Source organism: Ascidia mentula, chromosome 1 (genome assembly GCF_947561715.1).
Source record: "Ascidia mentula chromosome 1, kaAscMent1.1, whole genome shotgun sequence".
Classification (NCBI taxonomy): Eukaryota; Metazoa; Chordata; class Ascidiacea; order Phlebobranchia; family Ascidiidae; genus Ascidia; species Ascidia mentula.
The window spans coordinates 21,122,960-21,195,048 of NC_138566.1; the positions used below are offsets into that span (position 1 = coordinate 21,122,960).

A 72,089-nucleotide genomic window follows, 5' to 3' on the forward strand; every position below is an offset into this window, starting at 1 on the left:
TTACATCCAAGTAAAGCAAAATCGTGATTGTTCATCGTGATAAAGTGAATCCTGCACTATTTACGCCAAAAGATGATGAAAGATCTTGTTTCACATACGAATCTGACCGTGTGCCGCAAAGGGGAATTGGAAACGAAATTTTGGTTTTTAAAACAAAAATTCGTTTCGAATAACCTTTGCAAAAGGAAATTTCGTTTTCGTGTTAGGTTTGAAAACGAAACAGAAGTTGGTTTGGGTTCCCCCAAGAAATTAGTTAAATATTACAAGCCCACAATGAAATTGCGTCACAATTGTGTGACATTTTCGAATTACTCGAGTTGTTTTATGCGACTGTAATGTGTAATGATGTTATTTACGTAGAAAACAGTTTATTTCAGTGATAACATTCTCACCACACACTAAATAAGCGAAACTTCGCGGGTTTTACATCCAAGTAAAGCAAAATCGTGATTGTTCATCGTGATAAAGTGAATCCTGCACTATTTACGCCAAAAGATGATGAAAGATCTTGTTTCACATACGAATCTGACCGTGTGCCGCAAAGGGGAATTGGAAACGAAATTTTGGTTTTAAAAACAAAATTTCGTTTCGAATAACCTTTGCCAAAGGAAATTTCGTTTTCGTGTTAGGTTTGAAAACGAAACAGAAGTTGGTTTGGGTTCCCCCAAGAAATTAGTTAAATATTACAAGCCCTCAATGAAATTGCGTCACAATTGTGTGACATTTTCGAATTACTCGAGTTGTTTTATGGGACTGTAATGTGTAATGATGTTATTTACGTAGAAAACAGTTTATTTCAATGATAACATTCTCACCACACACTAAATAAGCGAAACTTCGCGGGTTTTAAATCTAAGTAAAGCAAAATCGTGATTGTTCATCGTGATAAAGTGAATCCTGCACTATTTACGCCAAAAGATAATGAAAGATCTTGTTTCACATACGAATCTGACCGTGTGCCGCAAAGGGGAATTGGAAACGAAATTTTGGTTTTTAAAACAAAATTTCGTTTCGAAAAACCTTTGCAAAAGGAAATTTCGTTTTCGTGTTAGGTTTGAAAACGAAACAGAAGTTGGTTTGGGTTCCCCCAAGAAATTAGTTAAATATTACAAGCCATCAATGAAATTGCGACACAATTGTGTGACATTTTCGAAATACTCGAGTTGTTTTATGCGACTGCAATGTGTAATGATGTTATTTACGTAGAAAACAGTTTATTTCAGTGATAACATTATCACCACGCACTACATAAGCGAAATTTCGCGGGTTTTACATCTAAGTAAAGAAAATTGTGATTGTTCGTCGTGATAAAGTGAATCCTGCACTATTTACGCCAAAAGATGATGAAAGATCTTGTTTCACATACGAATCTGACCGTGTGCCGCAAAGGGGAATTGGAAACGAAATTTTTGGTTTCGAAAACAAAATTTCGTTTCGAATAACGTTTGCAAAACGAAATTTCGTTTTCGTGTTAGGTTTGAAAACGAAATAGAAGTTGGTTTGGGTTCCCCCATGAAATTAGTTAAATATTACAAGCCCTCAATTAAATTGCGTCACAATTGTGTGACATTTTCGAAATATTCGAGTTGTTTTATGCGACTGTAATGTGTAATGATGTTATTTACGTAGAAAACAGTTTATTTCAGTGATAACATTATCACCACGCACTACATAAGCGAAATTTCGCGGGTTTTACATCTAAGTAAAGCAAAATCGTGATTGATCATCGTGATAAAGTGAATCCTGCACTATTTACGCCAAAAGATGATGAAAGATCTTGTTTCACATACGAATCTGACCGTGTGCCGCAAAGGGGAATTGGAAACGAAATTTTGGTTTTAAAAACAAAATTTCGTTTCGAAAAACCTTTGCAAAAGGAAATTTCGTTTTCGTGTTAGGTTTGAAATCGAAACAGAAGTTGGTTTGGGTTCCCCGAAGAAATTAGTTAAATATTACAAGCCCTCAATGAAATTGCGTCACAATTGTGTGACATTTTCGAAATACTCGAGTTGTTTTACGCGACTGTAAAGTGTAATGATGTTATTTACGTAGAAAACAGTTTATTTCAATGATAACATTCTCACCACAAACTAAATATGCGAAACTTCGCGGGTTTTACATCTAAGTAAAGCAAAATCGTGATTGTTCATCGTGATAAAGTGAATCCTGCATTATTTACGCCAAAAGATGATGAAAGATCTTGTTTCACATACGAATCTGACCGTGTGCCGCAAAGGGGAATTGGAAACGAAATTTTGGTTTTTAAAACAAAATTTCGTTTCGAAAAACCTTTGCAAAAGGAAATTTCGTTTTCGTGTTAGGTTTGAAAACGAAACAGAAGTTGGTTTGGGTTCCCCCGAAGAAATTAGTTAAATATTACAAGCCATCAATGAAATTGCGACACAATTGTGTGACATTTTCGAAATACTCGAGTTGTTTTATGCGACTGTAATGTGTAATGATGTTATTTACGTAGAAAACAGTTTATTTCAGTGATAACATTATCACCACGCACTACATAAGCGAAATTTCGCGGGTTTTACATCTAAGTAAAGCAAAATCGTGATTGATCATCGTGATAAAGTGAATCCTGCACTATTTACGCCAAAAGATGATGAAAGATCTTGTTTCACATACGAATCTGACCGTGTGCCGCAAAGGGGAATTGGAAACGAAATTTTGGTTTTAAAAACAAAATTTCGTTTCGAAAAACCTTTGCAAAAGGAAATTTCGTTTTCGTGTTAGGTTTGAAATCGAAACAGAAGTTGGTTTGGGTTCCCCGAAGAAATTAGTTAAATATTACAAGCCCTCAATGAAATTGCGTCACAATTGTGTGACATTTTCGAAATACTCGAGTTGTTTTACGCGACTGTAAAGTGTAATGATGTTATTTACGTAGAAAACAGTTTATTTCAATGATAACATTCTCACCACAAACTAAATATGCGAAACTTCTCGGGTTTTACATCTAAGTAAAGCAAAATCGTGATTGTTCATCGTGATAAAGTGAATCCTGCACTATTTACGCCAAAAGATGATGAAAGATCTTGTTTCACATACGAATCTGACCGTGTGCCGCAAAGGGGAATTGGAAACGAAATTTTGGTTTTTAAAGCAAAATTTCGTTTCGAAAAACCTTTGCAAAAGGAAATTTCGTTTTCGTGTTAGGTTTGAAAACGAAACAGAAGTTGGTTTGGGTTCCCCCAAGAAATTAGTTAAATATTACAAGCCATCAATGAAATTGCGACACAATTGTGTGACATTTTCGAAATACTCGAGTTGTTTTACGCGACTGTAAAGTGTAATGATGTTATTTACGTAGAAAACAGTTTATTTCAATGATAACATTCTCACCACACACTAAATATGCGAAACTTCGCGGGTTTTACATCTAAGTAAAGCAAAATCGTGATTGTTCATCGTGATAAAGTGAATCCTGCACTATTTACGCCAAAAGATGATGAAAGATCTTGTTTCACATACGAATCTGACCGTGTGCCGCAAAGGGGAATTGGAAACGAAATTTTGGTTTTTAAAGCAAAATTTCGTTTCGAAAAACCTTTGCAAAAGGAAATTTCGTTTTCGTGTTAGGTTTGAAAACGAAACAGAAGTTGGTTTGGGTTCCCCCAAGAAATTAGTTAAATATTACAAGCCATCAATGAAATTGCGACACAATTGTGTGACATTTTCGAAATACTCGAGTTGTTTTACGCGACTGTAAAGTGTAATGATGTTATTTACGTAGAAAACAGTTTATTTCAATGATAACATTCTCACCACACACTAAATATGCGAAACTTCGCGGGTTTTACATCTAAGTAAAGCAAAATCGTGATTGTTCATCGTGATAAAGTGAATCCTGCACTATTTACGCCAAAAGATGATGAAAGATCTTGTTTCACATACGAATCTGACCGTGTGCCGCAAAGGGGAATTGGAAACGAAATTTTGGTTTTTAAAACAAAATTTCGTTTCGAAAAACCTTTGCAAAAGGAAATTTCGTTTTCGTGTTAGGTTTGAAAACGAAACAGAAGTTGGTTTGGGTTCCCCCGAAGAAATTAGTTAAATATTACAAGCCATCAATGAAATTGCGACACAATTGTGTGACATTTTCGAAATACTCGAGTTGTTTTATGCGACTGTAATGTGTAATGATGTTATTTACGTAGAAAACAGTTTATTTCAGTGATAACATTATCACCACACACTACATAAGCGAAATTTCGCGGGTTTTACATCTAAGTAAAGCAAAATCGTGATTGATCATCGTGATAAAGTGAATCCTGCACTATTTACGCCAAAAGATGATGAAAGATCTTGTTTCACATACGAATCTGACCGTGTGCCGCAAAGGGGAATTGGAAACGAAATTTTGGTTTTAAAAACAAAATTTCGTTTCGAAAAACCTTTGCAAAAGGAAATTTCGTTTTCGTGTTAGGTTTGAAATCGAAACAGAAGTTGGTTTGGGTTCCCCGAAGAAATTAGTTAAATATTACAAGCCCTCAATGAAATTGCGTCACAATTGTGTGACATTTTCGAAATACTCGAGTTGTTTTACGCGACTGTAAAGTGTAATGATGTTATTTACGTAGAAAACAGTTTATTTCAATGATAACATTCTCACCACAAACTAAATATGCGAAACTTCTCGGGTTTTACATCTAAGTAAAGCAAAATCGTGATTGTTCATCGTGATAAAGTGAATCCTGCATTATTTACGCCAAAAGATGATGAAAGATCTTGTTTCACATACGAATCTGACCGTGTGCCGCAAAGGGGAATTGGAAACGAAATTTTGGTTTTTAAAACAAAATTTCGTTTCGAAAAACCTTTGCAAAAGGAAATTTCGTTTTCGTGTTAGGTTTGAAAACGAAACAGAAGTTGGTTTGGGTTCCCCCGAAGAAATTAGTTAAATATTACAAGCCATCAATGAAATTGCGACACAATTGTGTGACATTTTCGAAATACTCGAGTTGTTTTATGCGACTGTAATGTGTAATGATGTTATTTACGTAGAAAACAGTTTATTTCAGTGATAACATTATCACCACGCACTACATAAGCGAAATTTCGCGGGTTTTACATCTAAGTAAAGCAAAGTCGTGATTGATCATCGTGATAAAGTGAATCCTGCACTATTTACGCCAAAAGATGATGAAAGATCTTGTTTCACATACGAATCTGACCGTGTGCCGCAAAGGGGAATTGGAAACGAAATTTTGGTTTTAAAAACAAAATTTCGTTTCGAAAAACCTTTGCAAAAGGAAATTTCGTTTTCGTGTTAGGTTTGAAATCGAAACAGAAGTTGGTTTGGGTTCCCCGAAGAAATTAGTTAAATATTACAAGCCCTCAATGAAATTGCGTCACAATTGTGTGACATTTTCGAAATACTCGAGTTGTTTTACGCGACTGTAAAGTGTAATGATGTTATTTACGTAGAAAACAGTTTATTTCAATGATAACATTCTCACCACAAACTAAATATGCGAAACTTCGCGGGTTTTACATCTAAGTAAAGCAAAATCGTGATTGTTCATCGTGATAAAGTGAATCCTGCACTATTTACGCCAAAAGATGATGAAAGATCTTGTTTCACATACGAATCTGACCGTGTGCCGCAAAGGGGAATTGGAAACGAAATTTTGGTTTTTAAAGCAAAATTTCGTTTCGAAAAACCTTTGCAAAAGGAAATTTCGTTTTCGTGTTAGGTTTGAAAACGAAACAGAAGTTGGTTTGGGTTCCCCCAAGAAATTAGTTAAATATTACAAGCCATCAATGAAATTGCGACACAATTGTGTGACATTTTCGAAATACTCGAGTTGTTTTACGCGACTGTAAAGTGTAATGATGTTATTTACGTAGAAAACAGTTTATTTCAATGATAACATTCTCACCACACACTAAATATGCGAAACTTCGCGGGTTTTACATCTAAGTAAAGCAAAATCGTGATTGTTCATCGTGATAAAGTGAATCCTGCACTATTTACGCCAAAAGATGATGAAAGATCTTGTTTCACATACGAATCTGACCGTGTGCCGCAAAGGGGAATTGGAAACGAAATTTTGGTTTTTAAAACAAAATTTCGTTTCGAAAAACCTTTGCAAAAGGAAATTTCGTTTTCGTGTTAGGTTTGAAAACGAAACAGAAGTTGGTTTGGGTTCCCCCGAAGAAATTAGTTAAATATTACAAGCCATCAATGAAATTGCGACACAATTGTGTGACATTTTCGAAATACTCGAGTTGTTTTATGCGACTGTAATGTGTAATGATGTTATTTACGTAGAAAACAGTTTATTTCAGTGATAACATTATCACCACGCACTACATAAGCGAAATTTCGCGGGTTTTACATCTAAGTAAAGCAAAATCGTGATTGATCATCGTGATAAAGTGAATCCTGCACTATTTACGCCAAAAGATGATGAAAGATCTTGTTTCACATACGAATCTGACCGTGTGCCGCAAAGGGGAATTGGAAACGAAATTTTGGTTTTAAAAACAAAATTTCGTTTCGAAAAACCTTTGCAAAAGGAAATTTCGTTTTCGTGTTAGGTTTGAAATCGAAACAGAAGTTGGTTTGGGTTCCCCGAAGAAATTAGTTAAATATTACAAGCCCTCAATGAAATTGCGTCACAATTGTGTGACATTTTCGAAATACTCGAGTTGTTTTACGCGACTGTAAAGTGTAATGATGTTATTTACGTAGAAAACAGTTTATTTCAATGATAACATTCTCACCACAAACTAAATATGCGAAACTTCGCGGGTTTTACATCTAAGTAAAGCAAAATCGTGATTGTTCATCGTGATAAAGTGAATCCTGCATTATTTACGCCAAAAGATGATGAAAGATCTTGTTTCACATACGAATCTGACCGTGTGCCGCAAAGGGGAATTGGAAACGAAATTTTGGTTTTTAAAACAAAATTTCGTTTCGAAAAACCTTTGCAAAAGGAAATTTCGTTTTCGTGTTAGGTTTGAAAACGAAACAGAAGTTGGTTTGGGTTCCCCCGAAGAAATTAGTTAAATATTACAAGCCATCAATGAAATTGCGACACAATTGTGTGACATTTTCGAAATACTCGAGTTGTTTTATGCGACTGTAATGTGTAATGATGTTATTTACGTAGAAAACAGTTTATTTCAGTGATAACATTATCACCACGCAATAAATATGCGAAACTTCGCGGGTTTTACATCTGGGCTTTTTTCTCTTAAGTTTTAGATGCCCAGCTGCGACTCGACCTACATTGCAAGTTATTTTTGCGTTGCCCCACTGTGTTGGAAATTAACTAGTGCGTCGTGACAGTGTTGGTGATGGTTTTACAAGGCTGTTAGCCACTGTTTCAATTTACAAAAACGTCATGCAATATTGAACATGTTTTGTGAACAAAAGAAAAAAAACAATAAAAGCCTGTTTCGAACAGTTCCAAAATGTTCCGCACGTAGATCTCATTTGAATTCCCGTTTGAAAAATGCATGCAAACCAAATTTAGTTTTGATTTAACAACGAAATGCAAGTTGGTTTGGGTTCCGCCAATAAATTACTAAAATATCACACCACTTATGTTTATCAATAAAATTGTTACATAATTACGTCATAGATTTACAATAATAACAATCCACGAACTGCATGTTGCTATTCGAAAGTTTAAAGTTGTTATTTGTGTGAAAAGCAGTTTATTTTAATGTCAAGTTTACGCTAATTATGCGTAAATTGAATATTTACTTTGAAGTAAAGTAAAATTGTAATTGTTTTTATAATATTTAACAGAACAACGAACACTAAGGCGTGTTTCGAAACAATTCCAAAATGGATCGCACGAACATCAGTTATTTACAAGTAATCATGTTTCCCAACAACCAGGGCGTTGGAAACGCAAATTTTGGTTTCGAATTATAATTTCTTTTCGAATAACGTTTGCAATTTTCTCAGCCGACGATAAATCTGCGTAAATTTAATGTTTACTTTGAAGTAAAGCAAAGTGGTGATTGTTTTCATTACAAGTAATCGGGCGTCCCTTCAACCGTGCAGGCAGTGTTGCCAGGTAAAATTTTCTAAAACCGCCCAACGCCTTGCCAAAACTAGCCCAAAAACCGTCCAAACAAGAAATTTCTGAAACAAGCCCAAAACCAGCCCAATTTTACTCTGACTTAGCTTGAAATCGACAACTGTTAGTGAATTGTCGCACTCAGTAGCTTTAACCTACCGCGGTTACGTTTTTTCACATTTGGTTCTGACCATGGCGCTACCTATTACGTTTTCTTTAATTGCAAGGAGCATTAATACATAGCAAAAACATTGCAATATTTGATGAATTTGGGTCATAATATAACTAAAACTAACAACTTTAAAAAACGCAATCAATTAAAACATGTATTTTTACAACTACAAAATCTCGTACATCTGTATTCCGTAGTTTCGTCATACGCGTGTGTAAAGCGATCAAACGTGGAAGCTGCAAGCATTATGGCAAAAAAATTTACCCACTACGAAAGACCTCTTGACTGCATTGTTTTCTCAAGCAATCCTTAGTTCATTGGTTACTATATTTTTTAAATTTGTTTGCAAAAATAAAATTTTCTCAGCACCATTGCTGCTTTGCAAAAACGACTCCAGTTGCATGGTTCAAGTTTCTGTCGCACCCACCCACTGCGTGTTTCTCTGAACGCATTATTACTCTCTGCGCCGTACGATTGTTTCGTTTGTCGGGAAATGAACGCATTGGTTTACTCTTGGTATGAGACATTAGTGCCAGAATGCGTGATTATAGGGGTTGAAAATGTCATTGGCGAACCCGCCCAATAAACCGCAACCCGCAACTCGTAAAAATAACCCGCAACTCGATGTTGAAAACCAGGCCAATTGGGCGGGAATACCGCCACCCTGGCAACCCTGCGTGCAGGTTTCGATCGTTTATGCAGTTTATTAGGCGTCTGGTTGTCCCTGGGCTTTTTTCTCTTAAGTTTTAGATGCCCAGCTGCGACTCGACCTACATTGCAAGTTATTTTTGCGTTGCCCCACTGTGTTGGAAATTAACTAGTGCGTCGTGACAGTGTTGGTGATGGTTTTACAAGGCTGTTAGCCACTGTTTCAATTTACAAAAACGTCATGCAATATTGAACATGTTTTGTGAACAAAAGAAAAAAAACAATAAAAGCCTGTTTCGAACAGTTCCAAAATGTTCCGCACGTAGATCTCATTTGAATTCCCGTTTGAAAAATGCATGCAAACCAAATTTAGTTTTGATTTAACAACGAAATGCAAGTTGGTTTGGGTTCCGCCAATAAATTACTAAAATATCACACCACTTATGTTTATCAATAAAATTGTTACATAATTACGTCATAGATTTACAATAATAACAATCCACGAACTGCATGTTGCTATTCGAAAGTTTAAAGTTGTTATTTGTGTGAAAAGCAGTTTATTTTAATGTCAAGTTTACGCTAATTATGCGTAAATTGAATATTTACTTTGAAGTAAAGTAAAATTGTAATTGTTTTTATAATATTTAACAGAACAACGAACACTAAGGCGTGTTTCGAAACAATTCCAAAATGGATCGCACGAACATCAGTTATTTACAAGTAATCATGTTTCCCAACAACCAGGGCGTTGGAAACGCAAATTTTGGTTTCGAATTATAATTTCTTTTCGAATAACGTTTGCAATTTTCTCAGCCGACGATAAATCTGCGTAAATTTAATGTTTACTTTGAAGTAAAGCAAAGTTGTGATTGTTTTCATTACAAGTAAACAGGCGTCCCTTCAACCGTGCAGGTTTCGATCGTTTATGCAGTTTATTAGGCGTCTGGTTGTCCCTGGGCTTAGATGCCCAGCTGCGACTCGACCTACATTGCAAGTTGTTTTTGCGTTGCCCCACTGTGTTGGAATTTAACTAGTGCGTCGTAACAGTGTTGGTGTTAGTTATTTAAAGCTGTTAGCTGTTTAAAAAAATGAAAATTTTTTGTATAAAACGCATAAGAACGAAAGCTGAAGCGCATTTCGAAACCGCACCAAAGATCAGTGTTAGTCAAGCAAATAAGCCGTACCAGAAAAAGAATAATTCAGCGCCGCGGCAGTAGTGCAATTGTTATTATTTCTGGGTAGATTGAGCCCTGATGATATTTGAATGAAAAATCTTTTAACAGTTTATTTTATTTTATTTTTTTTTAAATTGACGCTTTATTCTGTAACCAATAGTTATTCACTCAAATGAAAGAAGGTTTTATGTCAAATTATTTTCGGCTACATTGATTTCAAAGTCTTTGTTCGGCACAGTTTTTCTTTGTCAAAGTTACGTGGTTCAGCGGAGGGCGAAATGGACAATTTCAGAAGGAGAAAGTTGTTTGCCAAGTAAGCTTAATTAACTTTTTTTTTTGAAAAAATGCTTGTTCTTTAATTTTAACTTTTGTGTGTTTTAAGTTGATGTTAAGTTTTGGTAGTGATGTATCGAAGCTTCGGTTAACCGAATTTATTTAAAAAATTTTATCAACAATAGCGTGTGGACCGCATGAAAAATTTTTAATACTATGAAGATCACAGTCTTTTGTGCGAAAAATCTTTTTTCTATAATTGTGTTTCACACATGACGTAACAATTAGCTATTACGAATGCGAGTTATTTGTGTAAGTCGTAGCATTTACGATGCAGTTGATTGGTGACCGCGGTCAAACACATTTCGTTGCGATACACTTATAGGTGTTTAAAAAACTCAACAATAATGTAATGTACATGTTCTGTGCTTATTCTTCACCATTTTTTTGAACATTCTATGACCCGGAACATCATTAAATTGACACTTGTATGCAGCGCCCAAATGCTCGCTATCTACGCATTATGTAACTATTCATTTTGATCACTGTCAAACCCATTGCGTTGCGATTATACTTCATAGGTGTTTAAAAAAATGCAATGATAACGTGATTTATATGTTGTAAGCTTGTTCTACACCAATTTAAAAAATTCTCTGGCCCGGAACATTATTATTTTGTCACTTTTATGCACTGCCCCAAATGTTCGCTGTAACAACGCAGAACGCACATCTTGAGATTCACACAGCGTAACCGCAGCTGTAACTATAAGTAGTAATTAGATTAGTGGTTCTTAAACTATTTTGGTCGCGCCCCCTTACTAGTCAAATCTTGCCCCCCTCTTAGTCCGACAACTCAAAAAATGCGCAATTCAAAAACAAGCTTTTTTTAACGTTTGTCAATGGGAGGGATGTGACTGCATTTTTGAAACGAAACAATCTGCAAATACTCTGCACTGCTCTTTTTTTCTAAACTTCGATATCTTTAAATATTTGCCGCAGATAAAGGTAGCAAAACTATTTTCGACAATATAATGATCAATTTTGGTACACAGTTACCATTGTAACAAAACTGATGTAAAGAGGGACAAACATCATAATCTTTCAAACATTTAAACAAAGGTTTCTTTGCATGGAAATACTAAATACAAATGGAACGCTGATTGGTCATTTTTGAAAATGTTTGCGCTCCCCCTTGCCAAGCATCTACACCCCCCCTCCCCACTTTAAGAACCCCTGGTTTAGATAATGAATTTAATGTGCATTTTACACAAGTTGTTTAAAGCCCTTTTCATTCATATTTTCACAAAATTTTATGTTTTGGGCACTTTTTTTCATAGCATTTTTCACTCTTGCTGTGTAATTTATTTTATTTTATTTTACTTGCTGTGTAATTTATTGCATTTTTCACTCTTGTGGTGTAATTTATTTTATTATCATTTTTAGAGACTATAAGAAGGATGAAAAAGCTTCAAAGAAACATAAAAGGTATATACAACGTTTATTGGCTTCTTATCAGTTGTCTTGGCTTCTGATCAGTGGTAAAACTTTAAAAAAAATGTTTTTAACTCCCTCATCTAAGAATGGTTTTTGGCTTCTTTAACAATCTTGGTGTTGCAGAAATAAAAGAAAATTGGGTTGTTTACTTTATAATTTTAATTTTTTAACAGAACCCTACAGTTTTCTGATAGCAGCAGTGATGAGGATAGCTTATATTGGTAAATATATGATTACTAGTGCTTTTAACTTCTGAAAACCGTTGGGTGATGTAAACATGTATTTTCTTTTTATTCAAGTTTATCATCGTCATCTGATGACTCTACTGAAGAAAGCAGTAGCAGTAGTTCCTCCAGCAGCAGTAGCAGTGACTATAAACAATACCAACAATTTCTGAAATGGTAAGTGTTTTGTTACTTTTTACATGCTGTTTACATCAGTCGGGGGGAGGGGGGACTTAACCATTTTTAATTGGGGACACAAGCTCTATAACAAAACTTCCATTTTTTGTGGTAAATTTATTGTCCTATGCAGCACAATATGTCATATTTTCAGTGTCCAAAAAAAAAAATCTTCAACGTTTTTCAAAAACTAGTCATTGTGACATTACTGTTACATAACAAAATAGAGTTGCGTCAGTAAAAAATTTTTATTAAGTTGATCTGTTTTGTGTCAGGTTGATTAGGTCAACATTTAAAAAGAGGTTTTGGTTTAAGGATTTAGACAAAAAAAATACAGTTGCATTCATTCATTTATGAGAACTGAAAAAAAATTTTTGCTAACTTTATGCAATGGTGTAAACTTTAAAATGCCAGTTATGTGACAATTGCACAAACAACTGTGTTTGCATGTTTCCATTAAAAACTATTTAACACGTCTTTAAATCTCCTAAATAGGTTGAAAAGCTTCACATCCTAAATAAAAAAAAAGCTAGAGTGTTTATCATTTGATTAGTTTCAAACATGAGGAAACCTCAAAATTACTTTACCTGACCTTTCATTTTTTTACACTTTAAGCAGACTTATGATAAAATTGTGTTACATACCCGACCATGCCATTTTTGTTTTGCAATATATTTTATCTATTAATGTTTGTTAAAATTTTTAAATAATAGACAATTGGCAACCTGCTTCCTATAGAGAAACAGCGAATAATTAGTGTCTGAATGAATCAATAGGTTTACAAGATTTTATACTGTTGTTTTTGTTTTTTTCAGGAAAGCAAAAAAAGACCAAAGGTTAGAATTTGCTAATGTCTTGTGTTATGTAACAAAGATTTTACCACTTCACTAATTTGCAGAAAAAAAATTGAGCGATATCACCATAAAAGGAGAAAAGACCGCAAACACTCAAAAAAAATGTTCAACCCAGAAAGCAACATAAAAAGTATGCTTTATAAGTTACATAAATTTTATTCTAGGTTAGTCAATTAAAAACTAAAGTAAAATACGTGTAAAATTTTTGGATATGCCTTCAGTAACGTTTAATATACTTTGTAGAATCATCAAGTGGTTTGAGGGAATGCCATGCATGTGATAAGCTGTATAAAAATGTCACATACCACTACAAAACATACCATCCAGACATGGACAAGTCAGAATTCCTGTATGCCAGTAGGGCGAAGAAAAACAGAATTGGAAAGTATCAAAATTTTGAGGGACACTTCTGTCCCATTTGCGGAAGGGCAGTAAAGAATTTATCTAAGCATTATGAAAATTTACATAAAACAATCGACACCAAATCCAAGCAATTTCAAACTCTTGTTGCAAAGACCCAGATTGGTTCTTTGCAATCTGTAATAACTAAATATGAGGAGCACTTATCAAAGTTTGGAGTAGGGAAACGCAAAAGAGTTGACAAGGCAGTGGCCCACTCAAATGCCAACCAAATAAGAACTTTAATACCAACTATTGAAGTATTTAAAAACCCCCAAAAGATTTTTGAAAATTTAGAGCAACATTTGAAAGGTGAAGGTCAAGTTTCATCGAAAGTTGCATATTTGTCTACATTACTGAATTTCCTTAGATTTTACAAAAACAATCAGTTTGATTTGATTTCCGAGAAATGTTTAAATTTAGTGCATTCGGAAACAATGGACCTGCATGCACGCATAAACAAAGAGAAAAAGAAAAGAGAATTTTACACTAAAGAAAAATCCAGAAAGAAGTTGTCCAACATAAAATCAAATGCATATAATGCCATACTACAGTACGAAAAAAGCGAAGAATTCAAGAGAGTTGCAAGAATTAGAGCCATGTCTGAATCCCAAGTTGGAAACGAAAACCTGCAACTATTGTATGGGGATATTTTCTGCAGGGTGATATGCAGACTAGGCTGTAGACCATCTGTAATGATTGGTCTCCTCATTAGAGAGCTCCAGGACTATGAAAAAACTGACGAGGGCAATTACTCAATTCTGGTGGTGGACCAGAAGGACAAGCAACCGGCGTGCATTGTTTTAAATGCACTTGAATTACAAGACATTGAAACCACCAGTAAATTGGCTTGGATGTATCACAAGATAAAACCTACAGGGCAGTCACCAGTTTTTCCAACAACGTCAGCAAGAAACTTAGCAGCAACAGGCTCATTTAAAATGACAAATGCAGAATTTTCAAAAATTTTTAAAAAGGTTATTCCTTTTGTGTTTGAAAACACATCTTTAACGGCGACTGAAGTACGAAAACTCATACACACATGGATGGCAGATGAGCCAAAAGAGGTTCAAATTGCTGTGGCAAAAGCCTCTGGTCATTCACTTGCTGTTGCTGACCAAGTATATAATGTACAACACCCACACAGAAGGGTTGAAAAGGCTCGACTGTTGTTGGAGGCTCGTGCCTCTACATCTGGTAAGTGTTGTGTGTGATTTGTATTATATTAAATATATTTCTTCAGTGAATGGTTAACTTTTTATTTGTTTTTGACAGATGTTCAACCAGCACCATCACAACAACAAGATGATTTGCAAGGTTTGCACTATTGATTGCCTCTGTATAGTTAAATGTTTAAAGACAAAATAAAATATGGTTAACCTTTCAATTGTTTTTGACAGATGTTCAACCAGCACCATCACAACAACAAGATGATTTGCAAGGTTTGCACTATTGATTGCCTCTGTATAGTTAAATGTTTAAAGACAAATTAAAATATGGTTAACCTTTCAATTGTTTTTGACAGATGTTCAACCAGCACCATCACAACAAGATGATTTGCAAGGTTTGCACTATTGATTGCCTCTGTATAGTTAAATGTTTAAAGACAAAATAAAATATGGTTAACCTTTCAATTGTTTTTGACAGATGTTCAACCAGCACCATCACAACAAGATGATTTGCAAGGTTTGCACTATTGATTGCCTCTGCATAGTTAAGTGTTTAAAGACAAAATAAAATGTGGTTAACCTTTCAATTGTTTTTGACAGATGTTCAACCAGCACCATCACAACAACAAGATGATTTGCAAGGTTTGCACTATTGATTGCCTCTGTATAGTTAAATGTTTAAAGACAAAATAAAATGTGGTTAACCTTTCAATTGTTTTTGACAGATGTTCAACCAGCACCATCACAACAACAAGATGATTTGCAAGGTTTGCACTATTGATTGCCTCTGTATAGTTAAATGTTTAAAGACAAAATAAAATGTGGTTAACCTTTTGATTGTTTTTGACAGATGTTCAACCAGCACCATCACAACAACAAGATGATTTGCAAGGTAATGAATACGAACAAATTACTAAAATATTGTTAAAGTGTTTATCTTTGTCTGGCTTTTTGTTTTGTAGAGGTCAAGTTTATTCGAGTAGTGTTCTTGGATGATGGTGAATGCGTTGACATCTACCGGATTACAGATTTGAAAACGGAAGGCCGAAAGAAAATAAAACACTTTGAAGAAATAAAGGTGAAAGATTTGTGCTTCGCTCGCTGGCCTGGAAACAAACTGTTTTACAAGGCAGGGAGAATTGCCAAAGATGAAGGTAAAATGAATTATCAGTTCTAATTTTGTTAAGCATAATAGAATCATGAGTTGTTTTTGAATGCTGGGAAACAGTACATAATTTAAGCTTTTTTTCTGTGAACAGGTCGGTCAAGCTGCACACATTCTGATTCAGAGGCCTCAAATATGTCCCCATCAAAACCAAAAAGCTAACAATGAAATGCAATTTCAGCCTTTGATTAATGTTGTTAGTTTACATTAACGTTTTTGAGTGTGAATGGTCTGATTATTTCTGTCAAGTGTTATGCTGTAAATGACTTAGTTTACTTAAAATTGCCTTCAAATGCTTTAATATTTCTGCTGGTACCAAGTGTACGCTGTGAATGACTTTGTTCACTTATACAAAAATTGCCTTCAAATGCTTTAATATTTCTACTGGTACCAAGTGTTTGCTGTAAATGACTTAGTTTACTTAAAATTGCCTTCAAATACTTTAATATTTCTGCTGGTACCAAGTGTTTGCTGTAAATGACTTAGTTTACTTAAAATTGCCTTCAAATGCTTTAATATTTCTGCTGGTACCAAGTGTTTGCTGTAAATGACTTTGTTCACTTAAAATTGCCTTCAAATGCTTTAATATTTCTGCTGGTACCAAGTGTTTGCTGTAAATGACTTTGTTCACTTAAAATTGCCTTCAAATGCTTTAATATTTCTGCTGGTACCAAGTGTTTGCTGTAAATGACTTTGTACACTTAAAATTGCCTTCAAATGCTTTAATGTTTCTGCTAGTACCAAGTGTATGCTGTAAATGACTTTGTTCACTTATAGAAAAATTGCCTTCAAATGCTTTAATATTTCTGCTGGTACCAAGTGTTTGCTGTAAATGACTTAGTTTACTTAAAATTGCCTTCAAATGCTTTAATATTTCTGCTGGTACCAAGTGTTTGCTGTAAATGACTTTGTACACTTAAAATTGCCTTCAAATGCTTTAATATTTCTGCTGGTACCAAGTGTTTGCTGTAAATGACTTTGTTCACTTAAAATTGCCTTCAAATGCTTTAATATTTCTGCTGGTACCAAGTGTTTGCTGTAAATGACTTTGTTCACTTAAAATTGCCTTCAAATGCTTTAATATTTCTGCTGATACCAAGTGTTTGCTGTAAATGACTTTGTTCACTTAAAATTGCCTTCAAATGCTTTAATATTTCTGCTGGTACCAAGTGTTTGCTGTAAATGACTTTGTTCACTTAAAATTGCCTTCAAATGCTTTAATCTTTCTGCTGGTACCAAGTGTTTGCTGTAAATGACTTTGTTCACTTAAAATTGCCTTCAAATGCTTTAATGTTTCTGCTGATACCAAGTGTACGCTGTAAATGACTTTGTTCACTTAAAATTGCCTTCAAATGCTTTAATATTTCTGCTGGTACCAAGTGTTTGCTGTAAATGACTTTGTTCACTTAAAATTGCCTTCAAATGCTTTAATCTTTCTGCTGGTACCAAGTGTTTGCTGTAAATGACTTTGTTCACTTAAAATTGCCTTCAAATGCTTTAATGTTTCTGCTGGTACCAAGTGTACGCTGTAAATGACTTTGTTCACTTATAGAAAAATTGCCTTCAAATGCTTTAATATTTCTGCTGGTACCAAGTGTTTGCTGTAAATGACTTTGTTCACTTTTATAGAAAGTCCTTCAAATGCTTTCATAATTTTGCTAGTACTGAGTGTTATGCTGTACATTAATTTTCTTTATTCACTTTCCATCAAATAAAGTCTTTACGCTTAATAGTTCTGATGTATTTACATAATTTTGGGGATTTTTGACAGTTGTGATGTGTGTTGCTCAGCAAACTTATGTCGTTTCCGATTGGTTCACTGGCCAACGAGGTTACCGCCATGGAGAATACTTAGGTTCGAAAAGTCTTGCTACTTGTTTTGAATTGAATAAGGGTCAACCTTTTTTGAGACGTCACCTAGAACGGCGCACGTTTTGGAGCAAATCATTCAATAAATCACAAACTATTTTGTTTATGAGTCTGAGAATCGCTGGGCTTTTTCTTATTGGTATCTTGTACCTGTAGGTCAAAAATGACTAGTGTAGCTTTTGCACTTTTAAATTAAATAAGGGTCAACCTTTTTTTGAGACGCGTCATTCGCCTAGAACGGCGCACGTTTTGGAGCAAATCATTCAATAACTCACAAACTATTTTGTTTATGAGGCTGAGAATCACAGGGCTGTTTGCTATTGGTATCTTGCATGTGTAGTTTAAAAATCACTATTATAACTTCCGTACTTTAAAATGTAATATGGGTCAAACTTTTTTGAATCGCGTCAAGCCGTTTATTTGCTTGTTTCAACTTCAATTTTAATAAAATTTTGCAACGTGATACCACTGTCCATTTGATATCGGACTGTGGAAACCGTTTGCTTTTAATTACATTGACTTTAAATTGGAAAACGAATAGACGTTTTAAACAGCTTGATCCTTATTATCAACTCAAATACTACGAATTTCAGTCCTATGCATACAACAATGTGTTAGATATTGAATGATTATCGTTGAAACAGGCCGCTAATCAGAATTTCAAGTAGCTTGACCCTTATTAACTCCAAAACTACATAAGCCACAACATTAATCTTTGCAGGTCTTATAGTGGATACCAACATGAAACAGCACAGCGAACTTCAGTCCTATGCATACAACAATGTGTTAGATATTGAATGATTATCGTTGAAACAGGCGCTAATCAGAATTTCAAGTAGCTTGACCCTTATTAACTCCAAAACTACTCAAGCCACAACATTAATCTTTGCAGTAGTATTAGAGGATGCCAACATTAAACAGTACAGCGAATTTCAGCACTGTACATCGAAAAATGTGTAGAATATTCGATGATTTGCCTTAAAACGGGCGCAAATTTTATGACGGTGGTTTGACGCGTTTTAAACATCTTGACCCTTATCAACTCTAAAAGTACGATAGCTACAGCATTCATGTTTGCAGTACTTATAGTGGATATCAACATGAAACAGCCCAGCGAATTTTAGCACTATGCATACAAAAATGTGTTAGATATTGAATGATTATCGTTGAAACAGGCGCTAACCAGAATTTCAAGTAGCTTGACCCTTATTAACTCCAAAACTACTTAAGCCACAACATTAATCTTTGCAGTAGTCTTAGAGGATGCCAACATTAAACATTACAGCGAATTTCAGCACTGTACATCGAAAAATGTGTAGGATATTCGATGATTTGCTTTAAAACGGGCGCAAATTCTATGACGGTGGTTTGACGCGTTTTCAACACCTTGACCCTTATCAACTCTAAAAGTACGATAGATACAGCATTCATCTTTGCAGAATTCATAGTGGATACGAACATGAAACAGCCCAGCGAATTTCAGCACTATGCATACAAAAATGTGTAAGATATTCGATGATTATCTTTAAAACAGTTGATTCGAATTTGATATAGCTTGTATCCACTGAAGTAGTAAACCTGCAACATTCATGAAAGTGCTCTTACGGGTCTATCCATCAGTTGAACAACACTATTCCGATATGAAATTTTTTTTTTAATTTTTTTCGCAATAGAAAATTTTGTTTACAGAAGTGAAATTTTATTTACAAACTCAAAATTTTGTTCTCAAAAGGGAAATTTTGTTTGCAAACTTGACATTTGGTTTACAAAAGGGAAACTATGATTTCGTTTGATGTTTACAAAAGAAATTGTAGTTCGTCGTGTTTCCGCCAAAGTTTTCACCTAGGATTGTTTGGCATTTTGATAGTGCATTATAAAAGTTTTCATAAAATCAACACCGAACATCTACCAAGCGTTTTCTCATTCCCCGCTACTTCCTAAAACAAATTAATGAATGCTTTTTGGTGTGGCAAGAAAAACATAAAACATGTAGCGTATTACGTTTTTCAATGATCGTCTTGACGTGGCTGCAGTATATATCTGCTAAATTTCAATTCGCTTGTATGTAAAAGTAAATACTAACATGCGATCACCTGTAAAAGACAAGGTTATTACGCGCTATACGTCAAAATAAAGAGAAGTTTTTCGGCATTGTCTGCTACATGACTGTGGTATTTGTCTGCTAAATTGCAAATCAATTAATTTAGTCCACCATTGCGACAATTAACAAGAATTTATATTTCCTAAATCGAAGTGTCCGACGAACATTTGCTACACCTACAGCTAAATCACGCAATTTGGGTTTGATTGTAATGCCAGTTGATGTAATCCAGTATTTCTATGATAAGATCGTTTAAGAACTAAGAATCAATCGCCAAATCAAGGCAAATTGTACCGCATATCTACATAGTCCTCTTGCGACACCATGCGAAAAATTGGAAATTTGAAAACAAAATTTCAAAACGAAAATTTCGTTTTCAAATTTTTTTTTTGTGTCGGACCGTGCTATAGGACATCTAAGTCTTGAACCGAGGCGCATAAATATGTCTCGACGACGGTGCCGGATCCACGGCACTTGCAGTGGGCATGGTAGCTACCATGTGTAACGTTTATGCTGTGACGTAGTGTTCACATTTACGTAATTTTCCATTAGGTAATGCAGAGTGACTTGCAGTTTTGTACCGCCCAGATAAATACCACAGTTCTCGGAACTGCCCAAGGAGAATTGATCGTAATCACATAATGACAGTATCGTAGCTCACGCGGCGGCATTCTTACACTGTTTTGATTGTCTATAAATCTTTGGTTTCTGTGGCCCGAATTCATTCCACATCGTGGAATCGCTACTCTGCGCTGGGCTTCTGCCTAGTGTAGTTTCACCATTCCATTCTATATTTTTGGTTCGCCTTTAGCGTAGAATCGCCGTCTGTTGCAGCCCACCATTGCATGCCTGCTGGGAACCAAAAAATGACAAATGTGTTTATACCCGTCCTGTCATTTGTGGTGCTTGCCGAACACTTGCAAGGAGTACACTGCCTGTTGATGAAGCCTTAAAAGAAAGCAATAAATAGTAAAGGTGGTGCGCGAACATATATATATTTTAGTATATATATATATTTATTGTATATTATCTTGCCAGTGAAATAAAGTGTTTACAACTGCAGGAGGTTCAATTACTTTTTTGGCCTTGAATAACAGTACATGCAGGCAAGCAAGCACAAAATTATGTGTGCAGAAGTGTTGCCATGGCAATATGTGTTAAGATGCAAAGGAAAAAGCAGCAATTCTGGGAATATTGGAAGTGCTAATAGCCATGAAAGGGTCAACGGCCTGCTGACCTGAAGCGGACAGAAAGAAAAACTTGTGCTGTTAATGCTCAACTGGGTCTAGCAATTCGTGCCACTGGAATCAGTGTAATAACTACGCAAGTGTTTCTCAGCTACCTTGACCTGCCCTCACCCAGTGCCAGCGCAATTGTTGAATTGACCAGAAATGCCTCTGTACACTTTGAGCTGGTGAATGAAAGCAATAGGCAAGCATTGCGCAATGATTGCATCCGAAGAAATGAACAATGTGGTCTTCCAGTTGAGCACCCAATCAATCTACAGTCTGACTGTCGCTACAATTTGCGCCAAGGCACACCTGGGTCAAGCAGCAAGCCAAATTGTGGGAATAGCAGCAGAAAATAGCAGTCCCGCCAAGGATGTTCTGGCTGTTTCAACCATGACAAGAAAGTCCAGGAACCCACGTTACATGAAGTCAAGGCAATTACTTTTTGATGAACATTTGCCAATTGGCAACTTGGAATGGGACATCGGGCGTGAGTTGGGAGCCATTCTTTCCTGTCACAACTTGCAAGTTGGAGAAATTACCACTGATACCAACAGCAAGCTATTCGATGGGCTTTCTACATCACTCCACCAAAACCAAGACCCTGTTCAAAGGCACTGCATTGTACACAGGGCAAGATCTCTCTATCGTGCAGTTCGAAAAATCAATTTCAAACAGCTCTTCCCAGAGAAGGACCATCAACCCAAAGTGAAGAATCACCACACCAAGAAGCTGGCTGAGGAAAAACAAACTCACCCAATGGCAGAATACGCTGGTTGTGTCAAGCAATATGACACAGACTATTCGGACATCAGCAGAAAGATGAAGGCGATTGTGAATGCTGCCATTAATTGCTTCCATGGAAATCACACAGGCTGCAAGGTCCACTCCTATGTTTGCAGAAGAAAAAAACCGCAAACATGGGTTTTCTGCAAGGCACATGGGATTGAAGATGACCCAAGAAGATCAGCTAAGATGGAAAAAAGAAGTCAGCAAGTTTTTCACCACAGCAAATGTCTCCAGGATGAGGCCTGGACTTGACACGAGCAAATGTGAAAGTGTCAACTCAACCTTCAGCTATGTCAAGGGTAGGACATACTACTCCACCTGCAGTGTAGTACTTATCAGTAAACTAAACAGCTTTTCATTTACATTTTCTTCTATGTTTCACAGGGTTCTAGAGAAATTCAAGATAATTGGATATTGAACGTTGTTGGTTCTTAAACAACATATATACATTTTTTGACATTCTGTGGGAATCTAGCATTCTATGGAAAATCAGCTAGCATGCAACGACTTTATCTTCCACTGAACCTGTTTATGCAGCAATGCCATGCGAATGGTACTCATGGAACACAGACAAAACGCAAGGAACTTTGTAATGGACATAAAGTAGCGGTGCTAACAGCATTTGACAGAACATACAACAATGTCAGAAGCGGTGTCCGACAGTCTTTGCCAAAAACATCAATTAAACCAGAATGCGGACTGTAAAGCAATTTCCGCAAGCTAACCCCAAGAAGAGAAGAAAACATTACTACTACTAAACAACCATTTGTGGTGTAATGCAAGGTCACTCTCTCTCTCTCTCTCTATATATATATATATATGACAGACCAGATTTCTTTGATATTGCAAACGTAGCATCACATTTTGTCACAACATTTACACCTCTCAACTCCCATCGGGTTGCATTCATGAAACTGAGAATCTCGTATGGGTCATAATATCATGATGCAAGGGCGGACTGTCACAAAACTAAACTATTAGAAAAGGTGAAAGCTAGAAACCCTTTCCACTTCGCTCAGCGAGCTATCTGACTTATCCACATTCCGTGGACGTGAATCGCAAGACATGTCATTTGTATAACTTTCCTAATATTTTACCGCGCCAAATCATTTCAACATGTTACCTGTTCCACCTCAGATTCCACTCTTTCACGATATTAGCAAAACACCATTATTTTCCACGTAATCTTTCACCCTTGACAATCATTCTTTGGGATTTAATTTTGGTTTTACTTTTGTTTACAATTTTTTTTATTTCCAGTACACTATGTGACAAAATGTTTGAGGTTTCGAATTTTGTTGTAAATTTGTTTACTTTTTGTTGTAAACAAGCTTGACTAAAGCACGCCACAAACATGAGGTGTGAGGAACAATTGTTGACAACGTGGATAATGCTTTTCACAAATACGTACATACATTGTTAGTTTACCTTGAGAATTCGGCTTACGAGAGGCGAGAGGGTCTCCACATTGTTAGGAATTTCCCTTCTTGCACACCTCTTTAATGGTGAGCTGTTCTCATTGGCGTCGGGTATTTTCTTTATTGTTGGGGTGGGAAGCCACCAACCATCCTCTACACAATTCATGAAGAATTGGATGTCTTGTAATTGTCTTGGGGCCCCACCGGGGCTGTTTGTACACCCCCTAGGACTGACAATTTAGCAGTTAGCCTTTGCAAAACCCCCCAATGTGCTGTCTTAATGCAGCTGTAATCAATTTTTTTTCTGTTCAGCAATAGTAGTCCCCCTTCATGAGTCATCAGACCCGGCAATTGTTTTTGGCAAACAAGAGAAACTGTAACCAGGTGCACAATAACAAATGACTTCTGAAACTCGATTTTTGGGATTTAATTGAGAGATGCGGCCTTAAGGGCAGTTCTTGTATAAAAGCGAGATGCATGTCTCGGTTTGCAAAATACGCAATAGTCGCTACAACTTTTAATTTTCTTTTCCTAAGAAATTACCATAAATAATTTTTTATTGCAACAGCAGTCCTGTTTAATGTTATGCTCGTGGTTACGTAAAATTTGCATGTACATTGCACCAACTTCTGCAAACTAGTAATGTACGAGGATTTTTGTAAATTTATTTGAGATTGCTGGGTGTTTGAACACCTTCCAACAACGTTACGGTTCCGTATTTTTTAAAATAAGGCGCCTTTCCTTATTAAAATAAAACTGCTTTGTCGCGCCTCCTTCCAATGACTTCACATTCGCCTCAGCAAAAAGGGATGGCGATTTCTTGTCTTAGCTAGTTTTGCAATTTAAATATTAAGTAGAAGCTGAAAATATCATGAATATGTTTGTCGTAGGTGTACCTTATAGGCCTACAGACTAGTTAAAGAACAATGCGCCTTTTTTGTTAACTGTTGGCAGACATTATATTGTAGCAACAAATATATAGAAAAAATAAAATTAGGTGTGTTTTCCTAAAATACGTTTCAGTGTATGTTGTAAGTTATAATTAAGTAAAAAATGAATGATAAAATTAAGTTAGCAAAATCAAAGATTTTAAACCGCACCAAAACACATGGAAGTTGTAAGTCATGGAAGGGGGCAAAACAGGTGCTGGATATGGGGAAATACAATTTGCAGGAAAAAAGTTTGGCGTGCACCGTCTAGCTTACATGATTTTTGTTGAGGGAACTCTGAAACCTTTGCCAAAGTTCCTTGACGTGAGCCACCGCTGCCACAAAAGCTTGTGCGTCAAACCAGGACATCTAAGTCTTGAACCGAGGCGCATAAATATGTCTCGACGACGGTGCCGGATCCACGGCACTTGCAGTGGGCATGGTAGCTACCATGTGTAACGTTTATGCTGTGACGTAGTGTTCACATTTACGTAATTTTCCATTAGGTAATGCAGAGTGACTTGCAGTTTTGTACCGCCCAGATAAATACCACAGTTCTCGGAACTGCCCAAGGAGAATTGATCGTAATCACATAATGACAGTATCGTAGCTCACGCGGCGGCATTCTTACACTGTTTTGATTGTCTATAAATCTTTGGTTTCTGTGGCCCGAATTCATTCCACATCGTGGAATCGCTACTCTGCGCTGGGCTTCTGCCTAGTGTAGTTTCACCATTCCATTCTATATTTTTGGTTCGCCTTTAGCGTAGAATCGCCGTCTGTTGCAGCCCACCATTGCATGCCTGCTGGGAACCAAAAAATGACAAATGTGTTTATACCCGTCCTGTCATTTGTGGTGCTTGCCGAACACTTGCAAGGAGTACACTGCCTGTTGATGAAGCCTTAAAAGAAAGCAATAAATAGTAAAGGTGGTGCGCGAACATATATATATTTTAGTATATATATATATTTATTGTATATTATCTTGCCAGTGAAATAAAGTGTTTACAACTGCAGAAGGTTCAATTACTTTTTTGGCCTTGAATAACAGTACATGCAGGCAAGCAAGCACAAAATTATGTGTGCAGAAGTGTTGCCATGGCAATATGTGTTAAGATGCAAAGGAAAAAGCAGCAATTCTGGGAATATTGGAAGTGCTAATAGCCATGAAAGGGTCAACGGCCTGCTGACCTGAAGCGGACAGAAAGAAAAACTTGTGCTGTTAATGCTCAACTGGGTCTAGCAATTCGTGCCACTGGAATCAGTGTAATAACTACGCAAGTGTTTCTCAGCTACCTTGACCTGCCCTCACCCAGTGCCAGCGCAATTGTTGAATTGACCAGAAATGCCTCTGTACACTTTGAGCTGGTGAATGAAAGCAATAGGCAAGCATTGCGCAATGATTGCATCCGAAGAAATGAACAATGTGGTCTTCCAGTTGAGCACCCAATCAATCTACAGTCTGACTGTCGCTACAATTTGCGCCAAGGCACAGGCAAGGCACACCTGGGTCAAGCAGCAAGCCAAATTGTGGGAATAGCAGCAGAAAATAGCAGTCCCGCCAAGGATGTTCTGGCTGTTTCAACCATGACAAGAAAGTCCAGGAACCCACGTTACATGAAGTCAAGGCAATTACTTTTTGATGAACATTTGCCAATTGGCAACTTGGAATGGGACATCGGGCGTGAGTTGGGAGCCATTCTTTCCTGTCACAACTTGCAAGTTGGAGAAATTACCACTGATACCAACAGCAAGCTATTCGATGGGCTTTCTACATCACTCCACCAAAACCAAGACCCTGTTCAAAGGCACTGCATTGTACACAGGGCAAGATCTCTCTATCGTGCAGTTCGAAAAATCAATTTCAAACAGCTCTTCCCAGAGAAGGACCATCAACCCAAAGTGAAGAATCACCACACCAAGAAGCTGGCTGAGGAAAAACAAACTCACCCAATGGCAGAATACGCTGGTTGTGTCAAGCAATATGACACAGACTATTCGGACATCAGCAGAAAGATGAAGGCGATTGTGAATGCTGCCATTAATTGCTTCCATGGAAATCACACAGGCTGCAAGGTCCACTCCTATGTTTGCAGAAGAAAAAAACCGCAAACATGGGTTTTCTGCAAGGCACATGGGATTGAAGATGACCCAAGAAGATCAGCTAAGATGGAAAAAAGAAGTCAGCAAGTTTTTCACCACAGCAAATGTCTCCAGGATGAGGCCTGGACTTGACACGAGCAAATGTGAAAGTGTCAACTCAACCTTCAGCTATGTCAAGGGTAGGACATACTACTCCACCTGCAGTGTAGTACTTATCAGTAAACTAAACAGCTTTTCATTTACATTTTCTTCTATGTTTCACAGGGTTCTAGAGAAATTCAAGATAATTGGATATTGAACGTTGTTGGTTCTTAAACAACATATATACATTTTTTGACATTCTGTGGGAATCTAGCATTCTATGGAAAATCAGCTAGCATGCAACGACTTTATCTTCCACTGAACCTGTTTATGCAGCAATGCCATGCGAATGGTACTCATGGAACACAGACAAAACGCAAGGAACTTTGTAATGGACATAAAGTAGCGGTGCTAACAGCATTTGACAGAACATACAACAATGTCAGAAGCGGTGTCCGACAGTCTTTGCCAAAAACATCAATTAAACCAGAATGCGGACTGTAAAGCAATTTCCGCAAGCTAACCCCAAGAAGAGAAGAAAACATTACTACTACTAAACAACCATTTGTGGTGTAATGCAAGGTCACTCTCTCTCTCTCTCTCTATATATATATATATGACAGACCAGATTTCTTTGATATTGCAAACGTAGCATCACATTTTGTCACAACATTTACACCTCTCAACTCCCATCGGGTTGCATTCATGAAACTGAGAATCTCGTATGGGTCATAATATCATGATGCAAGGGCGGACTGTCACAAAACTAAACTATTAGAAAAGGTGAAAGCTAGAAACCCTTTCCACTTCGCTCAGCGAGCTATCTGACTTATCTACATTCCGTGGACGTGAATCGCAAGACATGTCATTTGTATAACTTTCCTAATATTTTACCGCGCCAAATCATTTCAACATGTTACCTGTTCCACCTCAGATTCCACTCTTTCACGATATTAGCAAAACACCATTATTTTCCACGTAATCTTTCACCCTTGACAATCATTCTTTGGGATTTAATTTTGGTTTTACTTTTGTTTACAATTTTTTTTATTTCCAGTACACTATGTGACAAAATGTTTGAGGTTTCGAATTTTGTTGTAAATTTGTTTACTTTTTGTTGTAAACAAGCTTGACTAAAGCACGCCACAAACATGAGGTGTGAGGAACAATTGTTGACAACGTGGATAATGCTTTTCACAAATACGTACATACATTGTTAGTTTACCTTGAGAATTCGGCTTACGAGAGGCGAGAGGGTCTCCACATTGTTAGGAATTTCCCTTCTTGCACACCTCTTTAATGGTGAGCTGTTCTCATTGGCGTCGGGTATTTTCTTTATTGTTGGGGTGGGAAGCCACCAACCATCCTCTACACAATTCATGAAGAATTGGATGTCTTGTAATTGTCTTGGGGCCCCACCGGGGCTGTTTGTACACCCCCTAGGACTGACAATTTAGCAGTTAGCCTTTGCAAAACCCCCCAATGTGCTGTCTTAATGCAGCTGTAATCAATTTTTTTTCTGTTCAGCAATAGTAGTCCCCCTTCATGAGTCATCAGACCCGGCAATTGTTTTTGGCAAACAAGAGAAACTGTAACCAGGTGCACAATAACAAATGACTTCTGAAACTCGATTTTTGGGATTTAATTGAGAGATGCGGCCTTAAGGGCAGTTCTTGTATAAAAGCGAGATGCATGTCTCGGTTTGCAAAATACGCAATAGTCGCTACAACTTTTAATTTTCTTTTCCTAAGAAATTACCATAAATAATTTTTTATTGCAACAGCAGTCCTGTTTAATGTTATGCTCGTGGTTACGTAAAATTTGCATGTACATTGCACCAACTTCTGCAAACTAGTAATGTACGAGGATTTTTGTAAATTTATTTGAGATTGCTGGGTGTTTGAACACCTTCCAACAACGTTACGGTTCCGTATTTTTTAAAATAAGGCGCCTTTCCTTATTAAAATAAAACTGCTTTGTCGCGCCTCCTTCCAATGACTTCACATTCGCCTCAGCAAAAAGGGATGGCGATTTCTTGTCTTAGCTAGTTTTGCAATTTAAATATTAAGTAGAAGCTGAAAATATCATGAATATGTTTGTCGTAGGTGTACCTTATAGGCCTACAGACTAGTTAAAGAACAATGCGCCTTTTTTGTTAACTGTTGGCAGACATTATATTGTAGCAACAAATATATAGAAAAAATAAAATTAGGTGTGTTTTCCTAAAATACGTTTCAGTGTATGTTGTAAGTTATAATTAAGTAAAAAATGAATGATAAAATTAAGTTAGCAAAATCAAAGATTTTAAACCGCACCAAAACACATGGAAGTTGTAAGTCATGGAAGGGGGCAAAACAGGTGCTGGATATGGGGAAATACAATTTGCAGGAAAAAAGTTTGGCGTGCACCGTCTAGCTTACATGATTTTTGTTGAGGGAACTCTGAAACCTTTGCCAAAGTTCCTTGACGTGAGCCACCGCTGCCACAAAAGCTTGTGCGTCAAACCAGGACATCTAAGTCTTGAACCGAGGCGCATAAATATGTCTCGACGACGGTGCCGGATCCACGGCACTTGCAGTGGGCATGGTAGCTACCATGTGTAACGTTTATGCTGTGACGTAGTGTTCACATTTACGTAATTTTCCATTAGGTAATGCAGAGTGACTTGCAGTTTTGTACCGCCCAGATAAATACCACAGTTCTCGGAACTGCCCAAGGAGAATTGATCGTAATCACATAATGACAGTATCGTAGCTCACGCGGCGGCATTCTTACACTGTTTTGATTGTCTATAAATCTTTGGTTTCTGTGGCCCGAATTCATTCCACATCGTGGAATCGCTACTCTGCGCTGGGCTTCTGCCTAGTGTAGTTTCACCATTCCATTCTATATTTTTAGCGTAGAATCGCCGTCTGTTGCAGCCCACCATTGCATGCCTGCTGGGAACCAAAAAATGACAAATGTGTTTATACCCGTCCTGTCATTTGTGGTGCTTGCCGAACACTTGCAAGGAGTACACTGCCTGTTGATGAAGCCTTAAAAGAAAGCAATAAATAGTAAAGGTGGTGCGCGAACATATATATATTTTAGTATATATATATATTTATTGTATATTATCTTGCCAGTGAAATAAAGTGTTTACAACTGCAGGAGGTTCAATTACTTTTTTGGCCTTGAATAACAGTACATGCAGGCAAGCAAGCACAAAATTATGTGTGCAGAAGTGTTGCCATGGCAATATGTGTTAAGATGCAAAGGAAAAAGCAGCAATTCTGGGAATATTGGAAGTGCTAATAGCCATGAAAGGGTCAACGGCCTGCTGACCTGAAGCGGACAGAAAGAAAAACTTGTGCTGTTAATGCTCAACTGGGTCTAGCAATTCGTGCCACTGGAATCAGTGTAATAACTACGCAAGTGTTTCTCAGCTACCTTGACCTGCCCTCACCCAGTGCCAGCGCAATTGTTGAATTGACCAGAAATGCCTCTGTACACTTTGAGCTGGTGAATGAAAGCAATAGGCAAGCATTGCGCAATGATTGCATCCGAAGAAATGAACAATGTGGTCTTCCAGTTGAGCACCCAATCAATCTACAGTCTGACTGTCGCTACAATTTGCGCCAAGGCACAGGCAAGGCACACCTGGGTCAAGCAGCAAGCCAAATTGTGGGAATAGCAGCAGAAAATAGCAGTCCCGCCAAGGATGTTCTGGCTGTTTCAACCATGACAAGAAAGTCCAGGAACCCACGTTACATGAAGTCAAGGCAATTACTTTTTGATGAACATTTGCCAATTGGCAACTTGGAATGGGACATCGGGCGTGAGTTGGGAGCCATTCTTTCCTGTCACAACTTGCAAGTTGGAGAAATTACCACTGATACCAACAGCAAGCTATTCGATGGGCTTTCTACATCACTCCACCAAAACCAAGACCCTGTTCAAAGGCACTGCATTGTACACAGGGCAAGATCTCTCTATCGTGCAGTTCGAAAAATCAATTTCAAACAGCTCTTCCCAGAGAAGGACCATCAACCCAAAGTGAAGAATCACCACACCAAGAAGCTGGCTGAGGAAAAACAAACTCACCCAATGGCAGAATACGCTGGTTGTGTCAAGCAATATGACACAGACTATTCGGACATCAGCAGAAAGATGAAGGCGATTGTGAATGCTGCCATTAATTGCTTCCATGGAAATCACACAGGCTGCAAGGTCCACTCCTATGTTTGCAGAAGAAAAAAACCGCAAACATGGGTTTTCTGCAAGGCACATGGGATTGAAGATGACCCAAGAAGATCAGCTAAGATGGAAAAAAGAAGTCAGCAAGTTTTTCACCACAGCAAATGTCTCCAGGATGAGGCCTGGACTTGACACGAGCAAATGTGAAAGTGTCAACTCAACCTTCAGCTATGTCAAGGGTAGGACATACTACTCCACCTGCAGTGTAGTACTTATCAGTAAACTAAACAGCTTTTCATTTACATTTTCTTCTATGTTTCACAGGGTTCTAGAGAAATTCAAGATAATTGGATATTGAACGTTGTTGGTTCTTAAACAACATATATACATTTTTTGACATTCTGTGGGAATCTAGCATTCTATGGAAAATCAGCTAGCATGCAACGACTTTATCTTCCACTGAACCTGTTTATGCAGCAATGCCATGCGAATGGTACTCATGGAACACAGACAAAACGCAAGGAACTTTGTAATGGACATAAAGTAGCGGTGCTAACAGCATTTGACAGAACATACAACAATGTCAGAAGCGGTGTCCGACAGTCTTTGCCAAAAACATCAATTAAACCAGAATGCGGACTGTAAAGCAATTTCCGCAAGCTAACCCCAAGAAGAGAAGAAAACATTACTACTACTAAACAACCATTTGTGGTGTAATGCAAGGTCACTCTCTCTCTCTCTCTATATATATATATATATGACAGACCAGATTTCTTTGATATTGCAAACGTAGCATCACATTTTGTCACAACATTTACACCTCTCAACTCCCATCGGGTTGCATTCATGAAACTGAGAATCTCGTATGGGTCATAATATCATGATGCAAGGGCGGACTGTCACAAAACTAAACTATTAGAAAAGGTGAAAGCTAGAAACCCTTTCCACTTCGCTCAGCGAGCTATCTGACTTATCCACATTCCGTGGACGTGAATCGCAAGACATGTCATTTGTATAACTTTCCTAATATTTTACCGCGCCAAATCATTTCAACATGTTACCTGTTCCACCTCAGATTCCACTCTTTCACGATATTAGCAAAACACCATTATTTTCCACGTAATCTTTCACCCTTGACAATCATTCTTTGGGATTTAATTTTGGTTTTACTTTTGTTTACAATTTTTTTTATTTCCAGTACACTATGTGACAAAATGTTTGAGGTTTCGAATTTTGTTGTAAATTTGTTTACTTTTTGTTGTAAACAAGCTTGACTAAAGCACGCCACAAACATGAGGTGTGAGGAACAATTGTTGACAACGTGGATAATGCTTTTCACAAATACGTACATACATTGTTAGTTTACCTTGAGAATTCGGCTTACGAGAGGCGAGAGGGTCTCCACATTGTTAGGAATTTCCCTTCTTGCACACCTCTTTAATGGTGAGCTGTTCTCATTGGCGTCGGGTATTTTCTTTATTGTTGGGGTGGGAAGCCACCAACCATCCTCTACACAATTCATGAAGAATTGGATGTCTTGTAATTGTCTTGGGGCCCCACCGGGGCTGTTTGTACACCCCCTAGGACTGACAATTTAGCAGTTAGCCTTTGCAAAACCCCCCAATGTGCTGTCTTAATGCAGCTGTAATCAATTTTTTTTCTGTTCAGCAATAGTAGTCCCCCTTCATGAGTCATCAGACCCGGCAATTGTTTTTGGCAAACAAGAGAAACTGTAACCAGGTGCACAATAACAAATGACTTCTGAAACTCGATTTTTGGGATTTAATTGAGAGATGCGGCCTTAAGGGCAGTTCTTGTATAAAAGCGAGATGCATGTCTCGGTTTGCAAAATACGCAATAGTCGCTACAACTTTTAATTTTCTTTTCCTAAGAAATTACCATAAATAATTTTTTATTGCAACAGCAGTCCTGTTTAATGTTATGCTCGTGGTTACGTAAAATTTGCATGTACATTGCACCAACTTCTGCAAACTAGTAATGTACGAGGATTTTTGTAAATTTATTTGAGATTGCTGGGTGTTTGAACACCTTCCAACAACGTTACGGTTCCGTATTTTTTAAAATAAGGCGCCTTTCCTTATTAAAATAAAACTGCTTTGTCGCGCCTCCTTCCAATGACTTCACATTCGCCTCAGCAAAAAGGGATGGCGATTTCTTGTCTTAGCTAGTTTTGCAATTTAAATATTAAGTAGAAGCTGAAAATATCATGAATATGTTTGTCGTAGGTGTACCTTATAGGCCTACAGACTAGTTAAAGAACAATGCGCCTTTTTTGTTAACTGTTGGCAGACATTATATTGTAGCAACAAATATATAGAAAAAATAAAATTAGGTGTGTTTTCCTAAAATACGTTTCAGTGTATGTTGTAAGTTATAATTAAGTAAAAAATGAATGATAAAATTAAGTTAGCAAAATCAAAGATTTTAAACCGCACCAAAACACATGGAAGTTGTAAGTCATGGAAGGGGGCAAAACAGGTGCTGGATATGGGGAAATACAATTTGCAGGAAAAAAGTTTGGCGTGCACCGTCTAGCTTACATGATTTTTGTTGAGGGAACTCTGAAACCTTTGCCAAAGTTCCTTGACGTGAGCCACCGCTGCCACAAAAGCTTGTGCGTCAAACCAGGACATCTAAGTCTTGAACCGAGGCGCATAAATATGTCTCGACGACGGTGCCGGATCCACGGCACTTGCAGTGGGCATGGTAGCTACCATGTGTAACGTTTATGCTGTGACGTAGTGTTCACATTTACGTAATTTTCCATTAGGTAATGCAGAGTGACTTGCAGTTTTGTACCGCCCAGATAAATACCACAGTTCTCGGAACTGCCCAAGGAGAATTGATCGTAATCACATAATGACAGTATCGTAGCTCACGCGGCGGCATTCTTACACTGTTTTGATTGTCTATAAATCTTTGGTTTCTGTGGCCCGAATTCATTCCACATCGTGGAATCGCTACTCTGCGCTGGGCTTCTGCCTAGTGTAGTTTCACCATTCCATTCTATATTTTTGGTTCGCCTTTAGCGTAGAATCGCCGTCTGTTGCAGCCCACCATTGCATGCCTGCTGGGAACCAAAAAATGACAAATGTGTTTATACCCGTCCTGTCATTTGTGGTGCTTGCCGAACACTTGCAAGGAGTACACTGCCTGTTGATGAAGCCTTAAAAGAAAGCAATAAATAGTAAAGGTGGTGCGCGAACATATATATATTTTAGTATATATATATATTTATTGTATATTATCTTGCCAGTGAAATAAAGTGTTTACAACTGCAGGAGGTTCAATTACTTTTTTGGCCTTGAATAACAGTACATGCAGGCAAGCAAGCACAAAATTATGTGTGCAGAAGTGTTGCCATGGCAATATGTGTTAAGATGCAAAGGAAAAAGCAGCAATTCTGGGAATATTGGAAGTGCTAATAGCCATGAAAGGGTCAACGGCCTGCTGACCTGAAGCGGACAGAAAGAAAAACTTGTGCTGTTAATGCTCAACTGGGTCTAGCAATTCGTGCCACTGGAATCAGTGTAATAACTACGCAAGTGTTTCTCAGCTACCTTGACCTGCCCTCACCCAGTGCCAGCGCAATTGTTGAATTGACCAGAAATGCCTCTGTACACTTTGAGCTGGTGAATGAAAGCAATAGGCAAGCATTGCGCAATGATTGCATCCGAAGAAATGAACAATGTGGTCTTCCAGTTGAGCACCCAATCAATCTACAGTCTGACTGTCGCTACAATTTGCGCCAAGGCACAGGCAAGGCACACCTGGGTCAAGCAGCAAGCCAAATTGTGGGAATAGCAGCAGAAAATAGCAGTCCCGCCAAGGATGTTCTGGCTGTTTCAACCATGACAAGAAAGTCCAGGAACCCACGTTACATGAAGTCAAGGCAATTACTTTTTGATGAACATTTGCCAATTGGCAACTTGGAATGGGACATCGGGCGTGAGTTGGGAGCCATTCTTTCCTGTCACAACTTGCAAGTTGGAGAAATTACCACTGATACCAACAGCAAGCTATTCGATGGGCTTTCTACATCACTCCACCAAAACCAAGACCCTGTTCAAAGGCACTGCATTGTACACAGGGCAAGATCTCTCTATCGTGCAGTTCGAAAAATCAATTTCAAACAGCTCTTCCCAGAGAAGGACCATCAACCCAAAGTGAAGAATCACCACACCAAGAAGCTGGCTGAGGAAAAACAAACTCACCCAATGGCAGAATACGCTGGTTGTGTCAAGCAATATGACACAGACTATTCGGACATCAGCAGAAAGATGAAGGCGATTGTGAATGCTGCCATTAATTGCTTCCATGGAAATCACACAGGCTGCAAGGTCCACTCCTATGTTTGCAGAAGAAAAAAACCGCAAACATGGGTTTTCTGCAAGGCACATGGGATTGAAGATGACCCAAGAAGATCAGCTAAGATGGAAAAAAGAAGTCAGCAAGTTTTTCACCACAGCAAATGTCTCCAGGATGAGGCCTGGACTTGACACGAGCAAATGTGAAAGTGTCAACTCAACCTTCAGCTATGTCAAGGGTAGGACATACTACTCCACCTGCAGTGTAGTACTTATCAGTAAACTAAACAGCTTTTCATTTACATTTTCTTCTATGTTTCACAGGGTTCTAGAGAAATTCAAGATAATTGGATATTGAACGTTGTTGGTTCTTAAACAACATATATACATTTTTTGACATTCTGTGGGAATCTAGCATTCTATGGAAAATCAGCTAGCATGCAACGACTTTATCTTCCACTGAACCTGTTTATGCAGCAATGCCATGCGAATGGTACTCATGGAACACAGACAAAACGCAAGGAACTTTGTAATGGACATAAAGTAGCGGTGCTAACAGCATTTGACAGAACATACAACAATGTCAGAAGCGGTGTCCGACAGTCTTTGCCAAAAACATCAATTAAACCAGAATGCGGACTGTAAAGCAATTTCCGCAAGCTAACCCCAAGAAGAGAAGAAAACATTACTACTACTAAACAACCATTTGTGGTGTAATGCAAGGTCACTCTCTCTCTCTCTCTCTCTATATATATATATATGACAGACCAGATTTCTTTGATATTGCAAACGTAGCATCACATTTTGTCACAACATTTACACCTCTCAACTCCCATCGGGTTGCATTCATGAAACTGAGAATCTCGTATGGGTCATAATATCATGATGCAAGGGCGGACTGTCACAAAACTAAACTATTAGAAAAGGTGAAAGCTAGAAACCCTTTCCACTTCGCTCAGCGAGCTATCTGACTTATCCACATTCCGTGGACGTGAATCGCAAGACATGTCATTTGTATAACTTTCCTAATATTTTACCGCGCCAAATCATTTCAACATGTTACCTGTTCCACCTCAGATTCCACTCTTTCACGATATTAGCAAAACACCATTATTTTCCACGTAATCTTTCACCCTTGACAATCATTCTTTGGGATTTAATTTTGGTTTTACTTTTGTTTACAATTTTTTTTATTTCCAGTACACTATGTGACAAAATGTTTGAGGTTTCGAATTTTGTTGTAAATTTGTTTACTTTTTGTTGTAAACAAGCTTGACTAAAGCACGCCACAAACATGAGGTGTGAGGAACAATTGTTGACAACGTGGATAATGCTTTTCACAAATACGTACATACATTGTTAGTTTACCTTGAGAATTCGGCTTACGAGAGGCGAGAGGGTCTCCACATTGTTAGGAATTTCCCTTCTTGCACACCTCTTTAATGGTGAGCTGTTCTCATTGGCGTCGGGTATTTTCTTTATTGTTGGGGTGGGAAGCCACCAACCATCCTCTACACAATTCATGAAGAATTGGATGTCTTGTAATTGTCTTGGGGCCCCACCGGGGCTGTTTGTACACCCCCTAGGACTGACAATTTAGCAGTTAGCCTTTGCAAAACCCCCCAATGTGCTGTCTTAATGCAGCTGTAATCAATTTTTTTTCTGTTCAGCAATAGTAGTCCCCCTTCATGAGTCATCAGACCCGGCAATTGTTTTTGGCAAACAAGAGAAACTGTAACCAGGTGCACAATAACAAATGACTTCTGAAACTCGATTTTTGGGATTTAATTGAGAGATGCGGCCTTAAGGGCAGTTCTTGTATAAAAGCGAGATGCATGTCTCGGTTTGCAAAATACGCAATAGTCGCTACAACTTTTAATTTTCTTTTCCTAAGAAATTACCATAAATAATTTTTTATTGCAACAGCAGTCCTGTTTAATGTTATGCTCGTGGTTACGTAAAATTTGCATGTACATTGCACCAACTTCTGCAAACTAGTAATGTACGAGGATTTTTGTAAATTTATTTGAGATTGCTGGGTGTTTGAACACCTTCCAACAACGTTACGGTTCCGTATTTTTTAAAATAAGGCGCCTTTCCTTATTAAAATAAAACTGCTTTGTCGCGCCTCCTTCCAATGACTTCACATTCGCCTCAGCAAAAAGGGATGGCGATTTCTTGTCTTAGCTAGTTTTGCAATTTAAATATTAAGTAGAAGCTGAAAATATCATGAATATGTTTGTCGTAGGTGTACCTTATAGGCCTACAGACTAGTTAAAGAACAATGCGCCTTTTTTGTTAACTGTTGGCAGACATTATATTGTAGCAACAAATATATAGAAAAAATAAAATTAGGTGTGTTTTCCTAAAATACGTTTCAGTGTATGTTGTAAGTTATAATTAAGTAAAAAATGAATGATAAAATTAAGTTAGCAAAATCAAAGATTTTAAACCGCACCAAAACACATGGAAGTTGTAAGTCATGGAAGGGGGCAAAACAGGTGCTGGATATGGGGAAATACAATTTGCAGGAAAAAAGTTTGGCGTGCACCGTCTAGCTTACATGATTTTTGTTGAGGGAACTCTGAAACCTTTGCCAAAGTTCCTTGACGTGAGCCACCGCTGCCACAAAAGCTTGTGCGTCAAACCAGGACATCTAAGTCTTGAACCGAGGCGCATAAATATGTCTCGACGACGGTGCCGGATCCACGGCACTTGCAGTGGGCATGGTAGCTACCATGTGTAACGTTTATGCTGTGACGTAGTGTTCACATTTACGTAATTTTCCATTAGGTAATGCAGAGTGACTTGCAGTTTTGTACCGCCCAGATAAATACCACAGTTCTCGGAACTGCCCAAGGAGAATTGATCGTAATCACATAATGACAGTATCGTAGCTCACGCGGCGGCATTCTTACACTGTTTTGATTGTCTATAAATCTTTGGTTTCTGTGGCCCGAATTCATTCCACATCGTGGAATCGCTACTCTGCGCTGGGCTTCTGCCTAGTGTAGTTTCACCATTCCATTCTATATTTTTGGTTCGCCTTTAGCGTAGAATCGCCGTCTGTTGCAGCCCACCATTGCATGCCTGCTGGGAACCAAAAAATGACAAATGTGTTTATACCCGTCCTGTCATTTGTGGTGCTTGCCGAACACTTGCAAGGAGTACACTGCCTGTTGATGAAGCCTTAAAAGAAAGCAATAAATAGTAAAGGTGGTGCGCGAACATATATATATTTTAGTATATATATATATTTATTGTATATTATCTTGCCAGTGAAATAAAGTGTTTACAACTGCAGGAGGTTCAATTACTTTTTTGGCCTTGAATAACAGTACATGCAGGCAAGCAAGCACAAAATTATGTGTGCAGAAGTGTTGCCATGGCAATATGTGTTAAGATGCAAAGGAAAAAGCAGCAATTCTGGGAATATTGGAAGTGCTAATAGCCATGAAAGGGTCAACGGCCTGCTGACCTGAAGCGGACAGAAAGAAAAACTTGTGCTGTTAATGCTCAACTGGGTCTAGCAATTCGTGCCACTGGAATCAGTGTAATAACTACGCAAGTGTTTCTCAGCTACCTTGACCTGCCCTCACCCAGTGCCAGCGCAATTGTTGAATTGACCAGAAATGCCTCTGTACACTTTGAGCTGGTGAATGAAAGCAATAGGCAAGCATTGCGCAATGATTGCATCCGAAGAAATGAACAATGTGGTCTTCCAGTTGAGCACCCAATCAATCTACAGTCTGACTGTCGCTACAATTTGCGCCAAGGCACAGGCAAGGCACACCTGGGTCAAGCAGCAAGCCAAATTGTGGGAATAGCAGCAGAAAATAGCAGTCCCGCCAAGGATGTTCTGGCTGTTTCAACCATGACAAGAAAGTCCAGGAACCCACGTTACATGAAGTCAAGGCAATTACTTTTTGATGAACATTTGCCAATTGGCAACTTGGAATGGGACATCGGGCGTGAGTTGGGAGCCATTCTTTCCTGTCACAACTTGCAAGTTGGAGAAATTACCACTGATACCAACAGCAAGCTATTCGATGGGCTTTCTACATCACTCCACCAAAACCAAGACCCTGTTCAAAGGCACTGCATTGTACACAGGGCAAGATCTCTCTATCGTGCAGTTCGAAAAATCAATTTCAAACAGCTCTTCCCAGAGAAGGACCATCAACCCAAAGTGAAGAATCACCACACCAAGAAGCTGGCTGAGGAAAAACAAACTCACCCAATGGCAGAATACGCTGGTTGTGTCAAGCAATATGACACAGACTATTCGGACATCAGCAGAAAGATGAAGGCGATTGTGAATGCTGCCATTAATTGCTTCCATGGAAATCACACAGGCTGCAAGGTCCACTCCTATGTTTGCAGAAGAAAAAAACCGCAAACATGGGTTTTCTGCAAGGCACATGGGATTGAAGATGACCCAAGAAGATCAGCTAAGATGGAAAAAAGAAGTCAGCAAGTTTTTCACCACAGCAAATGTCTCCAGGATGAGGCCTGGACTTGACACGAGCAAATGTGAAAGTGTCAACTCAACCTTCAGCTATGTCAAGGGTAGGACATACTACTCCACCTGCAGTGTAGTACTTATCAGTAAACTAAACAGCTTTTCATTTACATTTTCTTCTATGTTTCACAGGGTTCTAGAGAAATTCAAGATAATTGGATATTGAACGTTGTTGGTTCTTAAACAACATATATACATTTTTTGACATTCTGTGGGAATCTAGCATTCTATGGAAAATCAGCTAGCATGCAACGACTTTATCTTCCACTGAACCTGTTTATGCAGCAATGCCATGCGAATGGTACTCATGGAACACAGACAAAACGCAAGGAACTTTGTAATGGACATAAAGTAGCGGTGCTAACAGCATTTGACAGAACATACAACAATGTCAGAAGCGGTGTCCGACAGTCTTTGCCAAAAACATCAATTAAACCAGAATGCGGACTGTAAAGCAATTTCCGCAAGCTAACCCCAAGAAGAGAAGAAAACATTACTACTACTAAACAACCATTTGTGGTGTAATGCAAGGTCACTCTCTCTCTCTCTCTATATATATATATATATGACAGACCAGATTTCTTTGATATTGCAAACGTAGCATCACATTTTGTCACAACATTTACACCTCTCAACTCCCATCGGGTTGCATTCATGAAACTGAGAATCTCGTATGGGTCATAATATCATGATGCAAGGGCGGACTGTCACAAAACTAAACTATTAGAAAAGGTGAAAGCTAGAAACCCTTTCCACTTCGCTCAGCGAGCTATCTGACTTATCCACATTCCGTGGACGTGAATCGCAAGACATGTCATTTGTATAACTTTCCTAATATTTTACCGCGCCAAATCATTTCAACATGTTACCTGTTCCACCTCAGATTCCACTCTTTCACGATATTAGCAAAACACCATTATTTTCCACGTAATCTTTCACCCTTGACAATCATTCTTTGGGATTTAATTTTGGTTTTACTTTTGTTTACAATTTTTTTTATTTCCAGTACACTATGTGACAAAATGTTTGAGGTTTCGAATTTTGTTGTAAATTTGTTTACTTTTTGTTGTAAACAAGCTTGACTAAAGCACGCCACAAACATGAGGTGTGAGGAACAATTGTTGACAACGTGGATAATGCTTTTCACAAATACGTACATACATTGTTAGTTTACCTTGAGAATTCGGCTTACGAGAGGCGAGATGGTCTCCACATTGTTAGGAATTTCCCTTCTTGCACACCTCTTTAATGGTGAGCTGTTCTCATTGGCGTCGGGTATTTTCTTTATTGTTGGGGTGGGAAGCCACCAACCCTCCTCTACACAATTCATGAAGAATTGGATGTCTTGTAATTGTCTTGGGGCCCCACCGGGGCTGTTTGTACACCCCCTAGGACTGACAATTTAGCAGTTAGCCTTTGCAAAACCCCCCAATGTGCTGTCTTAATGCAGCTGTAATCAATTTTTTTTCTGTTCAGCAATAGTAGTCCCCCTTCATGAGTCATCAGACCCGGCAATTGTTTTTGGCAAACAAGAGAAACTGTAACCAGGTGCACAATAACAAATGACTTCTAAAACTCAATTTTTGGGATTTAATTGAGAGATGCGGCCTTAAGGTCAGTTCTTGTATAAAAGCGAGATGCATGTCTCGGTTTGCAAAATACGCAATAGTCGCTACAACTTTTAATTTTCTTTTCCTAAGAAATTACCATAAATAATTTTTTATTGCAACAGCAGTCCTGTTTAATGTTATGCTCGTGGTTACGTAAAATTTGCATGTACATTGCACCAACTTCTGCAAACTAGTAATGTACGAGGATTTTTGTAAATTTATTTGAGATTGCTGGGTGTTTGAACACCTTCCAACAACGTTACGGTTCCGTATTTTTTAAAATAAGGCGCCTTTCCTTATTAAAATAAAACTGCTTTGTCGCGCCTCCTTCCAATGACTTCACATTCGCCTCAGCAAAAAGGGATGGCGATTTCTTGTCTTAGCTAGTTTTGCAATTTAAATATTAAGTAGAAGCTGAAAATATCATGAATATGTTTGTCGTAGGTGTACCTTATAGGCCTACAGACTAGTTAAAGAACAATGCGCCTTTTTTGTTAACTGTTGGCAGACATTATATTGTAGCAACAAATATATAGAAAAAATAAAATTAGGTGTGTTTTCCTAAAATACGTTTCAGTGTATGTTGTAAGTTATAATTAAGTAAAAAATGAATGATAAAATTAAGTTAGCAAAATCAAAGATTTTAAACCGCACCAAAACACATGGAAGTTGTAAGTCATGGAAGGGGGCAAAACAGGTGCTGGATATGGGGAAATACAATTTGCAGGAAAAAAGTTTGGCGTGCACCGTCTAGCTTACATGATTTTTGTTGAGGGAACTCTGAAACCTTTGCCAAAGTTCCTTGACGTGAGCCACCGCTGCCACAAAAGCTTGTGCGTCAAACCAGGACATCTAAGTCTTGAACCGAGGCGCATAAATATGTCTCGACGACGGTGCCGGATCCACGGCACTTGCAGTGGGCATGGTAGCTACCATGTGTAACGTTTATGCTGTGACGTAGTGTTCACATTTACGTAATTTTCCATTAGGTAATGCAGAGTGACTTGCAGTTTTGTACCGCCCAGATAAATACCACAGTTCTCGGAACTGCCCAAGGAGAATTGATCGTAATCACATAATGACAGTATCGTAGCTCACGCGGCGGCATTCTTAGACTGTTTTGATTGTCTATAAATCTTTGGTTTCTGTGGCCCGAATTCATTCCACATCGTGGAATCGCTACTCTGCGCTGGGCTTCTGCCTAGTGTAGTTTCACCATTCCATTCTATATTTTTGGTTCGCCTTTAGCGTAGAATCGCCGTCTGTTGCAGCCCACCATTGCATGCCTGCTGGGAACCAAAAAATGACAAATGTGTTTATACCCGTCCTGTCATTTGTGGTGCTTGCCGAACACTTGCAAGGAGTACACTGCCTGTTGATGAAGCCTTAAAAGAAAGCAATAAATAGTAAAGGTGGTGCGCGAACATATATATATTTTAGTATATATATATATTTATTGTATATTATCTTGCCAGTGAAATAAAGTGTTTACAACTGCAGGAGGTTCAATTACTTTTTTGGCCTTGAATAACAGTACATGCAGGCAAGCAAGCACAAAATTATGTGTGCAGAAGTGTTGCCATGGCAATATGTGTTAAGATGCAAAGGAAAAAGCAGCAATTCTGGGAATATTGGAAGTGCTAATAGCCATGAAAGGGTCAACGGCCTGCTGACCTGAAGCGGACAGAAAGAAAAACTTGTGCTGTTAATGCTCAACTGGGTCTAGCAATTCGTGCCACTGGAATCAGTGTAATAACTACGCAAGTGTTTCTCAGCTACCTTGACCTGCCCTCACCCAGTGCCAGCGCAATTGTTGAATTGACCAGAAATGCCTCTGTACACTTTGAGCTGGTGAATGAAAGCAATAGGCAAGCATTGCGCAATGATTGCATCCGAAGAAATGAACAATGTGGTCTTCCAGTTGAGCACCCAATCAATCTACAGTCTGACTGTCGCTACAATTTGCGCCAAGGCACAGGCAAGGCACACCTGGGTCAAGCAGCAAGCCAAATTGTGGGAATAGCAGCAGAAAATAGCAGTCCCGCCAAGGATGTTCTGGCTGTTTCAACCATGACAAGAAAGTCCAGGAACCCACGTTACATGAAGTCAAGGCAATTACTTTTTGATGAACATTTGCCAATTGGCAACTTGGAATGGGACATCGGGCGTGAGTTGGGAGCCATTCTTTCCTGTCACAACTTGCAAGTTGGAGAAATTACCACTGATACCAACAGCAAGCTATTCGATGGGCTTTCTACATCACTCCACCAAAACCAAGACCCTGTTCAAAGGCACTGCATTGTACACAGGGCAAGATCTCTCTATCGTGCAGTTCGAAAAATCAATTTCAAACAGCTCTTCCCAGAGAAGGACCATCAACCCAAAGTGAAGAATCACCACACCAAGAAGCTGGCTGAGGAAAAACAAACTCACCCAATGGCAGAATACGCTGGTTGTGTCAAGCAATATGACACAGACTATTCGGACATCAGCAGAAAGATGAAGGCGATTGTGAATGCTGCCATTAATTGCTTCCATGGAAATCACACAGGCTGCAAGGTCCACTCCTATGTTTGCAGAAGAAAAAAACCGCAAACATGGGTTTTCTGCAAGGCACATGGGATTGAAGATGACCCAAGAAGATCAGCTAAGATGGAAAAAAGAAGTCAGCAAGTTTTTCACCACAGCAAATGTCTCCAGGATGAGGCCTGGACTTGACACGAGCAAATGTGAAAGTGTCAACTCAACCTTCAGCTATGTCAAGGGTAGGACATACTACTCCACCTGCAGTGTAGTACTTATCAGTAAACTAAACAGCTTTTCATTTACATTTTCTTCTATGTTTCACAGGGTTCTAGAGAAATTCAAGATAATTGGATATTGAACGTTGTTGGTTCTTAAACAACATATATACATTTTTTGACATTCTGTGGGAATCTAGCATTCTATGGAAAATCAGCTAGCATGCAACGACTTTATCTTCCACTGAACCTGTTTATGCAGCAATGCCATGCGAATGGTACTCATGGAACACAGACAAAACGCAAGGAACTTTGTAATGGACATAAAGTAGCGGTGCTAACAGCATTTGACAGAACATACAACAATGTCAGAAGCGGTGTCCGACAGTCTTTGCCAAAAACATCAATTAAACCAGAATGCGGACTGTAAAGCAATTTCCGCAAGCTAACCCCAAGAAGAGAAGAAAACATTACTACTACTAAACAACCATTTGTGGTGTAATGCAAGGTCACTCTCTCTCTCTCTCTCTCTATATATATATATATGACAGACCAGATTTCTTTGATATTGCAAACGTAGCATCACATTTTGTCACAACATTTACACCTCTCAACTCCCATCGGGTTGCATTCATGAAACTGAGAATCTCGTATGGGTCATAATATCATGATGCAAGGGCGGACTGTCACAAAACTAAACTATTAGAAAAGGTGAAAGCTAGAAACCCTTTCCACTTCGCTCAGCGAGCTATCTGACTTATCCACATTCCGTGGACGTGAATCGCAAGACATGTCATTTGTATAACTTTCCTAATATTTTACCGCGCCAAATCATTTCAACATGTTACCTGTTCCACCTCAGATTCCACTCTTTCACGATATTAGCAAAACACCATTATTTTCCACGTAATCTTTCACCCTTGACAATCATTCTTTGGGATTTAATTTTGGTTTTACTTTTGTTTACAATTTTTTTTATTTCCAGTACACTATGTGACAAAATGTTTGAGGTTTCGAATTTTGTTGTAAATTTGTTTACTTTTTGTTGTAAACAAGCTTGACTAAAGCACGCCACAAACATGAGGTGTGAGGAACAATTGTTGACAACGTGGATAATGCTTTTCACAAATACGTACATACATTGTTAGTTTACCTTGAGAATTCGGCTTACGAGAGGCGAGAGGGTCTCCACATTGTTAGGAATTTCCCTTCTTGCACACCTCTTTAATGGTGAGCTGTTCTCATTGGCGTCGGGTATTTTCTTTATTGTTGGGGTGGGAAGCCACCAACCATCCTCTACACAATTCATGAAGAATTGGATGTCTTGTAATTGTCTTGGGGCCCCACCGGGGCTGTTTGTACACCCCCTAGGACTGACAATTTAGCAGTTAGCCTTTGCAAAACCCCCCAATGTGCTGTCTTAATGCAGCTGTAATCAATTTTTTTTCTGTTCAGCAATAGTAGTCCCCCTTCATGAGTCATCAGACCCGGCAATTGTTTTTGGCAAACAAGAGAAACTGTAACCAGGTGCACAATAACAAATGACTTCTGAAACTCGATTTTTGGGATTTAATTGAGAGATGCGGCCTTAAGGGCAGTTCTTGTATAAAAGCGAGATGCATGTCTCGGTTTGCAAAATACGCAATAGTCGCTACAACTTTTAATTTTCTTTTCCTAAGAAATTACCATAAATAATTTTTTATTGCAACAGCAGTCCTGTTTAATGTTATGCTCGTGGTTACGTAAAATTTGCATGTACATTGCACCAACTTCTGCAAACTAGTAATGTACGAGGATTTTTGTAAATTTATTTGAGATTGCTGGGTGTTTGAACACCTTCCAACAACGTTACGGTTCCGTATTTTTTAAAATAAGGCGCCTTTCCTTATTAAAATAAAACTGCTTTGTCGCGCCTCCTTCCAATGACTTCACATTCGCCTCAGCAAAAAGGGATGGCGATTTCTTGTCTTAGCTAGTTTTGCAATTTAAATATTAAGTAGAAGCTGAAAATATCATGAATATGTTTGTCGTAGGTGTACCTTATAGGCCTACAGACTAGTTAAAGAACAATGCGCCTTTTTTGTTAACTGTTGGCAGACATTATATTGTAGCAACAAATATATAGAAAAAATAAAATTAGGTGTGTTTTCCTAAAATACGTTTCAGTGTATGTTGTAAGTTATAATTAAGTAAAAAATGAATGATAAAATTAAGTTAGCAAAATCAAAGATTTTAAACCGCACCAAAACACATGGAAGTTGTAAGTCATGGAAGGGGGCAAAACAGGTGCTGGATATGGGGAAATACAATTTGCAGGAAAAAAGTTTGGCGTGCACCGTCTAGCTTACATGATTTTTGTTGAGGGAACTCTGAAACCTTTGCCAAAGTTCCTTGACGTGAGCCACCGCTGCCACAAAAGCTTGTGCGTCAAACCAGGACATCTAAGTCTTGAACCGAGGCGCATAAATATGTCTCGACGACGGTGCCGGATCCACGGCACTTGCAGTGGGCATGGTAGCTACCATGTGTAACGTTTATGCTGTGACGTAGTGTTCACATTTACGTAATTTTCCATTAGGTAATGCAGAGTGACTTGCAGTTTTGTACCGCCCAGATAAATACCACAGTTCTCGGAACTGCCCAAGGAGAATTGATCGTAATCACATAATGACAGTATCGTAGCTCACGCGGCGGCATTCTTACACTGTTTTGATTGTCTATAAATCTTTGGTTTCTGTGGCCCGAATTCATTCCACATCGTGGAATCGCTACTCTGCGCTGGGCTTCTGCCTAGTGTAGTTTCACCATTCCATTCTATATTTTTGGTTCGCCTTTAGCGTAGAATCGCCGTCTGTTGCAGCCCACCATTGCATGCCTGCTGGGAACCAAAAAATGACAAATGTGTTTATACCCGTCCTGTCATTTGTGGTGCTTGCCGAACACTTGCAAGGAGTACACTGCCTGTTGATGAAGCCTTAAAAGAAAGCAATAAATAGTAAAGGTGGTGCGCGAACATATATATATTTTAGTATATATATATATTTATTGTATATTATCTTGCCAGTGAAATAAAGTGTTTACAACTGCAGGAGGTTCAATTACTTTTTTGGCCTTGAATAACAGTACATGCAGGCAAGCAAGCACAAAATTATGTGTGCAGAAGTGTTGCCATGGCAATATGTGTTAAGATGCAAAGGAAAAAGCAGCAATTCTGGGAATATTGGAAGTGCTAATAGCCATGAAAGGGTCAACGGCCTGCTGACCTGAAGCGGACAGAAAGAAAAACTTGTGCTGTTAATGCTCAACTGGGTCTAGCAATTCGTGCCACTGGAATCAGTGTAATAACTACGCAAGTGTTTCTCAGCTACCTTGACCTGCCCTCACCCAGTGCCAGCGCAATTGTTGAATTGACCAGAAATGCCTCTGTACACTTTGAGCTGGTGAATGAAAGCAATAGGCAAGCATTGCGCAATGATTGCATCCGAAGAAATGAACAATGTGGTCTTCCAGTTGAGCACCCAATCAATCTACAGTCTGACTGTCGCTACAATTTGCGCCAAGGCACAGGCAAGGCACACCTGGGTCAAGCAGCAAGCCAAATTGTGGGAATAGCAGCAGAAAATAGCAGTCCCGCCAAGGATGTTCTGGCTGTTTCAACCATGACAAGAAAGTCCAGGAACCCACGTTACATGAAGTCAAGGCAATTACTTTTTGATGAACATTTGCCAATTGGCAACTTGGAATGGGACATCGGGCGTGAGTTGGGAGCCATTCTTTCCTGTCACAACTTGCAAGTTGGAGAAATTACCACTGATACCAACAGCAAGCTATTCGATGGGCTTTCTACATCACTCCACCAAAACCAAGACCCTGTTCAAAGGCACTGCATTGTACACAGGGCAAGATCTCTCTATCGTGCAGTTCGAAAAATCAATTTCAAACAGCTCTTCCCAGAGAAGGACCATCAACCCAAAGTGAAGAATCACCACACCAAGAAGCTGGCTGAGGAAAAACAAACTCACCCAATGGCAGAATACGCTGGTTGTGTCAAGCAATATGACACAGACTATTCGGACATCAGCAGAAAGATGAAGGCGATTGTGAATGCTGCCATTAATTGCTTCCATGGAAATCACACAGGCTGCAAGGTCCACTCCTATGTTTGCAGAAGAAAAAAACCGCAAACATGGGTTTTCTGCAAGGCACATGGGATTGAAGATGACCCAAGAAGATCAGCTAAGATGGAAAAAAGAAGTCAGCAAGTTTTTCACCACAGCAAATGTCTCCAGGATGAGGCCTGGACTTGACACGAGCAAATGTGAAAGTGTCAACTCAACCTTCAGCTATGTCAAGGGTAGGACATACTACTCCACCTGCAGTGTAGTACTTATCAGTAAACTAAACAGCTTTTCATTTACATTTTCTTCTATGTTTCACAGGGTTCTAGAGAAATTCAAGATAATTGGATATTGAACGTTGTTGGTTCTTAAACAACATATATACATTTTTTGACATTCTGTGGGAATCTAGCATTCTATGGAAAATCAGCTAGCATGCAACGACTTTATCTTCCACTGAACCTGTTTATGCAGCAATGCCATGCGAATGGTACTCATGGAACACAGACAAAACGCAAGGAACTTTGTAATGGACATAAAGTAGCGGTGCTAACAGCATTTGACAGAACATACAACAATGTCAGAAGCGGTGTCCGACAGTCTTTGCCAAAAACATCAATTAAACCAGAATGCGGACTGTAAAGCAATTTCCGCAAGCTAACCCCAAGAAGAGAAGAAAACATTACTACTACTAAACAACCATTTGTGGTGTAATGCAAGGTCACTCTCTCTCTCTCTCTCTCTATATATATATATATGACAGACCAGATTTCTTTGATATTGCAAACGTAGCATCACATTTTGTCACAACATTTACACCTCTCAACTCCCATCGGGTTGCATTCATGAAACTGAGAATCTCGTATGGGTCATAATATCATGATGCAAGGGCGGACTGTCACAAAACTAAACTATTAGAAAAGGTGAAAGCTAGAAACCCTTTCCACTTCGCTCAGCGAGCTATCTGACTTATCCACATTCCGTGGACGTGAATCGCAAGACATGTCATTTGTATAACTTTCCTAATATTTTACCGCGCCAAATCATTTCAACATGTTACCTGTTCCACCTCAGATTCCACTCTTTCACGATATTAGCAAAACACCATTATTTTCCACGTAATCTTTCACCCTTGACAATCATTCTTTGGGATTTAATTTTGGTTTTACTTTTGTTTACAATTTTTTTTATTTCCAGTACACTATGTGACAAAATGTTTGAGGTTTCGAATTTTGTTGTAAATTTGTTTACTTTTTGTTGTAAACAAGCTTGACTAAAGCACGCCACAAACATGAGGTGTGAGGAACAATTGTTGACAACGTGGATAATGCTTTTCACAAATACGTACATACATTGTTAGTTTACCTTGAGAATTCGGCTTACGAGAGGCGAGATGGTCTCCACATTGTTAGGAATTTCCCTTCTTGCACACCTCTTTAATGGTGAGCTGTTCTCATTGGCGTCGGGTATTTTCTTTATTGTTGGGGTGGGAAGCCACCAACCCTCCTCTACACAATTCATGAAGAATTGGATGTCTTGTAATTGTCTTGGGGCCCCACCGGGGCTGTTTGTACACCCCCTAGGACTGACAATTTAGCAGTTAGCCTTTGCAAAACCCCCCAATGTGCTGTCTTAATGCAGCTGTAATCAATTTTTTTTCTGTTCAGCAATAGTAGTCCCCCTTCATGAGTCATCAGACCCGGCAATTGTTTTTGGCAAACAAGAGAAACTGTAACCAGGTGCACAATAACAAATGACTTCTAAAACTCAATTTTTGGGATTTAATTGAGAGATGCGGCCTTAAGGTCAGTTCTTGTATAAAAGCGAGATGCATGTCTCGGTTTGCAAAATACGCAATAGTCGCTACAACTTTTAATTTTCTTTTCCTAAGAAATTACCATAAATAATTTTTTATTGCAACAGCAGTCCTGTTTAATGTTATGCTCGTGGTTACGTAAAATTTGCATGTACATTGCACCAACTTCTGCAAACTAGTAATGTACGAGGATTTTTGTAAATTTATTTGAGATTGCTGGGTGTTTGAACACCTTCCAACAACGTTACGGTTCCGTATTTTTTAAAATAAGGCGCCTTTCCTTATTAAAATAAAACTGCTTTGTCGCGCCTCCTTCCAATGACTTCACATTCGCCTCAGCAAAAAGGGATGGCGATTTCTTGTCTTAGCTAGTTTTGCAATTTAAATATTAAGTAGAAGCTGAAAATATCATGAATATGTTTGTCGTAGGTGTACCTTATAGGCCTACAGACTAGTTAAAGAACAATGCGCCTTTTTTGTTAACTGTTGGCAGACATTATATTGTAGCAACAAATATATAGAAAAAATAAAATTAGGTGTGTTTTCCTAAAATACGTTTCAGTGTATGTTGTAAGTTATAATTAAGTAAAAAATGAATGATAAAATTAAGTTAGCAAAATCAAAGATTTTAAACCGCACCAAAACACATGGAAGTTGTAAGTCATGGAAGGGGGCAAAACAGGTGCTGGATATGGGGAAATACAATTTGCAGGAAAAAAGTTTGGCGTGCACCGTCTAGCTTACATGATTTTTGTTGAGGGAACTCTGAAACCTTTGCCAAAGTTCCTTGACGTGAGCCACCGCTGCCACAAAAGCTTGTGCGTCAAACCAGGACATCTAAGTCTTGAACCGAGGCGCATAAATATGTCTCGACGACGGTGCCGGATCCACGGCACTTGCAGTGGGCATGGTAGCTACCATGTGTAACGTTTATGCTGTGACGTAGTGTTCACATTTACGTAATTTTCCATTAGGTAATGCAGAGTGACTTGCAGTTTTGTACCGCCCAGATAAATACCACAGTTCTCGGAACTGCCCAAGGAGAATTGATCGTAATCACATAATGACAGTATCGTAGCTCACGCGGCGGCATTCTTACACTGTTTTGATTGTCTATAAATCTTTGGTTTCTGTGGCCCGAATTCATTCCACATCGTGGAATCGCTACTCTGCGCTGGGCTTCTGCCTAGTGTAGTTTCACCATTCCATTCTATATTTTTGGTTCGCCTTTAGCGTAGAATCGCCGTCTGTTGCAGCCCACCATTGCATGCCTGCTGGGAACCAAAAAATGACAAATGTGTTTATACCCGTCCTGTCATTTGTGGTGCTTGCCGAACACTTGCAAGGAGTACACTGCCTGTTGATGAAGCCTTAAAAGAAAGCAATAAATAGTAAAGGTGGTGCGCGAACATATATATATTTTAGTATATATATATATTTATTGTATATTATCTTGCCAGTGAAATAAAGTGTTTACAACTGCAGGAGGTTCAATTACTTTTTTGGCCTTGAATAACAGTACATGCAGGCAAGCAAGCACAAAATTATGTGTGCAGAAGTGTTGCCATGGCAATATGTGTTAAGATGCAAAGGAAAAAGCAGCAATTCTGGGAATATTGGAAGTGCTAATAGCCATGAAAGGGTCAACGGCCTGCTGACCTGAAGCGGACAGAAAGAAAAACTTGTGCTGTTAATGCTCAACTGGGTCTAGCAATTCGTGCCACTGGAATCAGTGTAATAACTACGCAAGTGTTTCTCAGCTACCTTGACCTGCCCTCACCCAGTGCCAGCGCAATTGTTGAATTGACCAGAAATGCCTCTGTACACTTTGAGCTGGTGAATGAAAGCAATAGGCAAGCATTGCGCAATGATTGCATCCGAAGAAATGAACAATGTGGTCTTCCAGTTGAGCACCCAATCAATCTACAGTCTGACTGTCGCTACAATTTGCGCCAAGGCACAGGCAAGGCACACCTGGGTCAAGCAGCAAGCCAAATTGTGGGAATAGCAGCAGAAAATAGCAGTCCCGCCAAGGATGTTCTGGCTGTTTCAACCATGACAAGAAAGTCCAGGAACCCACGTTACATGAAGTCAAGGCAATTACTTTTTGATGAACATTTGCCAATTGGCAACTTGGAATGGGACATCGGGCGTGAGTTGGGAGCCATTCTTTCCTGTCACAACTTGCAAGTTGGAGAAATTACCACTGATACCAACAGCAAGCTATTCGATGGGCTTTCTACATCACTCCACCAAAACCAAGACCCTGTTCAAAGGCACTGCATTGTACACAGGGCAAGATCTCTCTATCGTGCAGTTCGAAAAATCAATTTCAAACAGCTCTTCCCAGAGAAGGACCATCAACCCAAAGTGAAGAATCACCACACCAAGAAGCTGGCTGAGGAAAAACAAACTCACCCAATGGCAGAATACGCTGGTTGTGTCAAGCAATATGACACAGACTATTCGGACATCAGCAGAAAGATGAAGGCGATTGTGAATGCTGCCATTAATTGCTTCCATGGAAATCACACAGGCTGCAAGGTCCACTCCTATGTTTGCAGAAGAAAAAAACCGCAAACATGGGTTTTCTGCAAGGCACATGGGATTGAAGATGACCCAAGAAGATCAGCTAAGATGGAAAAAAGAAGTCAGCAAGTTTTTCACCACAGCAAATGTCTCCAGGATGAGGCCTGGACTTGACACGAGCAAATGTGAAAGTGTCAACTCAACCTTCAGCTATGTCAAGGGTAGGACATACTACTCCACCTGCAGTGTAGTACTTATCAGTAAACTAAACAGCTTTTCATTTACATTTTCTTCTATGTTTCACAGGGTTCTAGAGAAATTCAAGATAATTGGATATTGAACGTTGTTGGTTCTTAAACAACATATATACATTTTTTGACATTCTGTGGGAATCTAGCATTCTATGGAAAATCAGCTAGCATGCAACGACTTTATCTTCCACTGAACCTGTTTATGCAGCAATGCCATGCGAATGGTACTCATGGAACACAGACAAAACGCAAGGAACTTTGTAATGGACATAAAGTAGCGGTGCTAACAGCATTTGACAGAACATACAACAATGTCAGAAGCGGTGTCCGACAGTCTTTGCCAAAAACATCAATTAAACCAGAATGCGGACTGTAAAGCAATTTCCGCAAGCTAACCCCAAGAAGAGAAGAAAACATTACTACTACTAAACAACCATTTGTGGTGTTTTTCTTGCACACCTCTTTAATGGTGAGCTGTTCTCATTGGCGTCGGGTATTTTCTTTATTGTTGGGGTGGGAAGCCACCAACCCTCCTCTACACAATTCATGAAGAATTGGATGTCTTGTAATTGTCTTGGGGCCCCACCGGGGCTGTTTGTACACCCCCTAGGACTGACAATTTAGCAGTTAGCCTTTGCAAAACCCCCCAATGTGCTGTCTTAATGCAGCTGTAATCAATTTTTTTTCTGTTCAGCAATAGTAGTCCCCCTTCATGAGTCATCAGACCCGGCAATTGTTTTTGGCAAACAAGAGAAACTGTAACCAGGTGCACAATAACAAATGACTTCTAAAACTCAATTTTTGGGATTTAATTGAGAGATGCGGCCTTAAGGTCAGTTCTTGTATAAAAGCGAGATGCATGTCTCGGTTTGCAAAATACGCAATAGTCGCTACAACTTTTAATTTTCTTTTCCTAAGAAATTACCATAAATAATTTTTTATTGCAACAGCAGTCCTGTTTAATGTTATGCTCGTGGTTACGTAAAATTTGCATGTACATTGCACCAACTTCTGCAAACTAGTAATGTACGAGGATTTTTGTAAATTTATTTGAGATTGCTGGGTGTTTGAACACCTTCCAACAACGTTACGGTTCCGTATTTTTTAAAATAAGGCGCCTTTCCTTATTAAAATAAAACTGCTTTGTCGCGCCTCCTTCCAATGACTTCACATTCGCCTCAGCAAAAAGGGATGGCGATTTCTTGTCTTAGCTAGTTTTGCAATTTAAATATTAAGTAGAAGCTGAAAATATCATGAATATGTTTGTCGTAGGTGTACCTTATAGGCCTACAGACTAGTTAAAGAACAATGCGCCTTTTTTGTTAACTGTTGGCAGACATTATATTGTAGCAACAAATATATAGAAAAAATAAAATTAGGTGTGTTTTCCTAAAATACGTTTCAGTGTATGTTGTAAGTTATAATTAAGTAAAAAATGAATGATAAAATTAAGTTAGCAAAATCAAAGATTTTAAACCGCACCAAAACACATGGAAGTTGTAAGTCATGGAAGGGGGCAAAACAGGTGCTGGATATGGGGAAATACAATTTGCAGGAAAAAAGTTTGGCGTGCACCGTCTAGCTTACATGATTTTTGTTGAGGGAACTCTGAAACCTTTGCCAAAGTTCCTTGACGTGAGCCACCGCTGCCACAAAAGCTTGTGCGTCAAACCAGGACATCTAAGTCTTGAACCGAGGCGCATAAATATGTCTCGACGACGGTGCCGGATCCACGGCACTTGCAGTGGGCATGGTAGCTACCATGTGTAACGTTTATGCTGTGACGTAGTGTTCACATTTACGTAATTTTCCATTAGGTAATGCAGAGTGACTTGCAGTTTTGTACCGCCCAGATAAATACCACAGTTCTCGGAACTGCCCAAGGAGAATTGATCGTAATCACATAATGACAGTATCGTAGCTCACGCGGCGGCATTCTTACACTGTTTTGATTGTCTATAAATCTTTGGTTTCTGTGGCCCGAATTCATTCCACATCGTGGAATCGCTACTCTGCGCTGGGCTTCTGCCTAGTGTAGTTTCACCATTCCATTCTATATTTTTGGTTCGCCTTTAGCGTAGAATCGCCGTCTGTTGCAGCCCACCATTGCATGCCTGCTGGGAACCAAAAAATGACAAATGTGTTTATACCCGTCCTGTCATTTGTGGTGCTTGCCGAACACTTGCAAGGAGTACACTGCCTGTTGATGAAGCCTTAAAAGAAAGCAATAAATAGTAAAGGTGGTGCGCGAACATATATATATTTTAGTATATATATATATTTATTGTATATTATCTTGCCAGTGAAATAAAGTGTTTACAACTGCAGGAGGTTCAATTACTTTTTTGGCCTTGAATAACAGTACATGCAGGCAAGCAAGCACAAAATTATGTGTGCAGAAGTGTTGCCATGGCAATATGTGTTAAGATGCAAAGGAAAAAGCAGCAATTCTGGGAATATTGGAAGTGCTAATAGCCATGAAAGGGTCAACGGCCTGCTGACCTGAAGCGGACAGAAAGAAAAACTTGTGCTGTTAATGCTCAACTGGGTCTAGCAATTCGTGCCACTGGAATCAGTGTAATAACTACGCAAGTGTTTCTCAGCTACCTTGACCTGCCCTCACCCAGTGCCAGCGCAATTGTTGAATTGACCAGAAATGCCTCTGTACACTTTGAGCTGGTGAATGAAAGCAATAGGCAAGCATTGCGCAATGATTGCATCCGAAGAAATGAACAATGTGGTCTTCCAGTTGAGCACCCAATCAATCTACAGTCTGACTGTCGCTACAATTTGCGCCAAGGCACAGGCAAGGCACACCTGGGTCAAGCAGCAAGCCAAATTGTGGGAATAGCAGCAGAAAATAGCAGTCCCGCCAAGGATGTTCTGGCTGTTTCAACCATGACAAGAAAGTCCAGGAACCCACGTTACATGAAGTCAAGGCAATTACTTTTTGATGAACATTTGCCAATTGGCAACTTGGAATGGGACATCGGGCGTGAGTTGGGAGCCATTCTTTCCTGTCACAACTTGCAAGTTGGAGAAATTACCACTGATACCAACAGCAAGCTATTCGATGGGCTTTCTACATCACTCCACCAAAACCAAGACCCTGTTCAAAGGCACTGCATTGTACACAGGGCAAGATCTCTCTATCGTGCAGTTCGAAAAATCAATTTCAAACAGCTCTTCCCAGAGAAGGACCATCAACCCAAAGTGAAGAATCACCACACCAAGAAGCTGGCTGAGGAAAAACAAACTCACCCAATGGCAGAATACGCTGGTTGTGTCAAGCAATATGACACAGACTATTCGGACATCAGCAGAAAGATGAAGGCGATTGTGAATGCTGCCATTAATTGCTTCCATGGAAATCACACAGGCTGCAAGGTCCACTCCTATGTTTGCAGAAGAAAAAAACCGCAAACATGGGTTTTCTGCAAGGCACATGGGATTGAAGATGACCCAAGAAGATCAGCTAAGATGGAAAAAAGAAGTCAGCAAGTTTTTCACCACAGCAAATGTCTCCAGGATGAGGCCTGGACTTGACACGAGCAAATGTGAAAGTGTCAACTCAACCTTCAGCTATGTCAAGGGTAGGACATACTACTCCACCTGCAGTGTAGTACTTATCAGTAAACTAAACAGCTTTTCATTTACATTTTCTTCTATGTTTCACAGGGTTCTAGAGAAATTCAAGATAATTGGATATTGAACGTTGTTGGTTCTTAAACAACATATATACATTTTTTGACATTCTGTGGGAATCTAGCATTCTATGGAAAATCAGCTAGCATGCAACGACTTTATCTTCCACTGAACCTGTTTATGCAGCAATGCCATGCGAATGGTACTCATGGAACACAGACAAAACGCAAGGAACTTTGTAATGGACATAAAGTAGCGGTGCTAACAGCATTTGACAGAACATACAACAATGTCAGAAGCGGTGTCCGACAGTCTTTGCCAAAAACATCAATTAAACCAGAATGCGGACTGTAAAGCAATTTCCGCAAGCTAACCCCAAGAAGAGAAGAAAACATTACTACTACTAAACAACCATTTGTGGTGTAATGCAAGGTCACTCTCTCTCTCTCTCTCTATATATATATATATATGACAGACCAGATTTCTTTGATATTGCAAACGTAGCATCACATTTTGTCACAACATTTACACCTCTCAACTCCCATCGGGTTGCATTCATGAAACTGAGAATCTCGTATGGGTCATAATATCATGATGCAAGGGCGGACTGTCACAAAACTAAACTATTAGAAAAGGTGAAAGCTAGAAACCCTTTCCACTTCGCTCAGCGAGCTATCTGACTTATCCACATTCCGTGGACGTGAATCGCAAGACATGTCATTTGTATAACTTTCCTAATATTTTACCGCGCCAAATCATTTCAACATGTTACCTGTTCCACCTCAGATTCCACTCTTTCACGATATTAGCAAAACACCATTATTTTCCACGTAATCTTTCACCCTTGACAATCATTCTTTGGGATTTAATTTTGGTTTTACTTTTGTTTACAATTTTTTTTATTTCCAGTACACTATGTGACAAAATGTTTGAGGTTTCGAATTTTGTTGTAAATTTGTTTACTTTTTGTTGTAAACAAGCTTGACTAAAGCACGCCACAAACATGAGGTGTGAGGAACAATTGTTGACAACGTGGATAATGCTTTTCACAAATACGTACATACATTGTTAGTTTACCTTGAGAATTCGGCTTTCTATTTGAACACAGTAAGCATCACACCTGAGTTACTTTATTGGAAATTATTTAAGTCTATATAAAGCAGTGAATTCGGCCAGTTTTACAAGTTTTCGTCTTAGTTTTTCTGGTTAATGATCTGTTGTAGACTATCTGAGGCCACTGTGCAAAGCCAGCCCAGCCCTTCTGAGGGCTGCTATTTGTTTGATAGGAGAGGTGAGCTGCCAGTGGCCAGCCCGTGCGATTTTGTTGGAGACGCACAAAAGGCATTGAAAGTTATGAATTACGCGCAAGCGTTAGCTTCCCGGCCTGTTGTTTCGGCCGGAAATGTGCCAGCGGTCGATCCATTCGACACAGACCCTAACCTTGATGTTGAGGCCCGATTCAACCCTGGGCTTAAGAAGCAAGAGCTGTACAAACTCTTGAAGCAGCTTAAAGTGAGCATTCGGGCTTTGGAGGGCGTTATCCCCTACCCGAATGGAAAAGTTGTATTTAACTGCGCCTCCGCAGAAAAGGCCAAAGAGCTTGCTGCCACTATCAGAGCCAGTGGCAAGGCAGTCTATGCCAATGCGCACTGTGATGATGAGATCCGGGTGTTTCTGTCCAAAGTTCACCCGCGTATTAAAATGTCGGCAATCTTAAACTTTATGTCGAAGTACGCCCCGGTCAAGAAAGGGTGGAAAGTCTATGACGACGAAAGCGTCTATTGTGGCAAGCGCGTCATTATCATGAAGAGCTCAATTTTGGCCCAAAACCATATTCCCGAGCGCCTGCGTCTGGGCAAGAAAATGATCGAGGTTACCTACGAAGGTCAGCCCAAGAAGTGTGATTTTTGTCACGAAATGGGCCATGTTAAACGCGAGTGCCCAAGTTTCGCAAAACATGCAGAAGAGCGAAAAGCGGCTGCAACCGCAACGAAAGACGCAGGCGCGAAAAACATGCAAGTTGAAGATAAGAGCGAGTCGGCGTTGGCGGGCGCAGGTGCGCTCGTCGCAACGCTCGACGAGAAGGCGCCAGAGGCGGCTGATAAGGCCGTCCCGACGCAAGTTGAGAAGGCTCCAGAAACGGTAGATAAAACCGTTACAACTCCAGGTGTGACATCCGACGTCACACCTGTGAACAAGCAAGGCGTGGCAGCTGTTGCCACTGAAGATGTGCCGCCAACCGTGACAGCTGACGTCACGGGAAGCGGCGCGAAGTCTACAGAGGCGCTCACACCCTCTAGCGCCGCAACGCGTAATTTGGGATTTAACAAGAAGACACCAGAGGCGGTACACCACAGTATGCAGCAGCCCGAATTGGCTGACACCGCTACAACGCCCAACAACAACAAGTCTTCAGAGGCGCAAGCACCCTCTAGCGCCCCAACGACCAATGTCGGCGACACCAACAAGACACCAGAGGCGGTACGTCGCAGAATCCTGCAGCCCGTGTTGGCTGAAACCGCTACAACACAAATGGTTTCCACTGACGCTCCCGTCCCAGTGACGCAACCAATGGCGTCATCAACCCCCAAACCAATGAAGCGGGACGACGAAGGTTTCAACACAGTGAGATCCCGCAAACGCAAGAACAGTGCAACACCTTCGCCCAAGAAGAAGACGTCATGCTGCCACACAGCATACACAGGCGAGCACATTAAATGTTTATGCGACACAGCACATTTAAAATGTCGCTGTGGAAATTGGGCTGCGCAAGAAGCCTACCTTAGCCCGTCTCGTTGTACCAATAAACGGTGCCAACGCCTGCTTATTAGCTGCACTTGCGGTGTATGTTATAACCTTTTGCCCGGGGAGAAGGTTGTGTGCAGTTGCAAAGCCACAATTCCCGACGATTTTAATGCAACGTTTTTGTAAAACCACCGTTATCACCCACCACCTACTTGTTTATTTTTTATGTATACAATGGCGTCGTATTTGCGAATATGTACTCTTAATGTTAACGGCCTAGGCCAGGCACCCAAGAGGAGGGCCCTGTTTCAATACCTTTCCTCTTTGAACTTTGACCTTTACTGCTTACAAGAAACTCACTCTACTCCCCAAACCGAATCCCTCTGGAAGTCTGAATGGACTTCCGGCCCCGTCCTCTTAAACTCGGCACCTCTGAAGGGCTATGCCCGAGGAGGTGTCGCAGTTCTTCTAAACTCCTCCACACTTCAAATTCTCAATTCCGTTTCTGATTCTGCCGGTAGCATTATTGCTGCCGACATCTCAACCCTCACCCACACCTTTCACCTGGTAAATATTTACGCCCCCTCCGGCAAGAAAAACCATAGCAATAACAATAACTTTTTCGATTCCCTTTACCCGTACTTAACCTCCACCCACCCTTTAATTCTTGCCGGTGATTTTATTTGTGTCCTAAACCCAGCCCTTGATAAATACCCTCCCCTCCAAACACGTAGACCTAGCCCCCCTTTAGTTAAATTATTATCCACCTTTGACCTTCAAGATTCATTCCGCACTCTCCATCCCTCCCTTTGCCAATATTCTCGACGCGCCCCCGGCACCCAATCCCGCATAGACCGAATTTACACTGCCCCCCCATTGATCCCTAAACAACATCTTTTCACTCCATGCCCCTTCTCTGACCACGACCTCGTCACTCTAACCCTTAACCTCATTTCTTCTCCCCCCAGGGGCAAAGGCTCCTGGAAGAACAATACCTCCACCTTCACTGACCCTCTCTTTCAACAAGACTTTTCCCTACATTATCCCCTCTGGCAAACTCTGGCTCCTCTTCACCCCAACCCCATGGAATACTGGCTCACCCTCAAGTACAAATTTAAAACACTCCTACAATCTCACTCCAAACGCCTTTCCCAACAATACCGCACCGAATCCCAACACCTCCAGCAGCAATTCGAAAACGCCAGAAAAACAGTCAATGACAATCCCACCCCACAAAACCTAGCTCATTTCCAGTCCCTTAAGAAGTCCCTAAACAACACTTACCTCTCCAAATCCCGCTCTTCCCTCATCAAATCACTTTCCTCCGACCCACATTACAAAAACATAGCCGACAAATCCCTGTACACTCAGCTCCTCCCTACCCGCAAACACCCCCCAATTCTCGAATTACAAGACCCCCATGGACTCCCCCTCTCAACCCCTAAGGAACTTCTATCCCACACTAGAAAATTCTTCTCTGCCCTTTATTCCGACCAACTATTACCTCCTCCGCAACCTAATAACGAATTCCTTAAACACCCCTCAAAAACCATCCCCGACCAACTTCGCGACACCCTCTCAAACCCTATAACCCAACACGAAATTAAAAGCACACTCTCCCTTATTCCCTCCGGCAGAACCCCCGGTCCCGATGGTCTCAGCATCGAGTTTTACTCGCTCTGCTGGGACTTCATCGGGGCCGACCTGACCCAAGCCCTCAACTACGCCTACCTTAACGCATATACCCCAATGGAATTTAATCTCGGACACCTTACCCTTATTCATAAAAAGAACGACCCGACTCTCTTAAACAACTACCGACCCATTTCTCTCCTTAATACCGACCTCAAAATCTTACATAAAATCCTCAACCTCCGCATCAAACCCTTCATCTCCTCAATTCTCTCTCCCAACCAATTCTCCACACCCGGCAACTCAACAGCTGACGCCACTTCCCTTCTTCGCGACCTTTATCACCACGCCTCTCTAATCAATTCGGACTCTTTCTTCATTTCACTCGATTTCCAAAAAGCTTTTGATTCTATTTCTTTCCCATGGCTTCTTCTCCAACTAAAACTTAGACACTTTCCCCCTCTCTTTACTGATTATCTCTGTGCCCTTCATTCTTCTGCTAATACCCGGGCCTACGTCAATGGTTTCGCCACGATGGAGTTTCCGATCAGGAGAGGAGTCAGACAAGGTGACCCCCTTAGTTTGACCCTCTTCCTGATCGCCTTAGACCCACTTCTCGTTGCCATCCAAAACACCCCCGCTATCATGTCTACCCCTGTGCCATGCCGAAATACACCCAAGGCAATTGCTTACGCCGATGACGTCACCCTAGTGGTGGCGCATCGGCAATCCCTCATCCAATCCCTGGCATTAATTGATAAATTTAGTAAATTATCTGGTCTTAAACTAAACCCCACCAAAACCGAAGCAATTGCCATCCTCCAACCTCCTACCGACGAACCCCTTTTGAATCATATTAATTGGAACCTTAACTCAATAAATCCTTTAAAAACACCCATCGGCGCACCCTCAGCTATAACAACGGCATGGCACACAAAAATTTCCTCTTTACAAACCCGCGCCAACTCTATAAGCAACCCCTTTCTAACTTTCGATTCGAAATGCATCCTTTCCAAAACAATGCTCCTCCCCAAAATCTCTTATATGGCCAACACCTACCCCCTACCATCCCGGCAACGCGAGTGGGTCGACGGCATCGTGGTGAACTTTGTCGTAGGCCCAAACAACCCTACCTTGCCCATCAACACTCTGGCAGCCCGCCGTGACCTCGGAGGTTACGGCGCGGCCAACATCCCCCTCTATTCCGACCTTCTTTTACTTTCTTCCTTCAAAAAATATTATAAACATCGTATCCTTGACACCCCAACTACACCCCAACTTTCCTTTTTCGAATATAACCTTGGACTCCAAATTTCTCAATTATTCGACCTCCGGACACGAAATTTTCTACCTCACGCAGCAACACCCTCCCCTCACTATCAATACCTATACACTTTAATAACCTCCATAAACCCCACAGAACAGGAACTTCTTTGCCCTAAATTAAAACCCCTCTACACCAGATTGACAAATACCTCCCCAAAACCCCATAACCTCACAGACTGGACCCAAATTCATAACCCTATTTTCCCCAATTATCTTAAAACATTCAATTACCGCCTCACCTACAAAATTCTCCCCCTCAAATGCCAACAAACCTTTCTCCCACTCGACAAAGACCCCCACTGTTACCTCTGCACCTACCCATCCGAAACCTTTTCACATCTTTTCCACAACTGCCCCACAATTCAACCCCTTCTAAACCTTGTAAAACAAACCCTTAACTCCTTGCTAAATACCACCATTCCCTACTTCGACTCACCTATACACCTGAATTTCCCGAAACTACCCCAACACGATACCCCCTACGCGTCGACCCTATCCGCTCTACTCAACACCTCTTTAACCCACATAATCTGGAAGACAAGAAACCGCATCAAACATGACCCCCGCCCTTTGAACAACATCCCCAACCACCTCATCCAATCCTTTAAAACCTCTATTGCATTAAGACTCGCTATCCAACGTCACAGGGAAAACCCCTCTCTCGAAAGCGTCCTGGCCGACGTCAAAAATTATATAACCCATTTTTGGTAACCTTCTCTCCACCCCCCTTTGACAAACAACCAATAATCAATATACTGCGACAAGTAGTATCCCCTTTTGTGTGTGTGTACGTGACCCCTTTTTTGTGTTTATTTGTACACTCTAATTGCGATTTTTCTTTGTAATCGTAAATCCCGCTTTTTCAGCACCTTTTCCTCGCCCTCCTCCGTTCTCCCTTCTTTTCCTATTTTGTGCAGTACTTGTCGTCTGCAAATTTTTTTTTTCCTTTGCACCTGTATTTTTTCGTCACTACTTTTCTTCCATTTTAGTGTGATATTCGTGGTAGCCTTGTGCTCATCCGAATAAAAAAAAAAAAAAAAAAAAAAAAAAAAAAGAATTCGGCTTACGAGAGGCGAGAGGGTCTCCACATTGTTAGGAATTTCCCTTCTTGCACACCTCTTTAATGGTGAGCTGTTCTCATTGGCGTCGGGTATTTTCTTTATTGTTGGGGTGGGAAGCCACCAACCATCCTCTACACAATTCATGAAGAATTGGATGTCTTGTAATTGTCTTGGGGCCCCACCGGGGCTGTTTGTACACCCCCTAGGACTGACAATTTAGCAGTTAGCCTTTGCAAAACCCCCCAATGTGCTGTCTTAATGCAGCTGTAATCAATTTTTTTTCTGTTCAGCAATAGTAGTCCCCCTTCATGAGTCATCAGACCCGGCAATTGTTTTTGGCAAACAAGAGAAACTGTAACCAGGTGCACAATAACAAATGACTTCTGAAACTCGATTTTTGGGATTTAATTGAGAGATGCGGCCTTAAGGGCAGTTCTTGTATAAAAGCGAGATGCATGTCTCGGTTTGCAAAATACGCAATAGTCGCTACAACTTTTAATTTTCTTTTCCTAAGAAATTACCATAAATAATTTTTTATTGCAACAGCAGTCCTGTTTAATGTTATGCTCGTGGTTACGTAAAATTTGCATGTACATTGCACCAACTTCTGCAAACTAGTAATGTACGAGGATTTTTGTAAATTTATTTGAGATTGCTGGGTGTTTGAACACCTTCCAACAACGTTACGGTTCCGTATTTTTTAAAATAAGGCGCCTTTCCTTATTAAAATAAAACTGCTTTGTCGCGCCTCCTTCCAATGACTTCACATTCGCCTCAGCAAAAAGGGATGGCGATTTCTTGTCTTAGCTAGTTTTGCAATTTAAATATTAAGTAGAAGCTGAAAATATCATGAATATGTTTGTCGTAGGTGTACCTTATAGGCCTACAGACTAGTTAAAGAACAATGCGCCTTTTTTGTTAACTGTTGGCAGACATTATATTGTAGCAACAAATATATAGAAAAAATAAAATTAGGTGTGTTTTCCTAAAATACGTTTCAGTGTATGTTGTAAGTTATAATTAAGTAAAAAATGAATGATAAAATTAAGTTAGCAAAATCAAAGATTTTAAACCGCACCAAAACACATGGAAGTTGTAAGTCATGGAAGGGGGCAAAACAGGTGCTGGATATGGGGAAATACAATTTGCAGGAAAAAAGTTTGGCGTGCACCGTCTAGCTTACATGATTTTTGTTGAGGGAACTCTGAAACCTTTGCCAAAGTTCCTTGACGTGAGCCACCGCTGCCACAAAAGCTTGTGCGTCAAACCAGGACATCTAAGTCTTGAACCGAGGCGCATAAATATGTCTCGACGACGGTGCCGGATCCACGGCACTTGCAGTGGGCATGGTAGCTACCATGTGTAACGTTTATGCTGTGACGTAGTGTTCACATTTACGTAATTTTCCATTAGGTAATGCAGAGTGACTTGCAGTTTTGTACCGCCCAGATAAATACCACAGTTCTCGGAACTGCCCAAGGAGAATTGATCGTAATCACATAATGACAGTATCGTAGCTCACGCGGCGGCATTCTTACACTGTTTTGATTGTCTATAAATCTTTGGTTTCTGTGGCCCGAATTCATTCCACATCGTGGAATCGCTACTCTGCGCTGGGCTTCTGCCTAGTGTAGTTTCACCATTCCATTCTATATTTTTGGTTCGCCTTTAGCGTAGAATCGCCGTCTGTTGCAGCCCACCATTGCATGCCTGCTGGGAACCAAAAAATGACAAATGTGTTTATACCCGTCCTGTCATTTGTGGTGCTTGCCGAACACTTGCAAGGAGTACACTGCCTGTTGATGAAGCCTTAAGAGAAAGCAATAAATAGTAAAGGCGGTGCGCGAACATATATATATTTTAGTATATATATATATTTATTGTATATTATCTTGCCAGTGAAATAAAGTGTTTACAACTGCAGGAGGTTCAATTACTTTTTTGGCCTTGAATAACAGTACATGCAGGCAAGCAAGCACAAAATTATGTGTGCAGAAGTGTTGCCATGGCAATATGTGTTAAGATGCAAAGGAAAAAGCAGCAATTCTGGGAATATTGGAAGTGCTAATAGCCATGAAAGGGTCAACGGCCTGCTGACCTGAAGCGGACAGAAAGAAAAACTTGTGCTGTTAATGCTCAACTGGGTCTAGCAATTCGTGCCACTGGAATCAGTGTAATAACTACGCAAGTGTTTCTCAGCTACCTTGACCTGCCCTCACCCAGTGCCAGCGCAATTGTTGAATTGACCAGAAATGCCTCTGTACACTTTGAGCTGGTGAATGAAAGCAATAGGCAAGCATTGCGCAATGATTGCATCCGAAGAAATGAACAATGTGGTCTTCCAGTTGAGCACCCAATCAATCTACAGTCTGACTGTCGCTACAATTTGCGCCAAGGCACAGGCAAGGCACACCTGGGTCAAGCAGCAAGCCAAATTGTGGGAATAGCAGCAGAAAATAGCAGGCCCGCCAAGGATGTTCTGGCTGTTTCAACCATGACAAGAAAGTCCAGGAACCCACGTTACATGAAGTCAAGGCAATTACTTTTTGATGAACATTTGCCAATTGGCAACTTGGAATGGGACATCGGGCGTGAGTTGGGAGCCATTCTTTCCTGTCACAACTTGCAAGTTGGAGAAATTACCACTGATACCAACAGCAAGCTATTCGATGGGCTTTCTACATCACTCCACCAAAACCAAGACCCTGTTCAAAGGCACTGCATTGTACACAGGGCAAGATCTCTCTATCGTGCAGTTCGAAAAATCAATTTCAAACAGCTCTTCCCAGAGAAGGACCATCAACCCAAAGTGAAGAATCACCACACCAAGAAGCTGGCTGAGGAAAAACAAACTCACCCAATGGCAGAATACGCTGGTTGTGTCAAGCAATATGACACAGACTATTCGGACATCAGCAGAAAGATGAAGGCGATTGTGAATGCTGCCATTAATTGCTTCCATGGAAATCACACAGGCTGCAAGGTCCACTCCTATGTTTGCAGAAGAAAAAAACCGCAAACATGGGTTTTCTGCAAGGCACATGGGATTGAAGATGACCCAAGAAGATCAGCTAAGATGGAAAAAAGAAGTCAGCAAGTTTTTCACCACAGCAAATGTCTCCAGGATGAGGCCTGGACTTGACACGAGCAAATGTGAAAGTGTCAACTCAACCTTCAGCTATGTCAAGGGTAGGACATACTACTCCACCTGCAGTGTAGTACTTATCAGTAAACTAAACAGCTTTTCATTTACATTTTCTTCTATGTTTCACAGGGTTCTAGAGAAATTCAAGATAATTGGATATTGAACGTTGTTGGTTCTTAAACAACATATATACATTTTTTGACATTCTGTGGGAATCTAGCATTCTATGGAAAATCAGCTAGCATGCAACGACTTTATCTTCCACTGAACCTGTTTATGCAGCAATGCCATGCGAATGGTACTCATGGAACACAGACAAAACGCAAGGAACTTTGTAATGGACATAAAGTAGCGGTGCTAACAGCATTTGACAGAACATACAACAATGTCAGAAGCGGTGTCCGACAGTCTTTGCCAAAAACATCAATTAAACCAGAATGCGGACTGTAAAGCAATTTCCGCAAGCTAACCCCAAGAAGAGAAGAAAACATTACTACTACTAAACAACCATTTGTGGTGTAATGCAAGGTCACTCTCTCTCTCTCTCTCTCTATATATATATATATGACAGACCAGATTTCTTTGATATTGCAAACGTAGCATCACATTTTGTCACAACATTTACACCTCTCAACTCCCATCGGGTTGCATTCATGAAACTGAGAATCTCGTATGGGTCATAATATCATGATGCAAGGGCGGACTGTCACAAAACTAAACTATTAGAAAAGGTGAAAGCTAGAAACCCTTTCCACTTCGCTCAGCGAGCTATCTGACTTATCCACATTCCGTGGACGTGAATCGCAAGACATGTCATTTGTATAACTTTCCTAATATTTTACCGCGCCAAATCATTTCAACATGTTACCTGTTCCACCTCAAATTCCACTCTTTCACGATATTAGCAAAACACCATTATTTTCCACGTAATCTTTCACCCTTGACAATCATTCTTTGGGATTTAATTTTGGTTTTACTTTTGTTTACAATTTTTTTTATTTCCAGTACACTATGTGACAAAATGTTTGAGGTTTCGAATTTTGTTGTAAATTTGTTTACTTTTTGTTGTAAACAAGCTTGACTAAAGCACGCCACAAACATGAGGTGTGAGGAACAATTGTTGACAACGTGGATAATGCTTTTCACAAATACGTACATACATTGTTAGTTTACCTTGAGAATTCGGCTTACGAGAGGCGAGAGGGTCTCCACATTGTTAGGAATTTCCCTTCTTGCACACCTCTTTAATGGTGAGCTGTTCTCATTGGCGTCGGGTATTTTCTTTATTGTTGGGGTGGGAAGCCACCAACCATCCTCTACACAATTCATGAAGAATTGGATGTCTTGTAATTGTCTTGGGGCCCCACCGGGGCTGTTTGTACACCCCCTAGGACTGACAATTTAGCAGTTAGCCTTTGCAAAACCCCCCAATGTGCTGTCTTAATGCAGCTGTAATCAATTTTTTTTCTGTTCAGCAATAGTAGTCCCCCTTCATGAGTCATCAGACCCGGCAATTGTTTTTGGCAAACAAGAGAAACTGTAACCAGGTGCACAATAACAAATGACTTCTGAAACTCGATTTTTAGGATTTAATTGAGAGATGCGGCCTTAAGGGCAGTTCTTGTATAAAAGCGAGATGCATGTCTCGGTTTGCAAAATACGCAATAGTCGCTACAACTTTTAATTTTCTTTTCCTAAGAAATTACCATAAATAATTTTTTATTGCAACAGCAGTCCTGTTTAATGTTATGCTCGTGGTTACGTAAAATTTGCATGTACATTGCACCAACTTCTGCAAACTAGTAATGTACGAGGATTTTTGTAAATTTATTTGAGATTGCTGGGTGTTTGAACACCTTCCAACAACGTTACGGTTCCGTATTTTTTAAAATAAGGCGCCTTTCCTTATTAAAATAAAACTGCTTTGTCGCGCCTCCTTCCAATGACTTCACATTCGCCTCAGCAAAAAGGGATGGCGATTTCTTGTCTTAGCTAGTTTTGCAATTTAAATATTAAGTAGAAGCTGAAAATATCATGAATATGTTTGTCGTAGGTGTACCTTATAGGCCTACAGACTAGTTAAAGAACAATGCGCCTTTTTTGTTAACTGTTGGCAGACATTATATTGTAGCAACAAATATATAGAAAAAATAAAATTAGGTGTGTTTTCCTAAAATACGTTTCAGTGTATGTTGTAAGTTATAATTAAGTAAAAAATGAATGATAAAATTAAGTTAGCAAAATCAAAGATTTTAAACCGCACCAAAACACATGGAAGTTGTAAGTCATGGAAGGGGGGCAAAACAGGTGCTGGATATGGGGAAATACAATTTGCAGGAAAAAAGTTTGGCGTGCACCGTCTAGCTTACATGATTTTTGTTGAGGGAACTCTGAAACCTTTGCCAAAGTTCCTTGACGTGAGCCACCGCTGCCACAAAAGCTTGTGCGTCAAACCAGGACGTCTAAGTCTTGAACCGAGGCGCATAAATATGTCTCGACGACGGTGCCGGATCCACGGCACTTGCAGTGGGCATGGTAGCTACCATGTGTAACGTTTATGCTGTGACGTAGTGTTCACATTTACGTAATTTTCCATTAGGTAATGCAGAGTGACTTGCAGTTTTGTACCGCCCAGATAAATACCACAGTTCTCGGAACTGCCCAAGGAGAATTGATCGTAATCACATAATGACAGTATCGTAGCTCACGCGGCGGCATTCTTACACTGTTTTGATTGTCTATAAATCTTTGGTTTCTGTGGCCCGAATTCATTCCACATCGTGGAATCGCTACTCTGCGCTGGGCTTCTGCCTAGTGTAGTTTCACCATTCCATTCTATATTTTTGGTTCGCCTTTAGCGTAGAATCGCCGTCTGTAGCAGCCCACCATTGCATGCCTGCTGGGAACCAAAAAATGACAAATGTGTTTATACCCGTCCTGTCATTTGTGGTGCTTGCCGAACACTTGCAAGGAGTACACTGCCTGTTGATGAAGCCTTAAGAGAAAGCAATAAATAGTAAAGGCGGTGCGCGAACATATATATATTTTAGTATATATATATATTTATTGTATATTATCTTGCCAGTGAAATAAAGTGTTTACAACTGCAGGAGGTTCAATTACTTTTTTGGCCTTGAATAACAGTACATGCAGGCAAGCAAGCACAAAATTATGTGTGCAGAAGTGTTGCCATGGCAATATGTGTTAAGATGCAAAGGAAAAAGCAGCAATTCTGGGAATATTGGAAGTGCTAATAGCCATGAAAGGGTCAACGGCCTGCTGACCTGAAGCGGACAGAAAGAAAAACTTGTGCTGTTAATGCTCAACTGGGTCTAGCAATTCGTGCCACTGGAATCAGTGTAATAACTACGCAAGTGTTTCTCAGCTACCTTGACCTGCCCTCACCCAGTGCCAGCGCAATTGTTGAATTGACCAGAAATGCCTCTGTACACTTTGAGCTGGTGAATGAAAGCAATAGGCAAGCATTGCGCAATGATTGCATCCGAAGAAATGAACAATGTGGTCTTCCAGTTGAGCACCCAATCAATCTACAGTCTGACTGTCGCTACAATTTGCGCCAAGGCACAGGCAAGGCACACCTGGGTCAAGCAGCAAGCCAAATTGTGGGAATAGCAGCAGAAAATAGCAGGCCCGCCAAGGATGTTCTGGCTGTTTCAACCATGACAAGAAAGTCCAGGAACCCACGTTACATGAAGTCAAGGCAATTACTTTTTGATGAACATTTGCCAATTGGCAACTTGGAATGGGACATCGGGCGTGAGTTGGGAGCCATTCTTTCCTGTCACAACTTGCAAGTTGGAGAAATTACCACTGATACCAACAGCAAGCTATTCGATGGGCTTTCTACATCACTCCACCAAAACCAAGACCCTGTTCAAAGGCACTGCATTGTACACAGGGCAAGATCTCTCTATCGTGCAGTTCGAAAAATCAATTTCAAACAGCTCTTCCCAGAGAAGGACCATCAACCCAAAGTGAAGAATCACCACACCAAGAAGCTGGCTGAGGAAAAACAAACTCACCCAATGGCAGAATACGCTGGTTGTGTCAAGCAATATGACACAGACTATTCGGACATCAGCAGAAAGATGAAGGCGATTGTGAATGCTGCCATTAATTGCTTCCATGGAAATCACACAGGCTGCAAGGTCCACTCCTATGTTTGCAGAAGAAAAAAACCGCAAACATGGGTTTTCTGCAAGGCACATGGGATTGAAGATGACCCAAGAAGATCAGCTAAGATGGAAAAAAGAAGTCAGCAAGTTTTTCACCACAGCAAATGTCTCCAGGATGAGGCCTGGACTTGACACGAGCAAATGTGAAAGTGTCAACTCAACCTTCAGCTATGTCAAGGGTAGGACATACTACTCCACCTGCAGTGTAGTACTTATCAGTAAACTAAACAGCTTTTCATTTACATTTTCTTCTATGTTTCACAGGGTTCTAGAGAAATTCAAGATAATTGGATATTGAACGTTGTTGGTTCTTAAACAACATATATACATTTTTTGACATTCTGTGGGAATCTAGCATTCTATGGAAAATCAGCTAGCATGCAACGACTTTATCTTCCACTGAACCTGTTTATGCAGCAATGCCATGCGAATGGTACTCATGGAACACAGACAAAACGCAAGGAACTTTGTAATGGACATAAAGTAGCGGTGCTAACAGCATTTGACAGAACATACAACAATGTCAGAAGCGGTGTCCGACAGTCTTTGCCAAAAACATCAATTAAACCAGAATGCGGACTGTAAAGCAATTTCCGCAAGCTAACCCCAAGAAGAGAAGAAAACATTACTACTACTAAACAACCATTTGTGGTGTAATGCAAGGTCACTCTCTCTCTCTCTCTCTCTATATATATATATATGACAGACCAGATTTCTTTGATATTGCAAACGTAGCATCACATTTTGTCACAACATTTACACCTCTCAACTCCCATCGGGTTGCATTCATGAAACTGAGAATCTCGTATGGGTCATAATATCATGATGCAAGGGCGGACTGTCACAAAACTAAACTATTAGAAAAGGTGAAAGCTAGAAACCCTTTCCACTTCGCTCAGCGAGCTATCTGACTTATCCACATTCCGTGGACGTGAATCGCAAGACATGTCATTTGTATAACTTTCCTAATATTTTACCGCGCCAAATCATTTCAACATGTTACCTGTTCCACCTCAGATTCCACTCTTTCACGATATTAGCAAAACACCATTATTTTCCACGTAATCTTTCACCCTTGACAATCATTCTTTGGGATTTAATTTTGGTTTTACTTTTGTTTACAATTTTTTTTATTTCCAGTACACTATGTGACAAAATGTTTGAGGTTTCGAATTTTGTTGTAAATTTGTTTACTTTTTGTTGTAAACAAGCTTGACTAAAGCACGCCACAAACATGAGGTGTGAGGAACAATTGTTGACAACGTGGATAATGCTTTTCACAAATACGTACATACATTGTTAGTTTACCTTGAGAATTCGGCTTACGAGAGGCGAGAGGGTCTCCACATTGTTAGGAATTTCCCTTCTTGCACACCTCTTTAATGGTGAGCTGTTCTCATTGGCGTCGGGTATTTTCTTTATTGTTGGGGTGGGAAGCCACCAACCATCCTCTACACAATTCATGAAGAATTGGATGTCTTGTAATTGTCTTGGGGCCCCACCGGGGCTGTTTGTACACCCCCTAGGACTGACAATTTAGCAGTTAGCCTTTGCAAAACCCCCCAATGTGCTGTCTTAATGCAGCTGTAATCAATTTTTTTTCTGTTCAGCAATAGTAGTCCCCCTTCATGAGTCATCAGACCCGGCAATTGTTTTTGGCAAACAAGAGAAACTGTAACCAGGTGCACAATAACAAATGACTTCTGAAACTCGATTTTTGGGATTTAATTGAGAGATGCGGCCTTAAGGGCAGTTCTTGTATAAAAGCGAGATGCATGTCTCGGTTTGCAAAATACGCAATAGTCGCTACAACTTTTAATTTTCTTTTCCTAAGAAATTACCATAAATAATTTTTTATTGCAACAGCAGTCCTGTTTAATGTTATGCTCGTGGTTACGTAAAATTTGCATGTACATTGCACCAACT

At 39.7% G+C, this 72,089-nt stretch overlaps 1 pseudogene; it reads left to right on the top strand.

Moving 5' to 3' along the window:
• Positions 1-10,327: 10,327 nt before the first annotated feature.
• Positions 10,328-15,621, top strand: LOC145889325 (uncharacterized; annotated as a pseudogene).
• The last annotated feature ends 56,468 nt before the right edge of the window (positions 15,622-72,089 follow it).